Here is a 72089-nt window from a genome sequence, read left to right as displayed (position 1 = left end):
ATGTCATGTTCAGAAGTAGTGGATAGTATAGTGGATAGTAGTGGATATAAAACATTTTAGAACTGTCTGGAGGGTGGATATGCTTGGTATGTAATGGTGAGAAAATAGGGGTGTTGAGGGTGATATGGTGGTACAAGGGGTGGGATAGAGGGGCTTGCAGGTAGGAAGCTTACAGGAAAATGGAGGTGGTGGCTGTCGGTATATGGGGTGGGGGTGGAGGATGATGGCGTGTGTGTGTGTGTGTGTGTGTGGGTATGGTGCGTGTTTGGGTCAGGTTGTAAACCAGTGGTTCTCAAACATTTTCATGTCAAGGACCCCCAAATTGACATGCATGCAGACCCCCATATGAAAATATTTTCTGCTAGGGAAATGTTTTGAAGATTTTATCAAAATGTTTTGAAAATAGCCCGATCTACAAGGTCAAAATGGGCAGTAATGGGACGCGTTTGTGAGCTCGTAGATTGGCTATTTTCAAAATATAAAATGGGATTAAAGTGGTAAAATGTTCCATATTTTGCTGTGGACTGCCTGGAACTTCCTCAAGGACCCCTTGAGGTCCTCAGACCAAACTTTGAGCATCATGCAGAGGGCGCTGTTTTTCCTTTATGTTTTCAGACTGCACTTAACCCATTTAGGCCTAAGGCCGATTCTAAAAACGCCTCTAAATCCTGACCTAAGGCTTCTGAAAAACTTCAAATATTTATATAGCAGCATCAAAATTTTTGAATACTGTACATACTGTACAGAACCCAAATATGGGTTCCCGGCCTGAGGGGGTAAGATACCAATATGGGTTCCCGCCCAGAACAAAAAAGGCACCCTAAGAGTGCTCCACAGTGTGCGTAGATTCTGTTCTTACCTACAAACAAATCACAGCTAAGAAAACATTGAGGGATCCCAAAACCTTCTTAAAAACTTCCTAAGTGGGTCTAAGAACAAATTTCCTCTTAAGAACTTCTTAAGAACGGTTGGCGCATTGCTCGATGATAACATGGTGTTGCCTGGATGTATTGGCTCCCAGTCAAGTACAGAATTGACTTAAAAATACTCACCATTACAGTCTTATGGCGGAGGCGGTAGGCCAGAGGGGGCAGGTGCGGCGGTGAACCAAGATTATCCAGCGCTTGAGCAATGCACTACCTGCCCCTCTAGACCAGAAAGCACGCTGGCTGGGCCAGGCTAGGGCCTCAAGAGTCAAAGCCACTGGGCCACCAGTGAAACAAATGCAGATGATGTAAAACATAATATTAGAAAGCAATAGAGCACCGAAGTCTGACGTCAATAGGGCGCAAGTCCACGGATTCACGTAGGCCTACATTTTATTTGCATTGTAATCCCCATAGGAGGATTTTAGATCGCCTCATATAAGAACTGTGTTTGGAAAATACATCCTGGCTGTTTCACTCATATGGATATGAAGAATGAACTGACTGAGAGAAAACGCTAATGTTACTGCTGCTGAATTAGTTACTCCCCGACAATTTTGCCGATACACTTTGTTTATTTTTGAACCACAATAGCTTTATGAGATGATTTTAAGATGACCTCATGTTAGAGAAATTACTTCCCTGAACCAGGGGATGAGCGAGTGACATCAGGACTTCGGTGCTGTATAACAGCTTGCACTAAACTTGCATCTGAGGGGATTTAGCTCTTTACTTCTCTGCCAATTTTATATCAGAATAGAGGTAGAGTAGTGAGTAGTGACTCAACATTTAACTATTCATTCAGAACCACTGTCCAATGGACATAAAGCACTCGTTCTCAGGACAGTTTCCTGAATAATTTTCATCGCTCAACTTGGAAAAGACCGAACTCTTCATTTACACCTGCAGCATATTTATCTCCTCAACTGTTTGGAATGACTTCCCTACATAACTACTGGTGGTTGTGTGTAGGAATAACCATGCACTCTGAAGTGATTAAACAAGTTGTCGTGTTTGGATGTGCACCAGTTTGGAAACACGTGTTCATTCATTCAAGTAGAAAGATAACGTGCTGTTTCCATGGCACTAGAGCACTGTTTTGGAGCGATTAAACTGGCCAATGACTAACTTTGACGTTAGCTGAACTATCCAGTAACACGTGTCCTTAAGAATATTAGCATATTAGCATCATTTACACTCAAGCCAGTGATTATCCAAACTCCAGTACAAACTCAAAAGTAAAAGAAAATCCAACTTACAAAATACCACAGACTATCATACATTTAAAATGCAAGTATTTTCTCAGAGCAGAATCGGATTTCTTTGCAATAGTATATAAACAAAGTTGATTTGGTTCAGCAGCGTACAATTTGCTTCATGTGTTCTTCTCAACATACAATTTTGGATCTATTATTATCTATTAGTATCTTTTTTCAGATGTATAAATGCGAATGAATTACTCACCACGAGCATTTTGCATCTCCACATTATAATTATTGCTGGTTATAATTAGATATATAACCGATTATACATTCCAGGCTGATTATAGCCTCCATGCAGTGTGGGTTTTGGCTGAAATGGCTAGATATGCACGAATATACACTATAGTCACACAAACCCATTTTAAATATGTAAATTATTATTATTAGAATCCCTCAGTGATTATGGCTTTCTATCTGGCTTTTCGACTAAGAACTAGGAGAAAAGAATGTTCGTCGACTACCTTTTTTCACTGGGGAAAACTAAATGAAAACTAAGCTATGATGACTAAAACTAAGAGTAATACATTGACAATTTCGTCAACAAACTATAGACTAAAATGTTAGGAAGGGACTAGTGGACAAGAGATCCAGTATAAGTCTATACATACTCGTTGTGAGCTTGTAGATCTGCTATTTTCAGCAGCCATTATGACGGCATCAATACATTTTACGCCAAAATACATTTTAGTCGAATAAATCAACTGTAGATTTAGTCAACTAAAATGTTATGATATTTAGTAGACTAAAACTAGACACTAAAACATTCCAGGTGACTAAAATGTGACAAAAACTAAATGAAAACTATTCAAAAGACTATGACTAAAACTAAAATCTAAATTTGCTGTCAAACTCAACACTGGTTCCAAACCTTTTCAGACCCAACAGAGAAATTATGTTTGACCCAAACTAGTGAAAATAGCAGATCTATAGGACCTCTAGATCTCAGATCTCTAGGACCCAAACTAGTGAAAATAGCAGATCTATAGGACCTCTAGATCTCAGATCTCTAGGACCCAAACTAGTCAAAATAGCAGATCTTTCGCAACGCATTGCGAGCTTGTGGATCTGTTATTACCTGTTACCTTCTTTTTCCTTTATTTTTTAATTGAATTTAATTATTCGATTTATTTTATTCATTAAATACTTTTGGAAAAATGTTGATAATTGTTTTTAATTGATTGAAGATGTGACTAATTTGATGTTTCCTACTCTCACCTATGGTCATGAAGTGTGGGTCATGACCGAAAGAATAAGGTTGCGAATACAAGCGGCCGAAATGAGTTTTCTTCGACGGGTGGCTGGCATCTCCCTTAGAGATAGGGTGAGAAGTTCAATCACACGAGAGAGAGAGTATGAGTAGAGTCACTGCTTCTTCGCCTGGAAAGGAGCCAGCTTAGGTGGTTCGGGCATCTGGTTAGGATGCCTCTCGGGCGTCTCCCTAGGGAGGTCTCGGGATCCCCCAGGAGGAAGTCACTAATGTTGCTCTGGAGAGGGAAGTCTGGAACACTCTGGTGGAGCTATTGCGGTTGAAGATGGATGGATGGATGAAGATGTGACCTTTTTTTTTTTTTTTTTACTTTTCTTTTTTAAATCTTTTGAAATAAATATTTCTTTCATGTAGGCACATGTAGCACAAAAAAGGGCATATTATTTCCTTGTGGTTTGCACATGGCAGGACCCCATGTGCATGGAAAAAGTACTCAAATGTTTTACTTAAGTAAAAGTATAAATACTGCAATACTGTATTCAAAATGTACTCAACTAAAAGTACAAAAGTATAAAAGTAGGTCTACTCATATTGCAGAATGTCAAAATGTGTACAAAGTCCTTTGAGACTCTACAAGCTCACAATGCGACGTGCAAATGTTTGTCGACTACCTTTTTTACTAAATAAAAACAAAATAAAACTAAGCTATCCATGACACTATGACTAAATTTTGACGATTTCGTCGACAAATAAAAACTAGACTAAAAGGGAGGGACTATGGTGGAGAAGAAAGGGATGTCTGGAGTTAAAATGGTAAATGGTGCATTTATATGGCACCTTTATCCAAGGCACTTTACATAGATTGTGCATTGTACATTCACCCATTCATGCACCGATGGCGGCGGAAACCATGCAAGAGATCCAGTAGAACTAAAAGAGAACTAATTTTATGTGCTCTGAAAATATCCGATCTACTCGTCTATTTTCAGCATGCAACCAAGTGTAAAATCTGCCATTACGACGGCATCCAAAGCCCGCTAAATTTGTATATTGACTGTACATTTAGTCGACTAAAATCGAATGATATTTTGTCGACTCAAACTAGACTAAAACTAAAACATTTCAGATCAGATGGCTAAAATGTGACTAAAAACCAAATGGAACTGGATTCAAAAAGTGACTGTGACTAAACTAAAAAAATCAAAATGTGTTGTCAAAATCAACAGTGCATGCACAGGACCCCATGTGGAGGGGATGAGGTTTAGACATGGACTGTAGTCCCTCCCACATGCAGTGTGTGGCATTCAGGTGCCGTTCCCTCCCTCTGTGTATAAAACTCTCACATTGGCTGCAGTGTAAACTTCACATCACATCTCATGGTCAAACAAATAAAAATAACCTCCAGTGGCTTGAACAAGGCAACTTTAACAGCAGCTACAGAACACACTTGGATGCACACTATAACACATTGATTGCTAGTGTATAAGGTGAGTAATGATTTTTATTTATTTATTATTATTAATATTATTATTAGTAGTAGTATAGTAGTAGTAGTTTTTAAGATGTTTGTCGACTAAAACTTCAGTTGATATAGTCGACTAAAATGTATTTTGGCGGGCCTTGATGCTGTCGTAATGGCTGATTTTACACGTGCTGAAAATAGCCACTATAGCCAGCAACATTTTAGTCTAGTTTTTTTTTTTTTTTACGAAATTGTCAATATATTTAGTCTTAGTTTTAGTCATCATAGCTTAGTTTTCATTTAGCTTCCATTTAGTTTTCGTCAGTGAAAAAAGGTAGTCGACGAACATTTTTTTCATAGTATTAGTCGACGAAATCAACACTACTGAGTATTGGACATCATAAAAGTATCTGGTAGTTTACATTGGAGTACATTGGATTGGTGTTTATTTTTAATAAACCCACCATAGTACTTTATTAAGGAAATAACTAACCCTAATCATTTTAGTTAAAAAAAAAAAAAAAAAAAAGTATTGGCAGCTATCTAGTCAGATCTCACATAATAATATGGCTTAGTTGGGATATACCCTGATCATGATGCATATATCTATAGATAAGGCATTCAGAATGTTCTGCATGTGTGTGATTATGATGATTAGGTTTTCTCACAAACATTTGTAATGTTTCTTTTCTTCTTTTTTTTTTAACGATTTCATTGTTTAGGTTTCTGTTCATAAAACAAAACCACATTTTGCCTTATTAATACGGGGGACAATAAAGGGTTGAACTTTGAACCGTAGGCCTATATATTGTAATTGACAAAACGCATCCATGTGCTGACTCCGTGTGCCTGCATGCAGACAGCACCTTGTCTGCGCCTGCAGCCACTATTCTGTGTGACAGACAGACAAGCAACCCTGCGTCTGCGCCTGCCCTGCAGCCACTATGAGGCTAGCACTGCACACGGTCCTCTGCTGGTGCGTTCTCATCACGGTGCTGCCACTGGGAGGGATAGGTGGTGCAACAACGGTGGACTTCAACTCCACGCTGAAAAAGAGGTGAGATGACTTCAGTATTGTTTTTGGCAGCTAATTTCTATTTTTTAAGTTTAGTCATAGTCTTTGGAATTAAACTTCATTTAGTTTTATAGTCATATTTGAGTCGCCTGGAATGTTTTAGTGTTAGTCCAGTTTTAGTCGACTAACTATCATAAGATCGCGACGCATTGTGAGCTTGTAGATCTGGTATTTTCAAATGGCCGAAATGTATACTGTAGCCTAGTAGGGCTGAAGTGGTCAATATGTTTTGTAATGATGATCAGAATCTACAAAGTAACTAGTAACTAAAGTTTTCAAATAAATGTATAGTGAAGCAAAAGACCTGAGATGTAGTCGAGTGGAAGTAAAAGTACTGGAAATTGGAAATATTCAAGTAAAGTAGCCTACAAATAACTCTGAATTGTACTTAAGTACTGTACTTAAGCAAATTTACTTAGTTACTTTCCACCACTGCTGGTATTTGGTGTTAAAAGTTCATAATGAAAAACTCTTGTTTTTGATTCAAGAGACATTCTTTTGAAATTATACACGGATGTTACACGGTCTGTAAACTATACGTATGTCAAGAGTACATACAGTAGAAGGACATCCAGTTACACTATGCGTGTGTATTATCCGAATACAATGGTTTAGATCATTTGATTTCGATCATTCGATTTTGAGCATCTGCCGATACAGATTTTTCCCAATCCGATATTTCTATTTTTATAGAACACGTTTGTGCCATTTAAAAATGACGTGATCGGCCCCAATCGATTTCCGATCGCGTGATTGGATCGGGACAACCCGAACCGAATTCAGAATGAGAGAATGTTGTGCATTATGTGTGGTGCAGGTTTAGACTGTGGCTGCAGAACCGCATGAGAAGGGACATCCGCAGCGGCTCGGTGGCAGCCAGCAGCGAGGAGGGGGGTGGACCTGAGATCTCCTCCGCTGGAACCGAGCAGCGACTACAAGGAATTACAGAAGCTTTTGATTTTCTGTCCAGGTAAGGAGAAAACCCCCCTTTTTTCCTTTTTTTTTAAACAATATATTTATTGCATTTTACAAACAAACAATACAACAGAACAATACATAACACATCAGACAATACAATTACTTAAAAATGAAAAGAAAAAAATACCTAATAGAAACAGTTTTGGGTCAAGCTCAACATTTATCAACAATATTTACTTCTTCCCAGAATTCTTTCACTCTTGGGCATGCCCATAGACAATGGAAAAGTGTACCTTTGTCATTACCACATCTGATACAAGTATCTGGAATATAGAAAACACCGTTTTACTTTCATTCCAGTGTTGATTTTAGTCATAGTCTCTTGAATAGTTTTTTATCACCTGGAATGTTTTAGTGTTAGTCTAGTTTTAGTCGACTAAATATCATAAGATTTTAGTCGACTAAATTAACAGTTGATTTAGTTGACTAAAATGTATTTTGGTGGTCCTTGGACGCCATCGTAATGACTGATTTTACAATTGCTGAATATAGCCGATCTACAAGCTCACAACGTGCCGTACTGCGACGCGTTGTGAGCTTGTAGATTGTCTATTTTCAGCATGCAACCAAATGTAAAATGACTTATACTGGATCTCTTCTCCATAGTTCCTTTCTAACATTTTAGTCTAGTTTTTATTTGTTGATGAAATTGGCAATATATTTGGTCTTAGTTTTAGTCATTGTAGTAATGAACATTTTTCGTCATAGATTTAGTTGTCTGGGTCTGGGGACCACCAGGGGTCTGTCCAAGTTGACCCTTAGTCTATATGAATCACTCTGAGAGTTCCAATTGTATACCTCTCATAATTGATTGAACAGAGAATTTTACGGTGTAGATTGATGTCCCAGGGCTAAAAGATGATTTCATCAAATGGGGTTCCGTCTGTCCTTGGCCTATATAGCAGGAGTCCTTGAAATCACTGCACTATAGATGACTGAAAGTGTCAAAGATGATGTCATTAAACCCCTGTGCTTTTCATCTCAACTGCATTTTTATGAGCTGAGTTCCAGAATGAGATACCTGCCAAATCATTACAAAATAATTACATTGATTATTTTTTACAGGACACTGTAATTCGTGTTATTCGTTGACGTCACAATTATGGCATTCAGACTTGACTCTTACATCACACTCCACAGGCAAATCAGAGCACTTGTTTGAGCCAGAAAACCCCAGTCCTGCAGAAAATCTACTGAATGTTAAAAGTTCATTTTTTTGGGTGCAATTGAGCACAGAAGATAATTACAACAACTTTTTTGTATGTCACGATCCCTTTAACTTATCTAATTTATACAGTAAAATCAATGTTAATTTAACTCTGAGAGTGTACAAATGTTACATTTGTACACTCAGAGTTAGAGACCCATTTGGTCCATAACTATATCATTTAGCTGCGGATCCCCTGGAACTCTCTCAAGGACCTCACTTTGACCCCCATCATCACCTCGTATTGCTATAAATATCCTTCTCTCTTTCCGCAGCTTTGGTCCGAACCGATCCAAACGGTCTGGCTGCAACCTGGCCACGTGCGCCGTCCACGACCTGTATCACCGACTGCACCAGCTCACTGACAAGCTCAAACAGCCCAACGCTCCCGAGCAGAAAATCAAGCCCAATGGCTATGGCCGGCGCCGGCGCCGCTCCGCACCGGAGCTCCAGTATGCCAGGTCTGCTGCCCTCCTCCAGGACGGGAGACAAGAACCCTGCTGTAGCCATGGAGTGGAGCACGGGGGACACGCTGCTCTACCGTCCCTGGACTGAGGCATGCATGGAGAGCCACATAGAGAGAGAGAGGGAGGCCCTGGCATACCCTATTTGTTGTTGTTGCAGCTGATGGAGATAAGTCCCCTCGGAGCTTCTACTCAGAACATTGCTTTAAGGCAGAGGTTCCCAATCACTGGTTCAAGTACCACTGGTGGTACTTGAGCCCCCCTCTGGTGGTACACAGAGGAGTCGTCCAAAAAAGGAGAAAAAAGACAAAAGTGGAATTTATATTACTACAGTCAGTTATTCTGACCAAGCAATTGGTTGAAATAGGCTATCCAGCCGTGCTGAAATTACCATGACAGCACACCTAACAGTTATAAGAGATTTGAGAACGGATTAATCACAGTGACATTAGAAATGTCATCAGTTGTGCTGATTAAGTGACAGAGTTTTGTCAGAGTACAAAGGTTGGGAACCAATGCTTTAAGGCATGCATAGAGAAATGGCAGCTATTATAATACACCTAACGTATATCAGGGGGGGGGGGACTGTGTCAAGGTCACTTTGAGTGAATGCACGAAGATGGAGATTTGTGCTGCAATTATGTGTGTGCACGTGTGTGTGTGTGTGTGTGTGTGTGTGTGTGTGTGTGTGTGTGTGTGTGTGTGTGTGTGTGTGTGTGTGTGTGTGTGTGTACATGTGTGTGTGTGTGTGTGTGTGTGTGTGTGTGTGTGTGTGTGTGTGTGTGTGTGAGAATGCACGTGTAGTGTCTTTGTGGTAAAATACTCTAGTTGATATCCAAGTTCCAGTGAGTGTGTGTGGTATGTGGATGATTTCACTTCAGACCTCTGGGACTTGACAAGAATTTCTGTCTCTTCTTCAGCTTTAAAAGGAGCAGGACCTAGGATACTTGGCATTGTGGAAAAGAAGGTTATCCCTGAAGATTTTCCTCCCAAATCACTCATACCCTGCATGGACTGAGGATGGAGCAATGCAAGACACCGCTGCCACATGCAATTTTATTGACTATTTTTGAATGTTGAAAAAGTGTTTGGACTTTTGGTGTTTGTTCCCATGGAGGCTCCACTGCGGTGGACAGTGGCTGAAGTGCAATTCATAGGCTACAATTGTCAATTTGTATATCACGTAGTACAAAAAATATAATAAATAATTACCAGTTTGTAAATAAGGGGATGTTTAGTATTATCAATTTAAGCACACAACTCATGTAAACTATATTTTTATACTACCAAAATACAAATTAAATGTAATTATCTTTTTTCTGAATTTAAACCTCAATGTATTTAAGTATTTAATGCAGGTTAAATGTGTGGCTATTTGTTTTTTTTGCATGAGAATTATGCATCATGATATGAAAATATCAAGGAACTATTATCAAAACCAAAACCTTGTCATTGAGTTATATTCGTCATTGTAATGACTTAATTATACCCAGTGGAGAATGTGTAACACATGTAATACAATGGCAAAGATTGCTGCTCTGATACAGTGCAGGTAGAACTTTTGAAGTCATGTTTTTTTTTTAAAGGACATCTGCTTGGCTGATGAAAGTCATTCACAGCAACTGAAAGGTCAGCTGTAGTGAGGAAGGGGTCACTTAGTGTTTGGCTGTCGGCGGAGGAATTTTTGGTTCAATGCCATGGAATGGAATGGAATGGAATGGAAGGGCTGATTTGTTTAGCTATGCAGCAGCAGCTGGCCAAGGTCTTCTTGAGAGCAGTGTTGATTTCGTCTACTAATACTATGACAAAAAAATGTTTTTTCACTGACGAAAACTGAATGGGAACTAAATGGAAACTAAGCTATGTTGTGAGCTTGTAGATCGGCTATTTTTTAGCAAGTGTAAAATCAGCCATTACAGGGCATCAAGGCCCGTCAAAATACATTTTAGTCGACAAAATCAACTGTAAATGTAGTCGACTAAAATCTTATGACATTTAGTCGACTAAAACTAGACTAACACTAAGATATTCCAGGTGACTAGTAAAATGTGACTAAAATGAAATGAAGAGACTGTGACTTAAATCAAAATTTGCTGTCAAAATCAACACTGCTTGAGAGCCAATGCAAGTGTTGTGCTGCCACCTACCTTCTGAGTTAGGCTAAATCACATAACATGATGTTTCAGGAAACAATGCAATAAAACTGCTTCAAAAACATGTTCATTGTTGCTGCATGAGTGAACTAATTTTGTCTGTGAAAGCTACCCCAGGTCCAAGCTCAGGATGTGCTATAAGTTTCCAACAGTTTTTGAGTTTAATGCTCTTAAAATCACCATAACTTTCAAAACACAACCTCTGTGGAGCAATAGTATCAGTAGTAGTATAATTAAGTAGTTAATTAAACACACAACCATGCAGGGCAAAATACAGCGTTCTCGTCACTATTTCATGTTATAGTACAGGGGTTTTCAACAGGTGATCCGTGGACCACTGTTGATCCGTAATTGTATCGCATGTGGTCCCTGACCATGCATATAATGTAGGATGTGTTGACTTTAAACCCCCACAGTTGAGAAACAGACAGTGAACTGAATGACCATTATACTGAGGTCAAGAAATTCAACTGAAAAAGGGAGTTAGAATCTCAAAAGGGGAAGTGCACCGGATTGTCTAGTTGAGTAATTATTATTAGGAAATTATTAGTCCATGGACCGTTGGATGGGAAACAGTGGGATGTACAGTACATATACACATGGGATGCACAGCAAGTGTTACAAAAGCACTAATCTTAGCCCATATCCCCACCCACCCAACACAAGCTGTGGTCCCCAAGTTCCTCTTGTTGGTTCTAAGTCAGGGTGGTGTTCCCTCGTTCACAATCAGTTGAAAACCCCTGTTATTGTAGACACGTGGGCATAACAATATGTTTTTGTGTAAATGCCAAAGAGGATGGGATAATGATTTGTCAATTTGATGTTTTAAAAGCAACATGATATAGTGAGTCATGATGAGTCCTGTGTGGAGAATGCATGAGGCGGTCAAATGTTTATAATTATAATAATGAATCAGTTGCATTGTGTTGCACTGTGTTAGACCTTATTTATTTAACAAGGAATTCACACTGGGATCAAACTTAGATCATAGCCAAGAACATTCTGGTGAAGATAGCTAATGCCTGTAACACGTATACGGTGCACAATGACTATTTCCCATCATGAGATGGGAAACACTGTCATGTACTCGGACTATTTCACACGGTATATGTGACTCTTTTTGATACAGAGACAGTCATGGCGGCAAGACTAACTGTTCAGGAGACATATTAATCAAAAATGAGTTAATAGCACAGGCAGACTCTTCACATACTAGACAACTAGAGCATGTCTGAAATAGATGTCAGACCTGAAATCAACATGCAAATATGAAATAAATGCTTAAAACTTTTGCTAGGTTTTGATTGATTGATTCATTCATTAGCCGTTTGCAGAATTACAGTACATTTCAGGTACAACTCAATACAAAAAAACCTGTTAACTGTGAGTGGACGACAACATAAAGCATTACACATGTTTACAATAGGGCCCACCATTTTCAATTCATCAAAACATTTGGAGATGTACGAAAATACACAACTATAGTCAAAACAGAAAATCATCATAGAGGAGGTAAAAAGGTGTAATGTTAGAGTCCACAGAAGTGAACCTTTCAAGTTTTCTCAACTCGCTGTTTTCTGCAAGACATTACTCTATAAGCCATATATCTGCAATATGTCAATTTGAAGATTTTTTAAAGAAATTCAATTACTTATCCTAACGGCCACATGTACATTTGAAGCAATTATATGAAACCTTTTTTTTTATGAAACATTTGTTTATATGAAACATTTGTTTCATATAACTCTTATATGATTTATATGAAACATTTGTTTCATATAATTCAACATTTGTTTCATATAACTCTGAGGCAAACACACAGAAACATGTGTGTTGCTCATCTGTGAGGCCAGTGTGCAGGACCTCTCATGAACACACGCACGCACACCCGCGCGCGTGCGCGCGCGCGCACACACACACACACACACACACACACACACACACACACACACACACACACACGCACACGCACGCGCACACAAACTGATTCAGTGTTTTGCTCAAGGACACTTGATCACAGAACACACAATTTTGGTCTGCCACAATCCAACCTGTGAGTCTCAAGTTGAAGGATGATCTTTTTTTTTACCACTTAATTACTAACCATGCTGACTGTGACTTCTCAAATTACAAGAAAATGCTTGATTTTTTGGAAGTTTAACCTTTGGATGTGCTTAAGTATCTCAAATCAAAGACACTGGAAAACCACTTCAACCCTTAGGCCATTTGAAAATGGCGACGCATTGTGAGCTTGTAGATCTGCTATAATGGGACATTCTGCAATATGAGTACTTTTACTTGCAGTACGTTAAATTAATTTGATGCCGATACTTTCATACTTTTACTTGAGTAATCTTTTTAATATGGGACTTCTACTTGTAACGGAGTACATCTACATTGCAGTATTGATACTTTTACATAAGTAAAAAAACATTTGAGTACTTTTACCACCACTACCCCTGACACAGACAGGGAGAGCTTCTGCCAGCAACAATCCTGGGCTTCATAAAGTTAGTAAATTGAAGAAATAAGTTGAATAACCTGTTGCAGGAACAGGTTAGGTGGGTCGGCTGAGTGTGCAATGGCTAATTTTGGCCATTTTGTCATGTGAGCAATGTGTGAACAGGTTGTCCCACTTAAACAAAATTCATACATTATTGCCTAAAGGGAGAGCTCTCCGGAGACACTGCATGAAGAAGGTAAGGCTTAATCAGATCCTTATTTCCTTGATCAACATCAGCATTTAGCCTAACATGGCTATCATATCCTAATCATGCATGTCATGACAATCTCAATCTGTATTTGGAACCTATAGAATAAATATGATCTGCATGGAATTAAGTGTAGAGTGGAGATCAAGCATGTGTGTTTGTGATATAGGCTACTGTATTTAATTTTAAACACCCAAAATCTCTAAAATCTATTTATTTAAACACCCAAATCTATTCTGCGTATTAAACGCCTGGGCTACTATTTGGAAATATACGGGATGTATAATTAAAAAAGGATTCACAAATCTGGGTTGCACGTGGTTTGTTTAACTCCCTTTGGCGTGAAGTGAATGACCTGGTGGCCTATGATGACCGTCCATAGTCATTTAATGATAAATTGGAGGTCAAGAAATTCAACAGAAAAAGGGAGTTATAGAATCTCAAGAGGGGGAAGTGCTTTTTTATTATTCCCACACACAACAACTCTAAGGTATATTAATGACATAGTAAAATGTTGAAAATGAGTGGTATTCCCCTTTAAGTAAATGTACTTAGGCCTATAGTTTTAGTTACTTCACACCACTGGCCATTACCCAGATAAATGGAATGGAGTTGCAGGTTGATGTTATGTGTGCAAGTGTACATTTTGGCCTGAGGGTGGGGCTAGAGCTAAGGCCATGATCGAGGAGAGGACACTTTTAAAAAACCATGCATGGGCCAACAACATTAAACAAAGCAGATTAAATGCAATCCTACATTTTGCATACTTGTCAGTTGTCCAAAGGAGGTTAGTGGTGGCGATTATGACTTCTCACACAAACACCTTTCAACTGGGCCTAATATGTATGTAAAGTAAACAACATGACATCAGCTTGTGACTGCAACTTGTTCGTTCCTGTCGCAGATGACTCAGCACTTCTAGTCTCAGACAGGAACAAACTGCAGGTTGAAAAGGCCCTCAGCGCTGAATCCATTCTCTTTGGATCAAATAGTAATCTCAGCAAGGCAGATGGCTTCTTGGTTAGAGTGGGTGACAATATTATCACACGAAAAGATGAAATTACCTATCTAGGTTCCACCATTTTTTTGTCTTGTAAAGCGTCCTTGGGTTTCTTGAAAGGCGCTATATAAATCCAAGTTATTATTATTATTATTATTATTATCCTGGAGGCTAATCCTTCCGGTGATAAAAAAAGTCAACCAAAGAACAAGATTCCTTTACAGGATCTCCTCACTGCACAAAAACACCTTGAAGACCCTAACTAACAGGGGCCCTCGGTTTCTTTGACTATGCATGCACCTCTTGGTACCACAGCACCTCAAAGGCCCTTAAAACAAGGCTCCAGACTTCCCAAAACAAACTGGTCAGGTTCCTACTTGGCCTCACCCCCCGAACCCACCTCACCCCTGCCCAATTTGACAGGCTGGAATTGCTTAGGGTCGACGACAGAGTAGGCTACAGCATCTTGCAATGGGTCTGGTCCACAAGATTCACTACACCAACAAGATACCCGCATGTACCTGTCTAAATACTAATACTTCCTTAATGTTAACGAAGTCCAAACCCACAACACCAGAGGGAGCTCAACAAACCATGTGCAACCCAGATTCGGCACAAACAAGGGAGTAAATTATTTTCGCTCCTATGCCACCAAAATGTGGAATGCCCTACCAACAGTCATTAAGACATGCAAATCCCTTGACTCCTTCAATTCGAAACTGGCCCCCGTAAAATCTGAATCCCCCCCCACCACCCACCCCCTTTTCCCCTCACTCACTGTATATGTTTCTTTTCCCTTTTTACCTCCTTTATGATGAATTCCTGTTCTTGGCTATATAGAAGTGTCTATTTGTAGCCTACATCTCTAAATGTTGATTTGAACATGGTGGACCCTCCTGTAAACAAGTGTAATGCTTTATTGGGTCGTCCACTCACAGTTAACAGTCTTTGTATTGAGTTGTGCTTGAAATGTACTGTAATTCTGCAAACTGTTAATAATTTATATTTCAATCAATTCAATCAATCAAAACAGATTCGTGATGAAAACACCATTATCGAAGCTTTACACGTTTTGTCGTTTTCTGCTATGCAGCAGCCAGAACTATCAGGCACAAAGGGTCCATTTGGTTACATTTATACACTCTCAGTTAAGGCAGGGGGTCATATAAATAAAACATGTAACTACAGTAGTAGACTACTAAAAGTGGGCTTTCCACCTCGGAGGAAAAGAGAACCACTGGTGTAGTGGGTGGGGCGTGGCCTCTCATGGGCTTCCATACATCTATGTGTACATCTATGGGCTTTCAGACCAAAGGGGCGTGGCCAAGTTCTCACTGGGATTTGCAGGTAAATACAAGTTTCTGCTCGATAGCAGCAACGATATGTATTATGTAGAATGATGATAATAAATGATAGAATATTGTAGGCTATAGTTGATTAAGCTTATAACAGAACATTCTCGCAGCTTTATCTGCAATGTAAAACAGCCATTTCAAACTTGCCCCATGATGTGACTGTATCAAAGCCAAGGCCATTGTTATGGTGCCATGGCGTGGTCCTCAATTCCTCATAGGCCTATAGCCCAAAGCGTTCTTTCCCGATTCTGAGGTCAGAATCGAAAAAAACGCTACGAGTCCGAGAGCGGCGAGCCTATCTTGGGCTAGTCCTCATATTTGTTATAGCCATATAGGCCTAATGATCTTTTCAGTCAGGCACTTGATGTAAATCAGGTAATTTCGTATCATCGTATGCTAACCTAAATTATGCAAAATTGTGTGGTTTACTTTAACCCAAAGATTTTGAACTGTCTCATAGTCATAGTCAGAAGAGTTATTTGTTTGTGATTTTCTTCTTGGACTATAATTGTCTTGCAACAAATTGTAAGTAGGCCTACCTTGGTTTACTGTGATGCAAACTTAATTACTTATGTACTTATTTGTACTTAGGCTAATATCATATGAGTTATTTATACATTATAATGTATAGCAATGCTATTTGACCAGTATAGCCTAGGCTATAATGGGAATACAGCAATGAATATATATATATATATATATATATATATATATATATATATATATATATATATATATATATATATATATATATATATATATATATATATATTCATTGCTGTATTCCCATTTCCCAGCTTATACCCACCATTGTTTAAGTTGCATAGTATTAATATGCATTGAATAAGTTAAATCCAATAGTTAATGGTAGTATAGGGTAGGCCTAAGTGATTGTTTTTTTTGTTAAAAAAGGTTAAAGCTCTATATTATGTAACAGCAGTGGTTTTCAACCAGTGGTCCTGAAAACGGGCAAACAGGCCTAAACAGTGACACCTGCTGGCAAATTGTTATGTCATATATGAGGTTTGTGGAATCTTTCATCAGTCCACAGGAAAATCAGAGCACTTGTTTGAGCCAGAAAACCACAGAAAATCTACTGAATGTTAAAAGTTCAGTTTTTTTTTAACGATCCCTTTTAATAAAATTCAAAGTAGGCCTATAATTTTTTTACATTAATCACAGTTTATACAGTTTATAGGCATTTTACAATGCAATTGGTAACTGCTTTTTGAATTTTGGCATGCTGTTAGGTATGGTCATAAGGTTTTCAAAAAACATTGCAAACTGATTTGATGAATGAAACCATAGGCATTTTAAGCTCCCGGCAGCTCCATCGTGGACACCATCTTGAAAACGATGCCTTTCAAGTTGTTTGTTTTCCGTAAACTTTTAGTATGTTATTTAGCACACCCAATGGTAACAGAATCAATTGGAAAATCTCTTCTATCAATTATTTGGGGTTCCAACCATATACTGACATATCTAATAGTGGTTTCATTGCAAACTGACCACTAGGGGGCGAGCCAAATTAGTTTGCAATGGTTTTTGAAAACCTTATGCACATACCTAACACCATGCCAAAATTAAAAAAGTAGTTACGAAGTGCATAATTGTTATGATGTTCATGAGATTGACTAAACTAACATTATTATTATTATTATTATTATTACTACTACTACATTCCATCAAGTTTGGGCGTGGTCTGTACAGCCTGCTTGTGCAACATGATTACATGTACTACATCTACTCTGGATCTCTATCTTGGCATGCATGAGAGCCATGACCAAATAAGGAAGTATAGTATTCTAGTTCCCCTTTAGAAGCGCGTTGAAAGAAAACATGCAGTAAAATGGCATGCGGTATTTTCCCATGCTCATTCAAGCAAAACAGCAAATCCAAAGCAACCAATGACAGGACCAAGGAATGACCAAGGAAGGCATGTCTTTCTAAGCTGGTGGTGAAAGAGTTAATGTGTTTGTCTCTTTGCATAGTGTACTAGCAGACTCTTCCTGCACCGCTGCCCACAAGACTTATCTCCTAGCTGTCAAGTGGTAACGGCCAAGAGTCTCTCCATTCCAGGAGGTACAGTACGTGTTTCCAGTTCCACTGGGCCAGGCCATAAAGTAAGTAAAATTCCCTGATCAGGCTTTATGTACATTGTACAACTTATCTAAGTTCTTATCTGCACCGTTAACACGGCTGTACTAGTACAGACTTATTGTACATGTTACCTTTCTTTCACGCCTTTCTTTTTCACTTTGACGCACAGATCCATTAACCTTCTGATAGGAATGCATTAGCGGACAGCTGTGCTAATGTTTTCTCTTTTCACCGTTGGCATGTATATTGGCTCATTTATTGGTGAGGAAGAAGTCTAGACGTTTCTGGTATAGTTGTTGGTCAACTTGGTCATGATGATCTGATCTAAAGATCTTGAAACAGGAAACAGGATTTTTTCTGTCAAACCAATGAAATGTAAACAGAAAAGTGTGTGTGTGTGTGTGTGTGTGGTTAGTGACACAACTTTACACAGCCTATCTACTAGTATCTATTCTACACATTACTATACATTTTTCTGTACTTATTCTCTCATTTACTGCATTACTGTATTGCACTTCTGGCTAGACGCCACTCTTCATTTCATTGTCAAAGTATTTGTATACTATGTGCAGTGACAATAAATTGAATCTAATCTAATCTAATGAATGGCTACGTTTACATGAGCAGTTAAATCGCCTTTTCATTCCGAATAGAATTTCAATCCTATTAAACGTTGTTATGTAAACACCTACAAAAACTTACATCCGAATGAAAACGCTCGATGCGATCTAAAAACCATTCCGATGTCACTGGCCGGATTACTCCGATGTTCAATGCAATTGAAAGAAAATTGGACTCATGTATACTAATTCGGATGTAAGTTCATTCTGGTCTTTCTGAGCATGCTCCAAGGCGCTCATATCCAAGGCGCGCCGAGGAGTTTGCACATAGAGCGCGTTATTTCGTTCCTTTTTTCAGATCCGAAATCCACAAAAAAACGTGGAGCAGCAGCAGATGACGATAACCCTGATCTGTGTGTATGTGTGTGTGTGTGTGTTCAACGGTCTCTCTCTCTCTCTCTCTCTCAAAAATAATGAGCGACCCAATACAATAATAATCAGTGTGTTGCGTGCCCTGGCCGTGCTGTAGATAATAAAGTACAAATAAAAACGAGATGATCACCTTCCCAGCGGAGAAGCTGAGCCGCAGCGGGTGGGGAAAAAAAGACTGTAAACATATTTGCCCGTCCCTATCCAACCAGCAGCCTCAAAGCTACTGCGGAATGAAATGATGGGATTTCAAAGTATCGTCTTTCGTCTGTAATATGTTTGTATTGTTGAGACAGTCACAATGAATGAACTGCCTATATTTTATGTGTCCAACAGATGGCGTAGTTTCACGTGAATTAACATGTATCATGTCTTCTATCACTTCTCCATATAAACACTCATTCGGAATGACCATTTCCCATGTAAACTCGCGGCAAAAAAACATTACATCGGATGTATTTTATTCAGAAGTATTTATTCGGAATGATCACCCTTCATGTAAACGTAGCCAATGATACAAGGAAAACAGAACTGTAAGGATGGTTAATAATACTTTACAAACAAACTTGGCCTGGATGGAGATTCTATAGAAAATTACAACAAAGGATATACAGAAGAAAAACTTTGTACATATACTAATATTTGTAGAATTGTCTGCTTAGTTTTCAGTACATACAATCCTTATTTGAACTTGTCATAAAGTCTAACCTGTGTTGTGAATACAGAAGACTGACACATTTCCACACAACATGAAATGCAGGAAATACAAAAAACGATTACTAAACAAAGAGTTTCTGCAACTTCAGGGTTCTCTTTCCTGACCCCATATCGCCCTTCTCCACCTACAAAACAAACCATTCTCTAGCCCAGTGGTTTTCAACCCTTTTCATATCAAGGTTCAATATATTCAGCATTTGAGCCACAGACCACCATTTGATGAGCCTCTCAAACCCAAAACCTAGAATATTCTTTTGTCTTTGGATAAGATTCTCCAAAGACATTCTCTAATTGTGTAGACTTCTTGTAAATTAAGTAATGCGCAGATGTAGGTTTAACAATAATTTAACTCTTGAGAGGTTCCATTTGGTTTCATTTTACGCGCTCAAGAGATAAAGATCTATCAGGGTCAATTTGGTTACCAACTAATTATTTAGCTGGGGACCACCTGGAACCTCCTCAAGGACTACTGGTGGTCCCTGGACCACTGGTTGAAAACCACTGCTCTAGCCATGGCTGGGGTGCACTGGTACAGCAACTACCGATATTTCATTAATAACACAAATACTTTTAATATAGGAAGAAATATGATCATTTTGGTATGAATATCTTGGAAATATTGTGTGCCTTGTGGTGATTGAGTCCAGTATTTAGTTCAGTGACCATGGAGCTAAGGAATGGTTCATAAGCTGTTCACTCTTCCGTTGGAAATGAATAGACTCCAACCTGCTTCCCGTCTCCTAATAATGTGTCCGCCCACTTAACGCAGATACAGGAAGTAAACCAAAGATCGCGACTCTTGCTATTACTCTATTGGGTGTGTTCCGCCCAGGGGGTCAGTCAGACAGATTGTGAAGCCACTAAGGAAATCGGGACTCCCTGAAAGTTCATATAATGGCCTGTTGTGGCGCTGTCATTGGGCCCAAAAAAAAAAACCCATAGCCCCATAGAAGTCCATGTATTTGGGCCCAACTTCACCTAGACTGTATTACCTAAATAAACATGGTCATGAATACTTTCTATACTGTCACTAGTTTAAAGTCTCATTTCTCATGTCATAATATTATTTTTTGAAAATTATGGTCCCATTTATTAAAAAAATGACCATAAAGTTGCGTATCTTCTGAAGGGCGTGGCTACCGTTACAGTTTATGATCGGGAGCCACCCCCCGTTCAGTCAAAATAAAAACCAACGAAGAAGAAGGGGGGAAGTCCCGCCTCGTTGTCTGGGCCAGCCAATGGCCAGCTGGGCCCAAACGGAGCCAGCCACTGGCCAGCTGGCCCAAACGGATCTAGAAAGATTCAAGGACTGACCGGCTTCATTTTCCGTCCATATCAGACCCGGAGAACGCTTTGTCCATATTCTTTTACAGTCTATGGTTCCGCCGCCATCGGTGTATGAATGTGTGTGTGAATGTAATGCACAATCGATGTAAATCACCTTGGATAAAGGCGCTATATAAATGCACCATTTACCATCTCACAACATGTTGCATATTTTATATATATATAAAATCACGCGCGCACACACACACTGTGGAAATGATGCAGAATTAATGTTTTGTCTTTTGTTTGGCTTACCGGCTCATAGGAAACATGAGAAGAACAGAGATGCCCCTCCAGAAGCAGCAGTCTACGCCTTGCATGGGGCAACGTGAGTTTCACTTACACCTGAACGCAGGATGCATGGGGCAACGTGAGTTTCACTTACACCTGAACGCAGGATGCATGGGGCAACGTAACGCCGGTATTCATCTTTGGTTACATAACGCCCCTTATTGATACATTCCAATCCCATATTTAATCTGTTAGAACAAGCTTGGGTGCTGATAGGTGGCCAGTTGATCGAGCTCCTAGAGTGTGTGTGTGTGCGTGTGTGCGTGTGCGTGCGTGTGCCTGTTTTGTACAAATCGCCACAACTCCTCAACACAGCGTCCGATTGTGGTGAAACTGTGCATGCATATCCCCACTAGGCTGAGGAAGAAATGCCAATTGACAGTTTTCAAATCAGCGTCATGGTGGCACTACAACAGGCCAAGTCCCATCTCGCAAACAAACCCGTCTTGATCACATGACTATGGAGAGCATGTGTAGCGATTTGCGTGAAATTTCGATAAAATATGAAGTAATATTAGAAAATGTGCTTTACATTATCTCGGCCTCCTGGTGGCAGATGTGAAAAATTCCAGGCAATGGTTTTTCCTTGGCCTCTAGGGAGTGCATACAAAGTTTTACACAGATCCGTCCAGTTAGAGGTGGAGACACTAATCGGTCAGTTATAGCGCCACCATGAGGCTGAGTTGAAAATGTTGCAGTGGTATTTCTTCCTCGGCCTAGTGGGAATGTGTGTGCACAATTTCACGGAAATCACACGATGTGTTCATGATTTGCGGCATTTTGTTTGAAACTGAGCACTCCTGTGAACTTTGGAAGCCAATATTAGCCAATCAGTCTGAAAAATCTGAAAGACCCGTTTCGTTGAATGGCTCTAGAGAGATTGTACCAATTTGCGTGATGTTTGGACAAAATTTGTAGGTGTATTGCACAAAGCGGCCTCCTGGTGGCGCTATAAGAGGCCAATGTGAACACCTTGGGGCAGAGGTTCAGCTGTGGCATTCAGGGAGTGTGTGTGCAAAGTATGGCTGCGATCAAGCCATGGTACCGGAGATTACCGGTAGCTGTCCAAAGACGGACGGACACACGGACGGACACACAAGCGCACGCGCGGACGGACGTTGTGCAAAACATTCTCTCTCCCCATGCCTTCGGCCTGGTGGAGACAACAAACACACGGACGGACGGAAGGAGTGCAAAACATACTCTCTCCCCATGCCTTCGGCCTGGTGGAGACAGTTATAAACTGTGCTTTGCACATGCAAAAGGGGATTCTTCTTTTCCCTTTGTGTGTACTGTAAAATGATACAAAACATACAGTACATAAAGGCACATTCCAATATTATTCCACAGTCATCAAGTGCCTGCGATAAACTGCGTTGCTGAATAAAATAAAAAAACATGCTCAAAACATGCTCAGACGATAGAGATGATGAAATGAACCTTGTGAAGGCAGGGTAGGGCTGTGAAGGGAAGGGGCAGGGTCTTGGCATATTGTACAGCCCAGGAAACCAGTTTGCCACTGTAGCCACAGCGTCAGGTTTCTGCCTGTGTGTGTGTGTGTGTGTGTGTGTGTGAGCACGAAGGGAAAGAGGGCTACAAAACGCACATCATTCAAAACACAAGACCAAACCAGGTAAAATGGAATGCAACTTCCAAAAGCTTTTATTTTACATCGGTATTGTGCTATAGCTAGTGAATTGTATGCTGTTTTGCACTGTGGCAGATGCCACCGCTTAGAGTGACTTGTTGAGCTTGAGCGCTTGCATTCCCAGCCAAGGATTGGCTGCATGTAAACAGTAAAGTTGTGGTACTGCAAGAGTTATTGATTTGCCAGTATTTATTCATGTCCCTCCCTCTGTACACAATAACCGTTCTTTACAGTTCTAACTGTAACACCAGCAAGGAATCTTGTTTTGCTGAGGTGAGAAACAATATCACGAACGTACCATAACAAATTGCATTGGCAATTTCTATTCAGAAACATAGCACTTGACAAGACCAGACATGTGGTCAGGTTACAGTTAGTTGCTCTGTGAAGTGCAAGTTCATTTTAATCGCAGTGGGTACAAAATGGAGTCCACTGTACAGTCTTCGCGTACGTGCAGCTGACCTTTGTTTGTATTGTCTTCTTCAGAACAACTCACAAATATCGCAAGAACAGACTAAAGCAGTTTCTAGTCTTCCAGTTTTCTAAACAACTGGCACTGAGTGAAGAGTGCACTTAAGTTACGAGAGACGTGTCTAGAGAGCAAGGGTGTCTCATTCCATCCCTATTGCCCAAACTGAGCTCGCAAACAACCGCTGCCTTGTCCTGCTGCGAACCAGTTGTGATGACATACTTGCTTGTATAACAGGTGACCCTGACGCCCACACAACACCCCAAAATAGAGGGGTAGAGGGACACCCAAGACGGCAACAGCCAGCAGCTGAATCATACATAGAGTTTCACAGCAGCAACACCAAACAGATAAAAAGAACTGCTAAGTCAGAGAGAGGCAGACACATACTGTAGTGTGACAACTCATAGAGAGACAGCATAGACACATGAGGCTGATAAACAGGCTGGTAGACAGACTTGAGAAGAATATTTAAAAGAGGGCAGAGGTGCCAGGAGACACACACATGCGGCTAAAAGCTTGAATCACGTGGCAGAAAAACACAACTAGAAGGTGTTGGAGGCAGAACAAAGAGCCAGGCAGTCAGCGAGGTTCTTCTGTGCATCAGAGCCGTTGTTCAGAGAGCCCAAACAAGGTACGCACACAACAACCGCCCTGAGAAGTTAACTTCCACTTGGGAGATAGAACTCGAGAGACTCAGTGGCAGAGAGAATCAGCATGGCCCGAGTCACAGTAGAAGGTAAGCTTCAGACAGACAGAGCAACTTTTATACTGAATAGGCCTATATCAGCCTTGTTTTTTTTTAAACATATGTTTATTGATTTTCTTTACAGTACAAAGAAGTAATCTCAAAACAATTATTGACATATATCCCCCCCCCCCACATCCCCATGGCCGCACAAATACAAACAAAATCTTTTTTTTATTTTTCTCATGTGGACTGGTGTTGGAGTATTTTCTTTTTATTGGAGTAATGTGGACTGTTTTCTTTTGTCTCAATGTAAAATAAGTGTTTATTTGCTGTTATTACACTGTGCCTACATGACACCCCTACATGACACCCACACATTCCACTGTAGGAAAGAGGGCCTCCAGAGATGAGATACTGCAAGTGTGGAGTGGTGTGAAAGAGTGGTGAGAAAGTAGGGGCAAATGTCAGTTATAAATGTCAGTTATCAATGCAAGCGTCTCCAATTTATATATGCAGCCTTGTGGTAAAAATGGGGCTTGTTTACCTAAGTACAGAGTAATCATTATTTTTGTGCCGTGTAATAATTTTCTGGGTTATTGAAATTGAGATTCAGACAGGCTCACTCAATTTTCAAATGCTTCCGCCCCAACAGTCATTGGAAGCACTGAAAATGTAAAGGAAATAAAGCGGATGTCCCACCTGCCCCCCCCACTTCTGTTTCACCTTTACAGTTGTGTAAATAAGTCGATCCATACTGAATATGACTTAGTCAAAGACAGCATAACTACAATACCATGCTGCTTAGCAGAAACGGAAATATCAAAAACATCTTTTTTCATTAACGGAAACGACAAACGGATGACAATCATGACAGCTTCCTGTCGCGACTGTTGTGAGACGCAGTTACAGACTGTAGCATTTATAATTTGAAGATTGTGGAAGAGTTGTCTGGCTTCAGCTTGCCCACACTTAATACAAACATCACAACAATCTACGGTAGTAAAACGCTTGTTAAAATATCCTAATATACCCTGACTAAGCAAGAGGCTTTCTGTAGGTCAGGTTTCTATAAATGGGATGATGGGGGTTGAAGGCTATCGTCTATGAGACAGCACAGTTGCTCCTGCAGGGACATGCATGCACGTGCAAAAGAAAGGCTTGTCAGGAATGTGGGCTTGTCAAAGGCAAGTGCGTTGACTGGCAGGCATACAAATAAATACCCCTGTGGGGCCAGGGGTTCAAGGCGCCTGGGATATTGTTGAAAGCTCTGGGATGGATAGAGTTGCATGTAAATATTTGGTGGGAGAGTGAACGTTACGTCAACAACAGGACAGTTTGCGACTTGATACGGAGTGGCTACATGGCCAACCCTGTGTTGATTCATGTTGTGACATGAGACATGCCCCTGGCCAAGTGACCACATTCAGATGCAACACATTGACAATATTCTTATTATATATAATATTTGCATCCATTACGGGGTAATCATGGTCACGGTATGTTGGAACAGAGGTGGTAACATCCCAACGGTTTAGACGCACAGTTATTTATATAGGTTCGTTCAACATAGTTGAACGAGCTATGACAAGTCTATCCATCCACCCATCCATCTTCAACCACTTATCCGTAGTCGGGTCGTGGGGGCAACAGCTCCACCAGAGTACTATATTAATACTACACTGTAGTGCAGATGTATTACTGTGTATATTAATTAACAGTGTAAATATATAATAAGTTATAACAGATTATTAGTACACAGTGTACAAACCTGTAGTATAATATAGTATTCAACCTATAATGGCAGTGCAAATATAGTGCATGTACAACAAAGTACAGTATAGTGAATAGTTGTAAAGCTACATGGTATAAGGAATTAATGCAGCCTAAGCCTATAACTGCAAATGTTATAGGGTATATGAGTATATTTATATACTCTTGAATATAACTATTGTTCAATTTAGGATATAAAATGTAAGCTGTAAACTTATACAATAAACTATGATATAGAATATGAGTAATGAATGTAGAGCTTATGTATATACTGTATGTGTACAGTAAGCACAAATAATGTGTCAATGTGTAGTATAGTAAAACCAAAATCTATTAGTAAACACATAGTCCATGAACTATAACAATGTAAGCTATAACTGTACTGTACTTGGACAGTTTAAACATTGTGTTTCAAATATTAAGACCTGTTGCCACTTGCCAGACAGGTCATGGAAATATTGATGAGCAGAATATGTGCTATAAATAGGACATCAGTAATGGGTACAGTATGAGTACAGCCCAGAATGCTTTCACTTTAAATAAACACACCCGCCCGCGCGCTTTGAGCTTTCCCACTGCAAGGTTCCTTGGAAACAAGCCTAGTTTACTAGTCGACTAGTTGTTTAACACCATCGGGGCCCATGACGTAAATAACCGCCAAGTTCAAGTGCACAGTCATGTGCCCGAGACGGAGATTGATAATCTCCGTCAAATTAGTGCGATGAAAACTGATCGCATCGCTCTACAGCCTAGAGGCGCTTGCTCTAGGCCCGGGACCTCAAGGTGTTTATTATGTAAATAAATCTGGCTGAATAGTTCATCCCACTTCCCACTATTATTATTGTCAGTCATTAGTTGTGTTTACTGGAACCTAGTCTATTATCGTGTCAGTCATTAGATGTCTCAGTCATTAGTTGTTTACTGGAACCTAGTCTATTATTATCGTGTCAGTCATTAGTTGTGTCAGTCATTAGTTGTGTCAGTCATTAGTTGTGTCAGTCATTAGTTGTGTTTACTGGAACCTAGTCTATTATTATTGTGTCAGTCATTAGTTGTGTCAGTCATTAGTTGTGTTTACTGGAACCTAGTCTATTATTATTGTGTCAGTCATTAGTTGTGTCAGTCATTAGTTGTGTCAGTCATTAGTTGTGTTTACTGGAACCTAGTCTATTATTATCGTGTCAGTCATTAGTTGTGTTTACTGGAACCTAGTCTATTATTATTGTGTCAGTCATTAGTTGTGTTTACTGGAACCTAGTCTATTATTATTGTGTCAGTCATTAGTTGTGTCGGTCACTAGTTGTCTCAGTCATTAGTTGTGTTTACTGGAACCTAGTCTCGCGTTACCAGACTCGCAATTTCCAAATGCTTCCGTCATACAGTCTGGAGCAACGGCAGCTCTATGAGTAAAATATAAAGCGGAAGTGCAGCCTCCTCCACACTTTCGTTTCGTCTTTACAGTCGCGCAAATGTATCCATATATAAATAGAAATCATAGCTTGCTGCTTAGCAGAAAAGGAACTCAAATAAAATGTAAAGACATTTTTAAATATATTTTCGTGAACGAAAATGTCAGCTTCCTTACTCAGATTTCGGGAGCTGTAGTTCCAGACTCTATATAGCATTCAGAGATTGTGGAATAGGTGTCAGGCTATGCGAGACTAACTGGAACCTACTGGAAGCTGGTAGCACACGCAGCCATAAAGAAGAGCTGTTTACTGCTGAAACTGAAGCTGAGGTGTTGTTGTTCACCCCTAGCACCTAGACTGTTACCCAATATTCTTGGCTGTCATGTTTACTGTTGGCATTTTGTGTGACTGCGACCACTAAGATAATGTTTGGCTTTCCACAATCACCACTTTCAGGCCTGATAAAATGACGGCATAATATAGGACTGCTCCATATAATGTTCCTTATGATGATATACAAGTGTATACTATTAAATAATAAATATACTGTACACTGGTATGCAGTATCTTCCGAGTGGTCTATACTCACTCTATAGCAGTGGTTCTCAAAGTGGTGTTCAAATTCGACACACGTGTCCCACACGCCCACAGGGAGTGCAGTGTCGAGTCGGTCGGACCCAAGCCGGTTGTCCAGAACTGCCCCAAAAAGGCCTCTGCCCGGGCTCTGGACAAGGCCCCTGCCCGGGCTCCATTATGTGGAGCTGGCATCACAAATGGGCACCGCTCTAGTAAGACGCCCTGAGGGCAATGGCAGACAGCTAGGCAACCTATGGTCGCAACAGTCAGCAAAACGTCATCAACTTTTGTTGATGTATGTCAGTGTTGAAAGGCTCCTGGAGATCAAGTACACTTTGACTTCGGTCAGTCTCTGGAACTGGAGACGTGGAGATTGTGAGTTCAAGACCCCTGTAAATAATTGCTCCTCAAAGGCCAAGATGGAGAATGTATGGCATGCATAGGCTTTCTATGAAGCTGCTGAACTAAAATACAGATGTTGTAATGTAAACATTGAAATCCATCCATGACTGTATCACGGTTTACCAACACTGTTGTTAGGATACAACAGCACAGCACAGATTGCTCTCCTGGGTAGTGGTGATGATTCAGTATTTATTTATGATGTATTTTAAGGTTATTGTAGAGGTCAATTTGTATTGGGGGTGGGGGGGTCTCCAGCCAAAAACGTTGAGAACCCCTGCTCTATCTGTCTGTCGCCCTTACTCAGACCACACACTTTTACTGCACCTTACGCGGTTGTGATGACACTATAAGACCCGGGAACCGGAGCCAGACCTCAGAAATTGGAACATTAATTATGAATTGAGTGGGCAAACCCATATATTAAATTGTCAATAAAGTAAATTAATATGATGACCCTTCCACATTAGTAGCTTTTTCATATTTTCTTTTTTTTGCATACCAGTATTTTCCTACATGATGCCTAATTTGCATAAATGTCTTTCTTCCTTCTTCTGTCCACCTCAGAGATGCCACGGTTGTTCCCCAAGATCTCATTGAGCGAGGTGGATGAGAATGTGCGCCTGATGGCAGAGAGGGTGTATGCCTCGGCCCTCAAGGAGGAAGACAACAAGGAGGTCCAGGCCATGTTCAACGTGCCAGAGGACTGCCCCATCGGCCGCCACCAGGACAGAGAGCACGAGCTTCTGAAGGAGCTGGAGGAGTCCGAAGAGTCGGTCAAGAAGTAAGAGTGGACACATCAAAATGCTATAATGTTTGCCAGCAGCTAGAAATAATATTTGGAATTTCAAATTGGAATAATTGAATCCTAGCGTCCCCGTTATGGGATGAGCATTCTGTTTTAATTGTTAAATGGCTGTTTTTGTCAAAGAGATTTGGTGTAGAGGGGATGAACAGAGGACCAACCAAGTATACAAGCCTCTGTCTGTAGGTCCCCAGGCGATGCTAAGTGTAAGTGGTTCTGTGGTTAATAATGTAGCAGGAACAATATGAATATATTTTATTTGCAAGCTACGTTTCATACAAAGATTATAGATGCAGTCCATTTAATATTTCATGCAATATCAATATAACACAAAGAGATGTTGTGGCGCTGAGAGATGGGATTAAGGAATGTGAGTAGAGTAGTAAAATACTAGACTACAAATTAAATAATCTTTAAATGACGGTTTTAGCATTAGTGTCACCACTTCGCTATATAAGTCCTTATGCAAGTGGTGACCTATATAAGATAACCTATTCCATCCACCATGGATGACTCACTCGTTGCTCGGTGCAGGCACTCACTTGCCTAGCGGCTTGTCGTGAGCCTGAAGGTATCAAGTGATTAGAAAAGTTATGCATTTGTTATGAAACCGTGCACATAGTATCATACTGTACTCAAAATGAGCACTCCACCCCCAAAACAATTATGGAAATGACTTACATTACAGAGTTGCTAAAACGTGTGTGTGTGTGTGTCTCTCTCTCTCTGTGTGTGGACAGAGTTACAACAACTCCGTTCACTTCATGGGGCCCGTCCAATGACGTCTCTTCTAGACTTCTATAATGCCGAAGAGCATAGTGAACAGTGACAAAGTCCTGGACTGGAAGTTGGCAGAATGCGCTGGACTCGGGCAACAGCCCAGCTTTAATGATCTGCAATTTATTTTAGATCATTTTTTTTAGTAATAGTACAACATAAACATTACAGAGACTTTAGTTGTCACTGTACAATACTTTATAACAGTTGTCATGTTGCACACATGTCTAAAATAGCTCTTATTTGCGCCGCCCTCATTGAAAACAATGTATTTCAAACTCAAGCTTGTCACTGTCCAGGCTGCACGAAACAGCGCTTGAGCGCTAATCTTTCTGCCCTGTAACTCTGTCTTTATTAGTCTATGGCTCTGGGTTGGGAGATGTCTTTTTGATCTATTAATACACTCACAGCAGTCAACGATGTGTGTTCTGTATCTCAACTTCAAGGAAGAACAGTTTCAGGCAGAGGCGCTCTCAGTCCATGTTCCTCCACATCCCAGCGTCTCCAGACAGGAGTCTGGCTCTTGACGGGGTCTCTCCTCTGCTCACCCCTGTGTCTCCAGAGCCCTCATCTGTCCCAGTCAACGTTCCGGAGTTCCAGAGAGTTACCATCAGTGGCGATTACTGCGCTGGGGTAACAGATACATATATAGCTACAGTACATTTTATACCGGTAAACTCATTGCATTCAAAGTGATTGATTGATCTAATGTATCTGAGCGCTGAGAATGTGAGAATAAGTACAGTAAGAATTAAATTAAATTAAATCATCATCATAGACATTCTAAGCTCGTAAAGTTTTTGTGTTTTTCTTCTGTTTTAATGTTTTTCAAACTATGCTACTATCGGTGTCATAACTGTGCTACTATCTGTATAGATTGATTCCATGGATTATTTCTGACGTTAAAATATGTCGACCTCCTCTTGAAGCGGTATTTGGCTAAAAGGTTTATATAGTATCATCATCCATTCCAATTGTCCGACATCATCGGACAAGTCACACTGTAGTTGGGTCGGTGTTTACACTTTGTTTTTGATAGGAACTGAGTCTGACCAGAGCCATTGAAGGAGAGTTATGCCAATGAGGGGACAGAAAACAGCCCGGTCACGTGGTTCATGTACTCGTTTGTCACTCGTGCGAGCCCATAGACTCCAATGCATTCCGTAAACTTCCTTTGTCACTCTTCGCCAATAGAAGTCTATGTAAAACAGCCGCCATTGGACTGGCCCCATGAAGGGAACAGAGATGTCGTAACTCTCCTTCAATGGCTCTGAGTCTGACCAAGGCCACTACTTGGCTGACATAATGGCTGACATCTGATTTCCATTTGTTGAAGGCCGGGCTTTAATCAAACTGGCATTAAGTGTTGAAAGTGGTCAAGGGCACTTTGTAAAATAAATTGTGATACTTACCTGTACAGACCACAGTGGAGGCCTATGAGCAGGCGGCTCAGAGTCTGCTGAAAGCGCTCTTCATCAGAGAGAAGTATTCCAGACTGGCCTACCACCGCTTCCCCAGGACCCTGGCCAAGTTCCTCCGCCAGTCCGCTGATGAGAAATGGAAGGAGGAGGATGAGATCTTGCCAGGTGAGGACTGTGGCGGGGTTGGGGCGTCAGTGTTGATCTTGACAGCAAATTTAGTTTTTGGTTTTAGTCATAGTCTTTTGAATAGTTTTAATTTAGTTTTAGTCACATTTTAGTCACCCATGGAATGCTTTAGTGTTATTCTAGTTTTAGTCACACTGCACACATTGCACACTCTCAGAGTTACAGATCCTTAAAAAAAACACAAAGATCCCACGGCATTCGCAGGGGAGTCCGACCCGAGACCAAGGTCCGACCAAATTGGGAGTGATGCTTTACATATTGTGGTATCAAATGTATATGGTCTCATTTGTCAGGGAAGACGGAATGAATGGGCCAAAATGGCTGCCCGCCATGTTCCAATAGGGAAGGAGCAATGGTCCCTCGGATCATAGGGTGCTTCCCGTTACAATAATGGGCTGAAAATGAATACAATATGAGACGGCATCACGGCAATAATAATAATTCACTCAGCCGGGTTGGAAGGCTGCATACAGTATATAATAAAATAATGCTTGTTTCTACCTGTGTGTCGTTGCTGTTGGGTGGAAACCTCTTATATTCATATTTTAATGTTTTTCTTTCTTCTTTTTTGTCATGTTTTATGCCCTATACTTCAGTGGTTTTCAAGCCTTTTCATATCGAGTTCCATTATTTATTCGGCCTTTGAGCCATGGACCTATCTAAATGGCTTGTAGATCTGCTATTTTTCAATAACTAAAGCATAACATAATGCTAACACCAAAAGGGGTTCCCGCCCAAAATGGGTTAAGGGTCCATTTGGTTCATAACTACAATTTAGCTGGGATTCTGGGAACCCCCCCCTGGAACTCCCGCCAGACGCCACTTTGAGAACTACTGGCCTTGTGTTGTGTCAAATGCCGGGGTACCGTACTCCTCCTCCGGCCTAAAGGTCAAGATCTTTTTTGTCTGCAGACAACTGGCCTTGCCCTCAGAAAGGGGAGGACCCGTACAGCATGGAGGGCATGCCAGAGGACCTCAACTATGAGCTGAAGATGAAAGACGGCATTGTGTACGTGTACAACGACGCAGAGGCCCTGAAGGAGCAGCATCCCCACAGCCTCCCGTACCCCGACCTGGAAACCTTCGCCATCGACATGAGCCACATCCTCGCCATGATCGCCGATGGCCCAACGTGAGTGAAAACACACCTTCTTTTTACCGCGCTTCTTTCAAGTAGATAGATCTTTTGGCTTCCCCAATAGGCGGCCCGCGGGCCATTTGCGGCCCGCAGAGCTCCCCCTTGTGGCCCCTGGAAGAATCCACCCCCCACCAAAAGGGTTTGTGTGTGTGTGTATATATATATATATATATATATATATATATATATACACTATAGTCCCCTCCGGTGCAGCATGGCTGGGATATGACAGAGCCTGGCTGAGTGTGGTTCAGTTCCACTTATTTTTTTGCGTGCTTTCGTGTTTTATAAGAACATATGACACTAAGGTTGTTGTTATGTGTGTGTGTGTGTGTTTGTGTGTGTGGGGGGTGTTGAAGGCCTGGTTCATTTCGGCACCGCCCGCCAATGGGATAGTATTTCAGCCAGCAAGTTCGGCAACCAGACACTTTTAGCCTCTAGCCGACCTCTCTGCCAATGGGGTAGCATTGCAGCCAGCAAGTTGCAACAATAACCCACTAGTTATTTCACCAAGGGATTCTTAATTTCTTATGTCAACTTTCAAGTACAGCACGCAAGCTAACCCAGGTAAAGTACTGACACCTGTGTGCGTGCGTGCGGTGTGCCTGCATATTTCCCCGTGCTGAAAATAGCCAATCTACAAGCTCACAACGTGTTGCAGAGGCGAGTCAGGTGACACGTTCTGAGCTTGCAGATCAGCATGGCTCCTCATTGCAAAATAAACAGTAAGGGCCGATTAATTGTGTGTGTGTGTGTGTGTGTGTGTGTGTGTGTGTGTGTGTGTGTGTGTGTGTGTGTGTGTGTGTGTGTGTGTGTGTGTGTGTGTGTGTGTGTGTGTGTGTGTGTGTGTGTGTGTGTGTGTGAGAGAAATATAAAGACCTACAGTATATGACATGTTACCTCAATGAAGGAATATAGTAACAGACACATGGCCAACAAGTCTTACATACATCTAGCCTACTAAACAGATTTATAGTATCAACTGGACAGGGCTACGTGGATGAGTGAGCACACAACATCACAGCGCGCACCACGGCAGAGACAGATTACATTCATTTGGTGTTGGACTTCTTTTAGCAGGACTTTTGGCTTTGTGCAGGTCTTTAATTTGTTTCCACAGACACAAATACACATAGACAGTGTCTCAGAATTGTGCTATGAAATGTAAATATCTGTGTCTAATAGACACAGATATTTACATTTCATAGCACAATTCTGTAGATATTATAAGGCAGCTGGTAATTAATTGATAATTGATAAATTCTTGTTTTCATACCAAAAGTTAAACTAGAGAAGGAATACAAAAATACAAACATTTTACGGTCACCTTAGGTAGTACCAAAATCTGACCTATTTTTTTTTAAACCTGGACTATTTTTATTGTGCTCTCTGTTGGAGTACAAGTACTATGTCTTGTGAAACAGAATATATAATCATATGCCATTATAAATAGATAGATTTACTTGCAACGCGATTGTAATATTCTTTCATGCGGATACGCACAAGAGAATATACGGTCCCTTCCAGCGTGCACTGCTAACCAACATTATCATTATGATTTTGTTCATCCAGTATCTTGATGGGCTGAGCTCCTACAAAATGCATGGTGTCTTTCAGGAAAACCTACTGTCACAGACGACTCAAGTTCTTGGGTTCCAAGTTCTACCTGCATGAGATGATGAACGAAACGGCAGAACTGAAAGAGCTGAAAAGAGTTCCACACAGAGACTTCTACAATGTCAGAAAGGTTGGTGCTGTGCTCAAGTCAATATTGGCACGTTATATGCAGTTTTGTCGGTGAGTTTAATTATTCAGACATGCTTGTTTGAGGAGATTAATCCAATTGCAGTGGTCTTTGAGAATGGCTTTTATGCCTTTATCTATATTGACAGGAAATGGGGAGAGTGAGATTTACAATTTAGGCATTTATCAGACTCTCTTAATCCAGAGCGATTTACAGTAAACAAGAATAAAAGCATGATAATACAATACATAGAAATAGTCATACGTAAACTAAGAACCTAACAGTGGAATATGATTATCTATATAATGAAACTATACGTATAAACTATACGAGTGCTATGTCTAGAAAAATTCTATCTAAGTTACATAAGTTGAGCCTTTGCATACGCCTGTAAGGTCGTCGAGGCTAGGGCGAGTGCTACGGATCGGGATTCGAACTAGACTAAAAAAGACTAAAATCTCATGATAATGTAGTCGACCAAAACTAGACTAATACTAAATCATTCCAGGTGACTCAAAATTTGCTGTCAAAAACAACACTACTGGCTGAAATAGCTGGAATATGTAGGACAACAGGACATCATCACCTTTGTCTCCCATTCTACCCATGCAGGTGGACACTCACATCCACGCAGCAGCCTGCATGAACCAGAAGCACCTGCTGAGCTTCATCCAGACCACGTATCAGACGGAGGCGGACCGCGTCGTTCTGGAGAAAGGCGACCAGAAGCTCACGCTCAAGCAGGTGTTCGACAACCTCACCATGGACCCCTACGACCTCACAGTGGACTCGCTGGATGTGCACGCCGTAAGTCAAGTAGTTCTCAAACGTTCTCATATCAAGGAAGGACTCCCACGTTGACACATATTAGCCCCCTGCACAGACCCCCATTTGAAAAGATATGCCAGGGGCCCCCAATAAGAGCCTTTTGATGGCATTGCTATCTCTGGGACCCTAATTTATACAGTAAAATCAATTCAAAGAGATTTCAACCTTTACTACTACTTTGTACTACTAGTACTTTGCAGAGTTTTATGCAAATGTTATGCACATTTATAATAATTAATAAAATAATAAAAAATACATTTGTAATTTACATTTGGGGGATATCTTTCACAATAATACATAAAACATGTTCTAGACATTCTAATGATCAAAACATGTATATATTACAGGCATTTTACTTACTTTTTTCAGGGTTAAAGGTCAAAGGTTAAAAATGGTTAAAATTCCAGAGGTTTTCAAGTTGTGTGAATTTCTTAGAATCCACAGAATTTGGAAGTTGGAAATAGTTACATGAAAACTCCAAACGATAGTCCTACTTGAAACCAGTCTATTCTCTGTTTTATGTCATCCCTCCTGATTTAAGTTGCTTTAATGGATGATATCATTCAGAGATAATAGCTTTCATCTGGTTTCACTGTGTATTTGAGTCAGAACAGGTGTTCCTAATATTTTGTGCTCCCAATGTGAACTGCTTTTAATGCCAAGAGCTGTCACCTGTAGTATTTTGGGGGAGCGCTAGCCCCTCCTATATTCAGCTATTAGTGTAGATTTTCGTCTTACACACTCGTAAAATTCCCATTGACAATGAATTGAGAATTTAATGTGGACGAGCAAATCTGTGTTTTTGTCCTACCCTTTTGGCCAGCAAGGCTCTTGCCATCAACAGCAGGGGCTAACCAAAGCTTGAAAAGTAGCGTGTTTATCAAACGAAGGTAATATGACAGTGTTCTTATCCTTCGGCAAGTCTCATAGTCGCTTAAAATAAGCGCTAGCGTTCACAGTCGAACAAAACTCGTATGCAGAGCAGGGAGGCGGTGCGAACGCAGCCTCTACTCGCAAGAGGTTATGCCATGATACAATAATCATATCATTTGAACGTCTGTTAGCGTTCGCAGTCGAACAAACCTCGTATAAAGAGCAGGGAGGCGGCGCGAACGCAGCCTTTACCCACAAGAGCTTATGCCATGATAAAATATATCATATCATTTAGCGGGGATAGCACCGCTTTAAACGATAACGTACCTTTTGTCCGGGGAGGGTTTTGTTAGCCTTCATTACTGGCGAGAGAGATTGGACGCTCCTGCGTCCACGTGAATCTGCGAAATAAACTCCATTCATCAAGGAGATAAAAATCCATAGTCGCAGTTCCTGGAGGGCGAACAAACGCTACTCCGACCGGCGGTCACGCCGTCACGGAACTACTGGCGACCTAACCTCGCATCACCAGGCTTTCCACCGCCTCGGAGGAAAGCCTGGTCTCTGTTTCAAAAGTCTGTATGATCCGGGCTGGGGCCGGATGATGTTACGTCATGTTGTAGTATTGTTTTGTAGTCGCCAGACAGGATGAACAGGCGGCGGCAACTTCCTTTTCCCTCTCAATAAAAGCTCTCGTAAGCGAGAGCTTTTATTGAGAGGGAAAAGGAAGTTGTCGCCGCCTGTTCTTCCTGTTTGTTGTAGGCAAACCATTGCCTACAACATGACGTAAGCATATCATCCGGCTCCAGCCCGGATCATATACCGAAATGAAATGGTGCCCAGGCTACTGGCGACCAGGTACAGGCACCGTAGGCTGCATATTGTATTGCATAGCAATACCTCGCAGCCCAGTGCAAATTTCTCACTACGACGTGCGAGAAAAATTAGAGACTGATCCCCTGCAGACTACCGGAAGATATAGACTACTTCGGGTCATCACGGGGTCAAAGTTGACATTGTTTGTATACAATACTCGACGTCTTTCAGTGCTTAAAGCACCGCCTCTGGCGGTCAGCAGGGACGAAATAGAACTGTTGTGTGGATTTAGTGAATACAAACATATCAACATGGTAATGTGACAGTGAGCAAAAAATGTTAACCAACCTCTCACAAATGAATCTCATGCAGGGAAGACAAACATTTCATCGCTTCGACAAGTTTAACTCCAAATACAACCCCGTGGGAGCCAGTGAGCTCAGAGAGATCTACTTGAAAACAGATAACGACATCAACGGGGAATACTTTGCACGCATCATTAAGGTGGGGAACAAACATCACTTAAAAAAGTATAATAAGTGTGTGTGTGTGTGTGTGTGTGTGTGTGTGTGTGTGTGTGTGTGTGAGGGTGTGTGTGTGTGTGTGTGTGTGTGTGTGTGTGTGTGTGTGTGTGTGTGTGTGTGTGTGTGTGTGTGTGCCAACTCGAACATTATTTATATAGCACATTTAACCATGACCTGTAGAGGTTAAAGCAAAACCATGCAATATAAACATACAATGACATTCATACATACACAATACGATACAATTATGAATATGCATGCACACCACACTCTTATTTTAGGTGTGATGGCGATAGCCACTAGAGAAAGCGGGAGAGAAAATGAATGTCTCTTTTCTTCCCTCTCTTTTGGCTTTGTCAACCGGCTTCCTGCGGTGGGTGGGTGTGACTAACTAAACAGGAAGTGGCTCGTGAGCTGGAGGGAAGCAAGTACCAGCACACGGAGCCTCGCCTGTCCATCTACGGCCGCTCTACGGACGAGTGGCAGAACCTCGCCAACTGGTTCATCCAGCATGAAATGCACTCGCCCAACATGCGCTGGATGATCCAAGTACCCAGGATCTAGTAAGTGCCTAGTACACAGTGTTGATTTAGCTGACTAAAGGGCAGTCCATACTCTCTACGACCACCGAACCTTTCGTCGGAAAGATCAGACTTTAATTTCTTCTCCGAAGTAGAGTTCGGAGAGTCACATCATATGGGAGTGCAGCTTTCAGGACAAAAATTCTGAGGAATGCGTTTCAGAAGTTGCGAGTGACGTCATGTTGTAGTTGTACCGGAGCTTTCCGACGAAAAGTTCGATGGTCGTAGATAGTATGGACTGCCCTTAATACTATGACGAAAAGATGTTCGTCGACTACCTTTTTTTTCACTGACTGGAAACTAAATGAAAATTAAAGCTATGGTAACTAAATATATTGACAATTTCGTCTAAATAAAATCTAGACAAAAATGTAACTATGACAAAATTCTTATGATATTTAGTCGACTAAAACATTCCAGCTACAACTAAATTAAAACTATTCAAAAGACTATGACTGAAACTAAAATCAAAATTTGCACACTGGTGCTACAAGATGGAGAAAGAAACATTATGCTTTAATACTCCCTGATGCATTAAGACAGTGGTTTTCAACCCTTTTCATATCCAGGCCCATTATTTGATGACATTTAGTGTCAAAACTTTGAATATTTTGTTCATTTCCATACTGTATTGAGGATGTGGTACCATAAGGAGAGATAACAGGCAAATGATTATCAAAATAACAATTATTCTACATTCTCTAATTGTGTAGGCTAAATTTACTGATGCAGATGTTTAACGATAATTTAACTCAAGAGTTAAAGATCTAATAAGGGCCCATTTGGTTACCGACTCCATCATTTAGCTGGGGACCACCTGGAAATTCCTCAAGGACCACTGGTGGTCCCTGGACCACTGGTTGAAAACCACTGCGCTAACACAAACCCTGTTCCGTGGTGAACATTCAGCAAAAATTGTCTACAGCTTGTAGATTGGCTATTTTCTGGTGAAGAGATTTGGTATTTTTGGAGGAAAATCAGAATCACTTCCATCTGCCAAGAGCAATACAGAAAAGGATTTTGTCTTCTAACTTTGACTAACGATAATTTATATTGTGAGGTGAATAACAACAAGATACCTGTATTGTGCCAAAAATAAGACGACATACCGTATACAGCTTTTTGTCACAACTCACATTTGCCACATGACAATGAAAGGAGAATACGTCATATGTGTCTGAGCAAATCGGCAACACAAACATAAATGCCATTGACAATGAAAGGAGAATTTACGTCATATGTGTCTGAGCAAATAGGCTTTTTTGCAGTGCAACTATTTTAATTAAGCTTGGGGCTTATAACAAATTCATTCATGAGGGAGTATATTCATTTTTATTGGATGATGCACGATGATAAGAGCGCCCCTCACTTCACACGGGTGTGATTTTTCAAGACTCACTTGTGGAAAAATACGACCCTGTTTTTTCCATTGAAAAAATAAACGTAGTCTTATATTCAGCACAATAGGGTATACTAACAGTCTATCATACCTTCTGACATACTGTGTATAATCAATCAGACTTTGAAGATATGGGGGTGCCATACCTTTGGTTGCTTTGTAGGCCAACATCAGTGTTTTGTACTCTGTGCGGACAGTAACCGGTCCGGGAGCCAATGGATGGAGCGGAGAAGGGGGAGACGTGAAAGATTTGGTTGGTTGAAGACCAAGCGTGTTGCGGCATTCACTATGCATAGTGTTTCATACACGTAGCTCAAAGTACATTGCAATCTTATCTTATATCTATAAATGCACCACGTCTCTGTCTGTCTGTGTGTACGAGTACAACGGGACACAGAAGGGACACATTCATAATAACTTTCCACTTTCCAACTTGCATCGTTACAAGTAGGCCAGTGCCCAACGGGCACCACTTTAGTACTGAAAATACTGTATACAGGGGCACGGTGGCACAGTTGGTAGTGCTGTCGCCTCACAGCTAGAAGGTCCTGGGTTCGATTCCCGCACGGGACGCTGTGGGTGGTGGCGGCGTGTTTCCTCCTCCGCGTCATCAGTGCCCATACCCAGTTTGGGCACTGGAGTTTGCATGTTCTCCCCGTGTCCCCTAGGGTAGGTACCCTCACAAAAAACATGCAGTAATCCTGGTCTCTAAACTGCCTCCCCTTGGCCAGCCGTTGGCGTCTGATGGAGGGGAAAGGAACTGGTTGGAATAACGTGTTCCTTGCACACGCTACGTCCAACCAGGGAAACTCCCCTGTCAGGTGTAAAGGAGCAACTTGGACACTCAGGCATGAAGGAAGCATGAGTTCAAGTCCGTTTCTCTCCCCATGTCCCCCATATATGGGGACTAGGTTGGCGGAGGGTGTGTAGAGCCCAGGATCACATTAGATAATTGACACAGGGGTGAAAAATGGGTTACAAAATCGTGGGGTAAAAATATATATTGAAAAAAAAAATATATATACAGTAGGCCTAGTATACAATACATCATCAACAATATGAAAATGTACCAAAGAAAAGTCCAGTTGTCTGGTAACTTGAGGAGATGAGCTAATTGAAGTTCTCTATCTTCCAGTGACATTTTCAAGTCAAAGAAATTGGTACCGAACTTTGCCAAGATGCTGGAAAACATTTTCCTCCCGCTGTTTGAGGCCACAGTCAATCCACAGAAGAACAAGGAGATTTATGTATTCTTGAAATATGTGAGTAAATAATAATATTATATGTAAAACGTATTACAATCATGTAATTTCACAACATATAAGTACGTAAAGGGATATTTCACTTAAAAAAAACCCTTTGGTCATTTCGTCGTCTACTCAGGCTTATGTCAACACATCAGCCACTTTTTAAGTTGCTCCATTTAGTGTTTAGATATTTGATATTCATTGTAGAATACAATGGATACAATACAAACCCATTATAACTCTATTTTAACCATGATATATTCATCAAAAACACCCGTCCTTTTTTCTGTTGACTGATATTGTCCTTCTAATACGTGAGGGGGTTTTGTTTTTTCATTTACTGTTTTCATGTATTTGTACTAATTCTTTTTGATGTTTTAGTCTCCTCCGGTCTCCTCCTGGAGAAGTTTATTTTCCAAAATAATTATAAAAAATAAAGCAAACCACGGCCCCTAAGGTATTAGAAGGACAACATCAGTCATCAGAAAAAAGGATGTGTGTTTTCCATGAATCTATCATGGTTAAAATGGAGTTTGAAGTTACAATGGTTTTATATAGGAAGGGGGTTGGGCATTAAAATGAATATCAAATATCTAATTACTGATCAAGTAACTTCAAAACTGTCTGGGGTGTTCACATAAGCCTGAGTAGACGATAAAACTTTTTTCTTTTTTTAAGTGAAATATCCCTTTAATCCAGTAGATTACACTTTCATAAAGTCATATGAAACACTAACTTATTTGTCTCACTATAGAGCGTCGCAGTCCCACCCCCTTTCAGAACTACTGTAGGAGTGGCCCAGGAAATGATTCTCCATTCATTTTCTCCATAGGCTTTTCAAAAAGTATTTATATAAAGACGGTTACGCCGCGGACAAAGCCAACTCGGATCGTGACAAATCATGACGACAAACACAATATTTTGTGCCGATCAAAATAAGAAAGAAAGAAAGAAAGAAAGAAGAAAATAAAGACAGGATACAACACTATTTGTTTTGTTTTTCTTCTTACTAATTATTTGATCGGCCCAAAACATTGTAATTATTGCCATGATTTGTCACGATCCGAGTTGGCTTTGTCCGCGGCGTAACCGTCTTTAAATAAATACTTTTTGAAAAGCCTATGGAGAAAATGAATGGAGAATCATTTCCTGGGCCACTCGTCGTTCTGAAAGGGGGCGGGACTGCGACGCTCTATTGTGCATCAGGATAATGGGCAACAAGGACACACATTTAATTCAAATTTAGCATTTTATTGAAACTGAAGCACAACACAAAAACTAAATTACAGTGACAATGTCACAGTTGCATGTGAGCCAATTAAATACTGAAACAATGGTTTTATATACAATAGGTCACAGGCTTTGACAGCGTGGACGATGAGTCCAAACACAGCGACCACATGTTCTCCTACAAGAGCCCCAAGCCTGAGCAGTGGACCACGGACGACAACCCCCCCTACACCTACTACATCTACCACATGTACGCCAACATCATGGTCCTCAACAACCTGCGCAAGTACGTACAGTATCTGCATCAGTAACCACACTTTTAAAGTGCAGAATCACAGTATTTAAGTGTATTAAATGTAGGCTTCACCAGCTCAGTGGCATTGTGGTTAGAGCAGGGGTCTGCAACAGGCGGCTCTAGAGCCGCATGCGGCTCTAGAGCACACCCCTAGTGGCTCCCTGTAGCATTAAAAGTAGCAATAAATTATTTTTCATTTATGGTTTCTGTAGGAGGCCAAACATGACAAGCATTCTTAATATTTATTCTACACATTTTTACAAAATTGGAAAACTTAACTAAACAAAAATTTGCGTCATAGCATGCGACACACTCAGTGCCGTGCCAGCCAGGTGTCTATTATAAACAAACCGGTGGGTGTGTGAGGATGCTGCCTGCTACGCTACTACGGCTTCTACAGGGAGAAAAATAAAGATAGCCGACGAAAAACAGAGGATTTAACAGTTTGTGGACAGAGGCTTTTGCCTTCACAGCCAATGCAGATTGACTGCCTGTATGTTTAATCTGCAGTGAGAAGCTATCAAACAACAAAAAAAGTAACGTTGAAAGACATTTCCAGTGAAAGCATGCTAAATTCTGCTAGTTTCGTTGCAACCCGGGAGATAATAAAGTTTGGCAAGCTGCATTATAATGCGTACATTTTCTTTGCGGCTCCAGATAGATTTTGAATTTAATTTTGGTCGAAAATGGCTCTTTCAACATCTTGGGTTGCCGACCCCTGGGTTAGAGTGTCTGCCCTGAAACTGGGAGGTCGGGGTTTGATCCCCGGCCGGCTCATACCAAAGACTGAAAAAAACTGAAGAAAAATGTGACGCAGTGCCTCCCTGCTTGGCACTCGGCATCACTCGGGGGGGGGGGTGAGTCCCTGCTACATACTAGCGTACATGTCCAGGGGTTTCTACTTGTGTGCCTCACGCTACAGAAACAGGAAATAGGCTCCTGCCCTATGGGCCTCATGGCTCAGCAAGGCTTACTTAAATGCAGGCTTCAGTACATTAATAACTTATTGTAGGGCCTATAACTTTGAACTCATATAGCTCTTTATTGTCTGTGGTCTATTTGTACAAATAAACCTTTTAGGAATCAAATCACTTTAGGAATCAAAGCGCTCACATTATTTCCAAAGATGTGTGCTATCCGTTTCCTCTCACACAGGGAACGAGGGCTCAACACGTTCCAGTTTCGGCCTCACTGCGGTGAGGCAGGCTCCATCACTCATCTGGTCTCTGCCTTCCTCACTGCAGACAACATCTCCCACGGCCTTAACCTCAAGAAGGTAATTGTTCCTCACTGCAGACAACATCTCCCACGGCCTTAACCTCAAGAAGGTAGGTGTTCCTCACTGCAGACAGCATCTCCCACGGCCTTAACCTCAAGAAGGTACAGTAGGTGTTCCTCACTGCAGACAGCATCTCCCACGGCCTTAACCTCAAGAAGGTAATTGTTCCTCACTGCAGACAACATCTCCCACGGCCTTAACCTCAAGAAGGTAGGTGTTCCTCACTGCAGACAACATCTCCCACGGCCTTAACCTCAAGAAGGTAGGTGTTCCTCACTGCAGACAACATCTCCCACGGCCTTAACCTCAAGAAGGTAGGTGTTCCTCACTGCAGACATCTCCCACAGCCTTAACCTCAAGAAGGTAGGTGTTCCTCACTGCAGACATCTCCCACAGCCTTAACCTCAAGAAGGGATTACGATATAATCGGTAGCATAATCGGAATAGGCCATAAAAATGCCATATCGGTCTCAAAATAATCCTGTTTATTTAATCGGTTTTCACCAGCTAAAATGAATAATGTAAAAATTCACCAATGAGTTCAATATAAATCAAGTGTCTACTACCTCTAGTGTAGAACAAAAGCCAAATAAAAATTAAAATAAACACAACTACATTTAATTTGTGTACTCATCTCATTCAGTAGTCATTCAGTTGTGAAAACAGACACTTGGAAAAGAGTATACGCTATTTATTGATTGATTGAATACTTTTGACTATGAAATCGTAAATGTATAGTATGGAGCTGACCTGTTCTGACATTCCATATGTTGATAGTTGGTCTGACCTCATCAAACCCTGTACACTCAAGACATGCTCCTTATATGGCCAGTACAGAATTCATTCCATGTTGATCTGACCCCCTGCATGCCAAAGCACCAGCACTCGCCCAGCAGTCTGCCGTCAACGAGGTGGATGCGTGTCTCTTCTCGGGCGTCTTACTGGTTAACAGGCCTAGGCTGGCCTAGGCTTTTTTCCATTGTGGTCCACTGTATAATATCGGAATCGGTCAGAATCGGTAGAAATGTAGCCTGGCTACGGCTGATTCACGATTTGCTGATTTAGCCAGGCTAGCAGAAATGACCCTGCAAATAATCGGGATCGGATATCAGTCATAATTTCATAATCGTGCACCCCTAATTGTGTCTAATGTTCAGCACCTTGTAACTTTGTTTCAAAAGGTGCTTTATAAATAAAAATGTACGTACTTTGACTTCCTCCCCATGCAGAGCCCAGTGCTGCAGTATCTGTACTACCTGGCGCAGGTCCCTATCGCCATGTCTCCACTGAGTAACAACAGTCTGTTTCTGGAGTATTCCAAGAACCCACTGAGAGAGTTCCTCCACAAAGGCCTGTGTGTGTCCCTGTCGACGGACGACCCCTTGCAGTTCCACTACACCAAGGTCACTATGGTGTAGTTTACACCTTTTATTTTCTCTATTTTATTTTTTAATCTGTTGCAAAGGCTATATTGTCATCCAAAACCCTTCCCATAGTAACTATATTTTAGAGGATACCTACTATGGGTGTAATATTTATTTATTCTCTATTTTACGTTTACAGGAAGTAATTAAAATTCTAATTTGACTTAGGCTGGTCATTTGATGATTATTATTTATTATTATTTTGTTTTTTACAAATTTCTGGGGATTTGTTGGGTCGATTATTAGAACTAGTCCTTACCCGTTCTGAATATATGAACAGCAAATTATGTTCAGTGTGGGGAATTGTTTACAGATGGTCTTGGGAAGTTGGTTTGGGCACAAAAGTGGATATGGATATGTTGCTGGGTGTCCAAGCGATAACGAAATTAGGTCAAAGTTCTGCTAAATATGACGTAAATTAAACATGATGTATGATGATAAGAGTGCCCCTCACTTCACACAGGTGTGATTTTTCTTTAATAAAGTGAGGTAGGGGCAGGCAATATGACAAAATATTATATCACAATATCTTTTCAGAAATGATCACAATATTGATATTCATCTGGATATCATATTGTTATATAATCTATATAATCAATTTGTTTTTATACTGATAGACTATTAGTTTGGTATGCAGATAGATAGATAGATAGATAGATAGTCAATTCATTTTATGAATGGATGGACAGACAGACAGACTATCTGTTTTTATGCTTGCTGTTCTATCATGTGAGTGTGACATTTAGACAGTGCAGAGGCTACTCGATGGTGAATTAGTAATGTAACATTCTCCTTGGCTTTGACTGCTTCAGTTCAGAAGCGTTGCATTTAGAGTTATGGACCTGAGCTAGGCACTGACTAATATATCCAGCCAGGTCAGTCATTCGTATTGTGCTGCGCACACGCTTTTAGCGAGGTGCTAAGCAAGGGTTGTTTTATTATCAATCAATCCGTCCACTCCATGTGCGTGCGCACGTGCACTCTTTTTTTTTTTTTCTAAGATTTCTTTTTGCGGCTTACGCCTTTATTGATTTTTTAAGGGACAGATAGTAGGCTGACAGGAAAGGGGAGAGAGATGGGGGGATGACATGCGGTAAAGGCCGTGTCGGGTCCGGGAGTCGAACCCGCGGCACACCGCGACTGGATCACCAGTCCGGTGCCCAGACCGTTACGCTACGGCCTGGGCCCGCACGTGCACTCTTTACGTGCGCGGCTGCACGCTGTTTCACCCACGTTTGGTTAAAAGTTATATCAAGTGATGTTTTAACATTACAAACTTTCTAAATAACTTTAGTATTCAACGTGTCGGGGTCCTAGCAAGTCCTTCTGTCTTCTGTGCTACCCTGCTACCCTGCTGCAACACAGGGAGGGGCGGGGCGGTGGGAGCAAAGGGACAGATCTTCAAATGAACACCGCATTGAGCCTCGACATGTTGTTAGCTTGTAGCTCTGCTCTTTTTGGCGAACGACACCGCCGTTCAGAAATATAAATTTAGGTATAGAACCGCGACAATAGAATGTGCACTTGCTGTAGACAGAGACTTGTCTTTATCACGATTGAATGGTCAAATCCTGTAGTCGCACCTGTGCTACAAATCTAATTTTACAACTCGCACTGTGATATTTTTAGTCGCAAATGCGAGTACCTAGTCGCACTGTCGAGCCCTGGGAATAGCTGTAGTATGCGTCTGTCGTCTGAGTTGTTTTCCCTGTGTGGTCAGATGCCTGCCTGGGGGCGGTGTGAAAAAGGGTAGGTGCCTCTGTGCTGGTGGAGAAGTGTGACGATTATGACGTCACAGCAACTTTGCCCGTGGGATCGTGTGGTGATGTAAAAACAATATTTGTACAGTAAATATGACAGTTGCGTCGGGAAAATTTAGCCTAGCCGGATTCTGGGAGCGTGCAGATTTCTTTTGGCATGGAGAGATGTGTGCTAATAGTGTGGCTCGGTCGGAGATAGACCACGGACAAATAAACGGGTTTTTATTCACTAATAAATTCATTATTAATCTTATTGAAAAAATGGCTTCGTTAAGACCTCCATATTATTATGGTCAATGCCTGGGAGCGATTGGTGCAGGCAATGAGGAGATACGGTGGTGTTTGAATGAATGAATGAATGAATGAATGTTTACATTCATTCATTCATTCAGACATTGACTGAATTATAGTATGATATATGATAATCGTTATTAAAGGACCAATTAACTACTTTTCAATCTAACTTCATATAATTGATTCTCATCAATGTTCATGATAAAAAACAATACAATACAAATACAATTTTTTTTCTACTCAGTCTGTGTCTCATAGGAGGGCTGTGGGCAGTTCAGAAACCCGTCCACCAGTGACATCATCGATGGGGAATCTAAACTAATAGAAACTGCAGGCTTTCTATTCCTGAAAAGTTGCATTGCGATAATGGAAGCCATCGTTCTCACGATAATAAAAATCACACCCGTGTGAAGTGAAGGGCGCTAATATATTAAAATCTAACTCATGTTGATTAGGTGATGTAATGGTGATGTAAAACACAAACATTAAATTATCTTTATTGTTAATGGCATAATGTTTGTGTTAGGGACAAGATTATGTAAATTTTCCCTTCATTGTCAATGGCATTTTTAAAATAAACATTGAACTAAAAACAAACATTAAACCTGTATATAGGAGGGGCTCAAAAATCTAAATATATATGTTTTAAAATCTTGTTTAAAAAAATAACAATGATGTCACTGTTGGACGGGTTTCTGAACTGCCCGCAACAACAAAAATTCCCTGGCAAAAAAACCCACAAATTACGCACATAAAACCCCAGGAAAGTGTTTCTTGTCTCCCAATCATCATTAAAATAAGAGGGTGTGAAAGTGGCCCTTTAAATGATCCCTGCTCTAGATAGCACTCACACTAGTTTGGTCTCAACTCTCGCCTCTAGGAGGCGCTGATGGAGGAGTACGCCATCGCTGCCCAGCTGTGGAAGCTGAGCACGTGCGACGTGTGTGAGATCGCACGGAACAGCGTCCTGCAGAGTGGCCTTTCACATCAGGTACTTACCTTTCACATCAGGTACAGACTGCAGAGTGGCCTTTCACATCAGGTACAGACTGCAGAGTGGCCTTTCACATCAGGTACAGACTGCAGAGTGGCCTTTCACATCAGGTACTGACTGCAGAGTGGCCTTTCACATCAGGTACTGACTGCAGAGTGGCCTTTCACATCAGGTACAGACTGCAGAGTGGCCTTTCACATCAGGTACAGACTGCAGAGTGGCCTTTCACATCAGGTACAGACTGCAGAGTGGCCTTTCACATCAGGTACAGACTGCAGAGTGGCCTTTCACATCAGGTACAGACTGCAGAGTGGCCTTTCACATCAGGTACAGACTGCAGAGTGGCATTTTACATTAGGTACAGACTGCAGAGTGGCCTTTCACATCAGGTACAGACTGCAGAGTGGCATTTTACATTAGGTACTGACTGCAGAGTGGCATTTTACATTAGGTACTGACTGCAGAGTGGCATTTTACATTAGGTACTGACTGCAGTGGCAGAATCATGTCAGTATCATGGTTAGTCTTGTCAGAATCATGTCAGTATCATATCTACCCTGAAGAAGGCAGCTTTTTTTGTCTTGTCACAATAAAACATTTGGCATTGGCAGCTACGAGTGTGTGACTATTTTTTTGTACTATGATGTCAGTATCATGACCCCATACTGATGTTAGCAAATGTAATGTTACAAAGTATGTCAATATCATAGTCAGGAATCTCAGGATCATGTCAGTATCATAGTCGGCATCATGGTCAGTGGGATGCCAGTATCCTGCCACCTGCCATTATTCCAACTATTACCAATGCTTACTATTATGTAGAACTGTCCAGATTAGAATGTAACTTCATTTTACAGTTCATCTCCCCTCTTAAATCTATAGTCCCATCTATCTTGGGTGCTCTGTGGCCTGGTTAAGCACTTTGTAACATTACATTTGCTATAAAATTGTTAAATATAAAGGTTACTTTTCAGGATTCCAATTCAATAATGGCAAAAATAATAATTCAGGATTTGAATTCAAATATAGCAAAAATAGTGTATCTACAAAACGTGTCGCATTGTGACACGTTTTGAGCTTGTAGATCGGCTATTTTTTGCTACAGCTAAAATATGCATTATGCAATGTGGCCCATCTGGAGAGTGTGGAAATAATAGTGGCCCTCGCCATCGTCAAAGTTGCCCACCCCTGGTTTAAAACATCAGTATGGGCCGGGAGTCATTGACAATTCACAGTCTGCACAAATCTGAGTCCCTATAATGGCAAGAACAAGACTGATTTCCCCCCGCGGGATAATAAAGGTATCTATCTAACTGTCTAACTGATCTATAGTATCATGTCTCTCTTCTCTTCTCCGTCTAGGAAAAGAAACATTTCCTTGGCCCCAACTACCTCCAAGACGGGCCAGAGGGCAACGATATCCGTCGGACCAACGTGGCTCAGATCCGCCTGGCGTATCGCCATGAGACACTGTGCCACGAGCTGGCTTTCCTGGTGGACGCGGTGAAGGAGGAGGCTGGCTCGCAGCCAGCACAGTGACAGGGAGGGAGCTGTCTTAACCCATTTTGGACTGAGGCAGATTCTAAAAACGCCTTCTAAATCCTGACCTAGCAGCATCACAGCACTTGAGAACATAATTATGCCATTATTGGTGGAAACAATAGCACATTTGGGCTATGGCCGAATTTAGGCCAAGGAGTGTTTTTCGTGCCACCCCTCGTGCCGATGTAGATGTGTACCTATTATGCTATGAGGAGACCTTGCCCTCAGGGTGTCTTACTGGTTTAATGTTTAACTGTCTGCATGGTTGCATTCCATATGGGAATGCAACAAGCTACCAGCGCTGTCCTGGGAAACAAAATTGCACTTTTAAAGTGACCTTCCATATTCTGTTAGAAAAGTACTGTATTTCAAGGTCCTAGTACAAAGTATAATAGTGCTGTTCAGAATTTGTCGTCTCCCGTCTTTCCAAAAAGAGGCTTGATAAGAACCCGGCTCAATAAGCCTGATCGATATGGTGCTCGTTGTCAATAAAATAAATAAAAAAACAAGCGCCATCCCTACCTAACAACTGCATAAGTCTGATGGGGTCACTGACTCACGGAGCAATTCATTATTCAGTACTCTAAAACCTTAAAGTAGGCTACTACGGTTTGTAGTCCTTAAACCCGGAAATTAGTTTGCAAGGGGTTCCTTAGGCTTCGCCAAAACTTTTACCAAAGGAATTTCCATGAATGTAGAAAATTACATCTCTGGTTAACATAAACCTGCCGTACAGATTTTATCATTTTGCTTCTCAACCTTTAATTTTGTACAGTATGTGCTTTCAAAGTTATATTAATTTCTTTGTTAAAGAGCTTATTTTCGTCATTCATCCTAAAATCCAATTGGAAATCTGTGGTGAGAAGGCATGGTGTCAGTGGAGGGTTTACTGTGTAACGTCAGGGTTGGCCTAAAGAGAGACATCATTGCTGTAGCACTCTGTTGTGTTGTTGTTACAGTGAAGTAAAAACTTGTCACTTATCTGTTGCATGCTCACATTGAAATGGGGAAATAAATTTTTTATTATTAAAGGGATTTGAAATATAATTATGCTTGTGCATTCATTTTTCTTTAATCCGGGTAGGGCATTATCGTTTTTAATTGATATGGATTAAATCATGAAAAACAAGTAACAACACACTATAGTATGTTATTGAATAGTAAAGTAGTCTAAAGTATAGTAGTCAAACTATGAAAAATGACATACTATATGTCACTATATGATGTTGGATTTAATTCAGGGATCAAATAATGAATGCATACATTTCTTTATGCCTACCACTCGCTGACCAGTGTTCAGAGCGCAGATGCTTCTATCGTTTTAGCCTGTATAGTTACTAGTTAGGTTGTCGTTAGGCATTCCGTATTTTAGATAACAAGATTTAACTTAAACCTTGAACTCTCAAATCATTAAAAGTTCTTCCTATTGAGTTCAGAATCATTAATAGTGGTCTGGGTCTCCCGTCTCTCCTATAGGCTATAATATAGTCTGTAAGGCCCGACTCACACCTTTCGATCTAGCATACAACATTGATGCATGCTAGATATATACAAAGGGTGTGATACATCTTGCCCCAATGCATTTCCAATGGGAGTCACATGGTTTGACACAACATTTGTGTTGTACGGCTTTCGGCTGTGTTTCGACTGCCCCCCTCCCCCTCATACAACACAAATGTTGTGTCAAACCTTGTGACTCCCATTGGAAATGCATTGCGATCTTGCATCAGCTATACATCTCATACAACAAGCATACATCTGTTACATCTGTTGTAAAGGTGAGTCAGGCCTGAGTGTGAGAGATCCTTGGTTTGATTCCACTCAGTAGTGGAAAAATTACTAAATTTCTTGAAATGAGTTTAGTAAAAGTATCAATACTGCAATCAACATATAAAGAAACACTCTGTTACAAATTAAGTGTAGCCTCGGCCGGGAGGCGAACAAAAAAATGCAAAGTGTGGTTGCTGCAGTGGCTTACATATATGCCCCTCCCGCTGATATTGCCAGCCAATTCCAATGTCACGTCACCCCTGCGATCATGCGTAAGTAATTCAGAGGTGATTTATCCCCCCAAAAATATTTTTTCAAATCACGAAAAACTACATGTTATAGTATGCCGTCCGAAACCAAATATAACTTTGGCATGCTACTAGTCCTACATAGGCTAGGCTACTTACACCTGGAAACCCCATTCTAGCCTACTTAGGTTCATCTTACGGTGGACATGGTGCCTGAAAAGGAATCTTTGAAATGTTTCATAGTTTTAGAAATATAATGCCTTAAATTTGAGAAATTTATAATGGCAGATAGTGGCACGTCAAAAAATCACTTTCACCTAGAAACTCCATTCACACTTTGTATAATTCAGCTTACTGTGCAGACACATGCTGGAACTTTTTACTTTGAAATGTTTTGTAGTTTCTGAGTTATTTAACTTAAACGCCCAATGCATTCTCAATGGCAATAGCACAAATGTTGGCATGCTACTAGTCCTACATACTTACACCTAGAAACCCCATTCAAACGTATTTTAGAAATGTAGCTTTAGTTTAGTTTTAGAAATATAATGCTTTTAAATTTGAGAAATTCAGAATGGGTGTCAATGGCAGATTTTGGCAAGTAAAGATTTGAGTGTGGTTTGAACCCACAACCTCCAGATCATGCAACCAGTGTGCTAAGTCACTGAACTACTTGCTTGCTACCTGCCACAATGCAGTCTGCTGTTCTCTTTGAGTACAACATTGATACAATTGATTTTGGAGGATTAAAAAAAAAGATGAAAATCATGAAAAAACAACATAGTATATAGTCCATGGTTTGGGATGGAATAATATAGTATGTCATATTTTCATGGTTTTGGGACACTATGTCAGAGCCAGGACTTGAACCTGTGGCCTCCTGATTACCAGGCAGGCTCTGTACCCAGTCACCCACTGTGCATGCTGTTCTTAAAAGGCCCAATAGATAATGACAGAAGAGCCAGAGACTTGTTTCCATTGTGGTTCATAAACATTTGAACGTCTAGAGATAAACAACATCAAATGAAACAATAGACAAATCTCCTGTTATTATATTTTTGTATTTTATTTTTGTATAAATGTTGTACTCAAAGGGAACAGCAGACTGCATTGTGGCAGGTAGTAAGTAGTTCAGTGACTTAGCACACTGGCTGCATGATCTGGAGGTTGTGGGTTCAAACTTCAAACCCCACTCAAATCTTTACTTGCCAAAATCTGCCATTGACCCCCATTCTGAATTTCTCAAATTTAAAAGCACTATATTTCTAAAACTATGACACTTTTCAAAGATTCCTTTTCAGGCAAAAATGTCCACCGTAAGATGAACCTATACGTTTGAATGGGGTTTGTAGGTGTAAGTATGTAGGACTATAGCATGCCAAAGTTTGTGCTATTGCCATAGAGAATGCATTGGGCGTTTAAGTTAAATAACTCAGAAACTACAAAACATTTCAAAGTAAAACGTTCCAGCATGTGTCTCCACAGTAAGCTGAATAATAAAAAGTGTGAATGGAGTTCCTAGGTGAAAGTGATTTTTTGACGTGCCAAAATCTGCCATTGAGCCCCATGTTAAAAGTCTCAAATTTGAAAGCACTATATTTCTAAAACTATGAAACATTTCAAAGATTTCTTTTCAGGCAAACATGTCCACCGTAAGATGAACCTAAGTAGGCTAGAATGGGGTTGCTAGGTGTAAGTATGTAGGACTAGTATCATGCCAAAGTTTGTGCTATTGCCATAGAGAATGCATTGGGCGTTTAAGTTAAATAACTCATAAACTACAAAACATAAAAATAAAAAAAAGTTCCAGCATGTGTCTCCACAGTAAGCTGAATAATAAAAAGTGTGAATGGAGTTTCTAGGTGAAAGTGACTTTTGACGTGCCTATAGAGCTGCCATTGAGCCCCATGTTAAATGTCTCAAATTTGAAAGCACTTTCTAAAACTATGAAACATTTCAAAGATTCCTTTTCAGGCAAACATGTCCACCATAAGATGAACCTAAGTAGGCTAGAATGGGGTTGCTAGGTGTAAGTATGTAGGACTAGTAGCATGCCAAAGTTTGTGCTATTGCCATAGAGAATGCATTGTGTTGCGGAGGATGAGAGGAATGCTCTCATCCTCCGCAACACCCATTCTCATACACCGCTATACACCGCAAGGATATGGGCTATAGGCCACATCGTACGGCATACTATAGCACGCCGTTTTTCATCATTTTTGAGGATTTGGGAAAAATGAAAAAAAAAAAAAAACATGGGTTATAGCCCATCGTTTTTTGAAATTTTGAAAAAAAACATTACCTCGTTTTTCATCATTTTTGAACATGGGCTATAGCCCATACCGTACGGCATACTATGGCACGCCGTTTTTCATCATTTTTGAGGTTTTGAAAAAAATGAAAAAAAAAAAACATGGGTTATAGCCCATCGTTTTTTGAAATTTTGAAAAAATAAATTAACCTCGTTTTTCATCATTTTTGAACATGGGCTATAGCCCATACCGTACGGCATACTATAGCACGCCGTTTTTCATCATTTTTGAGGTTTTGAAAAAAATGAAAAAGGGGAAAGTGATTTTTGACGTGCCAATGTCTGCCATTGAGCCCCATTGTAAATTTGAAAGCACTATATTTCTAAAACTATGAAACATTTCAAATATTCCTTTTCAGGCAAACATGTCCACCGTAAGATGAACCTAAGTAGGCTAGAATGGGGTTGCTAGGTGTAAGTATGTAGGACTAGTATCATGCCAAAGTTTGTGCTATTGCCATAGAGAATGCATTGGGCGTTTAAGTTAAATAACTCATAAACTACAAAACATAAAAAAAAAAAAAAGTTCCAGCATGTGTCTGCACAGTAAGCTGAATAATAAAAAGTGTGAATGGAGTTTCTAGGTGAAAGTGACTTTTGACGTGCCTATAGAGCTGCCATTGAGCCCCTGCATGTTAAATGTCTCAAATTTGAAAGCACTATATTTCTAAAACTATGAAACATTTCAAAGATTCCTTTTCAGGCAAACATGTCCACCATAAGATGAACCTAAGTAGGCTAGAATGGGGTTGCTAGGTGTAAGTATGTAGGACTAGTATCATGCCAAAGTTTGTGCTATTGCCATAGAGAATGCATTGGGCGTTTAAGTTAAATAACTCATAAACTACAAAACATAAAAATAAAAAAAAGTTCCAGCATGTGTCTCCACAGTAAGCTGAATAATAAAAAGTGTGAATGGAGTTTCTAGGTGAAAGTGACTTTTGACGTGCCTATAGAGCTGCCATTGAGCCCCATGTTAAATGTCTCAAATTTGAAAGCACTATATTTCTAAAACTATGAAACATTTCAAAGATTCCTTTTCAGGCAAACATGTCCACCATAAGATGAACCTAAGTAGGCTAGAATGGGGTTGCTAGGTGTAAGTATGTAGGACTAGTAGCATGCCAAAGTTTGTGCTATTGCCATAGAGAATGCATTGTGTTGCGGAGGATGAGAGGAATGCTCTCATCCTCCGCAACACCCATTCTCATACACCGCTATACACCGCAAGGATATGGGCTATAGCCCACATCGTACGGCATACTATAGCACGCCGTTTTTCATCATTTTTGAGGATTTGAAAAAAAATAAAAATAAAATTACATGGGTTATAGCCCATCGTTTTTCGAAATTTTGATATATTTTTTAACCTCGTTTTTCATCATTTTTGAACATGGGCTATAGCCCATACCGTACGGCATACTATGGCACGCCGTTTTTCATCATTTTTGAGGTTTTGAAAAAAAAGAAAAAAAAAGAAAAAACATGGGTTATAGCCCATCGTTTTTTGATTTTTTGATTCTTTTTTTTTAACCTCGTTTTTCATCATTTTTGAACATGGGCTATAGCCCATACCGTACGGCATACTATAGCACGCCGTTTTTCATCATTTTTGAGGTTTTGAAAAAAATGAAAAAAAAAAAAACATGGGTTATAGCCCATCGTTTTTTGAAATTTTGAAAAAATAAATTAACCTCGTTTTTCATCATTTTTGAACATGGGCTATAGCCCATACCTTACGGCATACTATAGCACGCTGTTTTTCATCATTTTTGAGGTTTTGAAAAAAATGAAAAAGGGGAAAGTGATTTTTGACGTGCCAATGTCTGCCATTGAGCCCCATTGTAAATTTGAAAGCACTATATTTCTAAAACTATGTACATTTCAAATATTCCTTTTCAGGCAAACATGTCCACCGTAAGATGAACCTAAGTAGGCTAGAATGGGGTTGCTAGGTGTAAGTATGTAGGACTAGTATCATGCCAAAGTTTGTGCTATTGCCATAGAGAATGCATTGGGCGTTTAAGTTAAATAACTCATAAACTACAAAACATAAAAATAAAAAAAAGTTCCAGCATGTGTCTCCACAGTAAGCTGAATAATAAAAAGTGTGAATGGAGTTTCTAGGTGAAAGTGACTTTTGACGTGCCTATAGAGCTGCCATTGAGCCCCATGTTAAATGTCTCAAATTTGAAAGCACTATATTTCTAAAACTATGAAACATTTCAAAGATTCCTTTTCAGGCAAACATGTCCACCATAAGATGAACCTAAGTAGGCTAGAATGGGGTTGCTAGGTGTAAGTATGTAGGACTAGTATCATGCCAAAGTTTGTGCTATTGCCATAGAGAATGCATTGGGCGTTTAAGTTAAATAACTCATAAACTACAAAACATAAAAATAAAAAAAAGTTCCAGCATGTGTCTCCACAGTAAGCTGAATAATAAAAAGTGTGAATGGAGTTTCTAGGTGAAAGTGACTTTTGACGTGCCTATAGAGCTGCCATTGAGCCCCATGTTAAATGTCTCAAATTTGAAAGCACTATATTTCTAAAACTATGAAACATTTCAAAGATTCCTTTTCAGGCAAACATGTCCACCATAAGATGAACCTAAGTAGGCTAGAATGGGGTTGCTAGGTGTAAGTATGTAGGACTAGTAGCATGCCAAAGTTTGTGCTATTGCCATAGAGAATGCATTGTGTTGCGGAGGATGAGAGGAATGCTCTCATCCTCCGCAACACCCATTCTCATACACCGCTATACACCGCAAGGATATGGGCTATAGCCCACATCGTACGGCATACTATAGCACGCCGTTTTTCATCATTTTTGAGGATTTGGGAAAAATGAAAAAAAAAAAAAAACATGGGTTATAGCCCATCATTTTTTGAAAATTTGAAAAAAAACATTACCTCGTTTTTCATCATTTTTGAACATGGGCTATAGCCCATACCGTACGGCATACTATAGCACGCCGTTTTTCATCATTTTTGAGGTTTTGAAAAAAATGAAAAAAAAAAAAACATGGGTTATAGCCCATCGTTTTTTGAAATTTTGAAAAAATAAATTAACCTCGTTTTTCATCATTTTTGAACATGGGCTATAGCCCATACCTTACGGCATACTATAGCACGCTGTTTTTCATCATTTTTGAGGTTTTGAAAAAAATGAAAAAGGGGAAAGTGATTTTTGACGTGCCAATGTCTGCCATTGAGCCCCATTGTAAATTTGAAAGCACTATATTTCTAAAACTATGTACATTTCAAATATTCCTTTTCAGGCAAACATGTCCACCGTAAGATGAACCTAAGTAGGCTAGAATGGGGTTGCTAGGTGTAAGTATGTAGGACTAGTATCATGCCAAAGTTTGTGCTATTGCCATAGAGAATGCATTGGGCGTTTAAGTTAAATAACTCATAAACTACAAAACATAAAAATAAAAAAAAGTTCCAGCATGTGTCTCCACAGTAAGCTGAATAATAAAAAGTGTGAATGGAGTTTCTAGGTGAAAGTGACTTTTGACGTGCCTATAGAGCTGCCATTGAGCCCCATGTTAAATGTCTCAAATTTGAAAGCACTATATTTCTAAAACTATGAAACATTTCAAAGATTCCTTTTCAGGCAAACATGTCCACCATAAGATGAACCTAAGTAGGCTAGAATGGGGTTGCTAGGTGTAAGTATGTAGGACTAGTATCATGCCAAAGTTTGTGCTATTGCCATAGAGAATGCATTGGGCGTTTAAGTTAAATAACTCATAAACTACAAAACATAAAAATAAAAAAAAGTTCCAGCATGTGTCTCCACAGTAAGCTGAATAATAAAAAGTGTGAATGGAGTTTCTAGGTGAAAGTGACTTTTGACGTGCCTATAGAGCTGCCATTGAGCCCCATGTTAAATGTCTCAAATTTGAAAGCACTATATTTCTAAAACTATGAAACATTTCAAAGATTCCTTTTCAGGCAAACATGTCCACCATAAGATGAACCTAAGTAGGCTAGAATGGGGTTGCTAGGTGTAAGTATGTAGGACTAGTAGCATGCCAAAGTTTGTGCTATTGCCATAGAGAATGCATTGTGTTGCGGAGGATGAGAGGAATGCTCTCATCCTCCGCAACACCCATTCTCATACACCGCTATACACCGCAAGGATATGGGCTATAGCCCACATCGTACGGCATACTATAGCACGCCGTTTTTCATCATTTTTGAGGATTTGGGAAAAATGAAAAAGAAAAAAAAAACATGGGTTATAGCCCATCGTTTTTTGAAATTTTGAAAAAAAACATTACCTAGTTTTTCATCATTTTTGAACATGGGCTATAGCCCATACCGTACGGCATACTATAGCACGCCGTTTTTCATCATTTTTGAGGTTTTGAAAAAAATGAAAAAAAAAAAAAACATGGGGTATAGCCCATCGTTTTTTGAAATTTTGATATTTTTTTTTAACCTCGTTTTTCATCATTTTTGAACATGGGCTATAGCCCATACTGTACGACATACTATAGCACGCCGTTTTTCATCATTTTTGAGGTTTTGAAAAAAAAACAAAAAAAACATGGGTTATAGCCCATCGTTTTTTTTAATTTTGATTTTTTTTTTTAAACCTCGTTTTTTCATCATTTTTGAACATGGGCTATAGCCCATACCGTACGGCATACTATAGCACGCCGTTTTTCATCATTTTTGAGGTTTTGAAAAAAATGAAAAAAAAAAAAACATGGGTTATAGCCCATCGTTTTTTGAAATTTTGAAAAAATAAATTAACCTCGTTTTTCATCATTTTTGAACATGGGCTATAGCCCATACCGTACGGCATACTATAGCACGCCGTTTTTCATCATTTTTGAGGTTTTGAAAAAAATGAAAAAGGGGAAAGTGATTTTTGACGTGCCAATGTCTGCCATTGAGCCCCATTGTAAATTTGAAAGCACTATATTTCTAAAACTATGAAACATTTCAAATATTCCTTTTCAGGCAAACATGTCCACCGTAAGATGAACCTAAGTAGGCTAGAATGGGGTTGCTAGGTGTAAGTATGTAGGACTAGTATCATGCCAAAGTTTGTGCTATTGCCATAGAGAATGCATTGGGCGTTTAAGTTAAATAACTCATAAACTACAAAACATAAAAATAAAATAAAGTTCCAGCATGTGTCTCCACAGTAAGCTGAATAATAAAAAGTGTGAATGGAGTTTCTAGGTGAAAGTGACTTTTGACGTGCCTATAGAGCTGCCATTGAGCCCCATGTTAAATGTCTCAAATTTGAAAGCACTATATTTCTAAAACTATGAAACATTTCAAAGATTCCTTTTCAGGCAAACATGTCCACCATAAGATGAACCTAAGTAGGCTAGAATGGGGTTGCTTGGTGTAAGTATGTAGGACTAGTATCATGCCAAAGTTTGTGCTATTGCCATAGAGAATGCATTGGGCGTTTAAGTTAAATAACTCATAAACTACAAAACATAAAAATAAAAAAAAGTTCCAGCATGTGTCTCCACAGTAAGCTGAATAATAAAAAGTGTGAATGGAGTTTCTAGGTGAAAGTGACTTTTGACGTGCCTATAGAGCTGCCATTGAGCCCCATGTTAAATGTCTCAAATTTGAAAGCACTATATTTCTAAAACTATGAAACATTTCAAAGATTCCTTTTCAGGCAAACATGTCCACCATAAGATGAACCTAAGTAGGCTAGAATGGGGTTGCTAGGTGTAAGTATGTAGGACTAGTAGCATGCCAAAGTTTGTGCTATTGCCATAGAGAATGCATTGTGTTGCGGAGGATGAGAGGAATGCTCTCATCCTCCGCAACACCCATTCTCATACACCGCTATACACCGCAAGGATATGGGCTATAGCCCACATCGTACGGCATACTATAGCACGCCGTTTTTCATCATTTTTGAGGATTTGGGAAAAATGAAAAAGAAAAAAAAAACATGGGTTATAGCCCATCGTTTTTTGAAATTTTGAAAAAAAACATTACCTAGTTTTTCATCATTTTTGAACATGGGCTATAGCCCATACCGTACGGCATACTATAGCACGCCGTTTTTCATCATTTTTGAGGTTTTGAAAAAAATGAAAAAAAAAAAAAACATGGGGTATAGCCCATCGTTTTTTGAAATTTTGATATTTTTTTTTAACCTCGTTTTTCATCATTTTTGAACATGGGCTATAGCCCATACTGTACGACATACTATAGCACGCCGTTTTTCATCATTTTTGAGGTTTTGAAAAAAAAACAAAAAAAACATGGGTTATAGCCCATCGTTTTTTTTAATTTTGATTTTTTTTTTAAACCTCGTTTTTTCATCATTTTTGAACATGGGCTATAGCCCATACCGTACGGCATACTATAGCACGCCGTTTTTCATCATTTTTGAGGTTTTGAAAAAAATGAAAAAAAAAAAAACATGGGTTATAGCCCATCGTTTTTTGAAATTTTGAAAAAATAAATTAACCTCGTTTTTCATCATTTTTGAACATGGGCTATAGCCCATACCGTACGGCATACTATAGCACGCCGTTTTTCATCATTTTTGAGGTTTTGAAAAAAATGAAAAAGGGGAAAGTGATTTTTGACGTGCCAATGTCTGCCATTGAGCCCCATTGTAAATTTGAAAGCACTATATTTCTAAAACTATGAAACATTTCAAATATTCCTTTTCAGGCAAACATGTCCACCGTAAGATGAACCTAAGTAGGCTAGAATGGGGTTGCTAGGTGTAAGTATGTAGGACTAGTATCATGCCAAAGTTTGTGCTATTGCCATAGAGAATGCATTGGGCGTTTAAGTTAAATAACTCATAAACTACAAAACATAAAAATAAAATAAAGTTCCAGCATGTGTCTCCACAGTAAGCTGAATAATAAAAAGTGTGAATGGAGTTTCTAGGTGAAAGTGACTTTTGACGTGCCTATAGAGCTGCCATTGAGCCCCATGTTAAATGTCTCAAATTTGAAAGCACTATATTTCTAAAACTATGAAACATTTCAAATATTCCTTTTCAGGCAAACATGTCCACCGTAAGATGAACCTAAGTAGGCTAGAATGGGGTTGCTAGGTGTAAGTATGTAGGACTAGTATCATGCCAAAGTTTGTGCTATTGCCATAGAGAATGCATTGGGCGTTTAAGTTAAATAACTCATAAACTACAAAACATAAAAATAAAAAAAAGTTCCAGCATGTGTCTCCACAGTAAGCTGAATAATAAAAAGTGTGAATGGAGTTTCTAGGTGAAAGTGACTTTTGACGTGCCTATAGAGCTGCCATTGAGCCCCATGTTAAATGTCTCAAATTTGAAAGCACTATATTTCTAAAACTATGAAACATTTCAAAGATTCCTTTTCAGGCAAACATGTCCACCATAAGATGAACCTAAGTAGGCTAGAATGGGGTTGCTAGGTGTAAGTATGTAGGACTAGTATCATGCCAAAGTTTGTGCTATTGCCATAGAGAATGCATTGGGCGTTTAAGTTAAATAACTCATAAACTACAAAACATAAAAATAAAAAAAAGTTCCAGCATGTGTCTCCACAGTAAGCTGAATAATAAAAAGTGTGAATGGAGTTTCTAGGTGAAAGTGACTTTTGACGTGCCTATAGAGCTGCCATTGAGCCCCATGTTAAATGTCTCAAATTTGAAAGCACTATATTTCTAAAACTATGAAACATTTCAAAGATTCCTTTTCAGGCAAACATGTCCACCATAAGATGAACCTAAGTAGGCTAGAATGGGGTTGCTAGGTGTAAGTATGTAGGACTAGTAGCATGCCAAAGTTTGTGCTATTGCCATAGAGAATGCATTGTGTTGCGGAGGATGAGAGGAATGCTCTCATCCTCCGCAACACCCATTCTCATACACCGCTATACACCGCAAGGATATGGGCTATAGCCCACATCGTACGGCATACTATAGCACGCCGTTTTTCATCATTTTTGAGGATTTGGGAAAAATGAAAAAGAAAAAAAAAACATGGGTTATAGCCCATCGTTTTTTGAAATTTTGAAAAAAAACATTACCTAGTTTTTCATCATTTTTGAACATGGGCTATAGCCCATACCGTACGGCATACTATAGCACGCCGTTTTTCATCATTTTTGAGGTTTTGAAAAAAATGAAAAAAAAAAAAAACATGGGGTATAGCCCATCGTTTTTTGAAATTTTGATATTTTTTTTTAACCTCGTTTTTCATCATTTTTGAACATGGGCTATAGCCCATACTGTACGACATACTATAGCACGCCGTTTTTCATCATTTTTGAGGTTTTGAAAAAAAAACAAAAAAAACATGGGTTATAGCCCATCGTTTTTTTTAATTTTGATTTTTTTTTTAAAACCTCGTTTTTTCATCATTTTTGAACATGGGCTATAGCCCATACCGTACGGCATACTATAGCACGCCGTTTTTCATCATTTTTGAGGTTTTGAAAAAAATGAAAAAAAAAAAAACATGGGTTATAGCCCATCGTTTTTTGAAATTTTGAAAAAATAAATTAACCTCGTTTTTCATCATTTTTGAACATGGGCTATAGCCCATACCGTACGGCATACTATAGCACGCCGTTTTTCATCATTTTTGAGGTTTTGAAAAAAATGAAAAAGGGGAAAGTGATTTTTGACGTGCCAATGTCTGCCATTGAGCCCCATTGTAAATTTGAAAGCACTATATTTCTAAAACTATGAAACATTTCAAATATTCCTTTTCAGGCAAACATGTCCACCGTAAGATGAACCTAAGTAGGCTAGAATGGGGTTGCTAGGTGTAAGTATGTAGGACTAGTATCATGCCAAAGTTTGTGCTATTGCCATAGAGAATGCATTGGGCGTTTAAGTTAAATAACTCATAAACTACAAAACATAAAAATAAAATAAAGTTCCAGCATGTGTCTCCACAGTAAGCTGAATAATAAAAAGTGTGAATGGAGTTTCTAGGTGAAAGTGACTTTTGACGTGCCTATAGAGCTGCCATTGAGCCCCATGTTAAATGTCTCAAATTTGAAAGCACTATATTTCTAAAACTATGAAACATTTCAAAGATTCCTTTTCAGGCAAACATGTCCACCATAAGATGAACCTAAGTAGGCTAGAATGGGGTTGCTTGGTGTAAGTATGTAGGACTAGTATCATGCCAAAGTTTGTGCTATTGCCATAGAGAATGCATTGGGCGTTTAAGTTAAATAACTCATAAACTACAAAACATAAAAATAAAAAAAAGTTCCAGCATGTGTCTCCACAGTAAGCTGAATAATAAAAAGTGTGAATGGAGTTTCTAGGTGAAAGTGACTTTTGACGTGCCTATAGAGCTGCCATTGAGCCCCATGTTAAATGTCTCAAATTTGAAAGCACTATATTTCTAAAACTATGAAACATTTCAAAGATTCCTTTTCAGGCAAACATGTCCACCATAAGATGAACCTAAGTAGGCTAGAATGGGGTTGCTAGGTGTAAGTATGTAGGACTAGTAGCATGCCAAAGTTTGTGCTATTGCCATAGAGAATGCATTGTGTTGCGGAGGATGAGAGGAATGCTCTCATCCTCCGCAACACCCATTCTCATACACCGCTATACACCGCAAGGATATGGGCTATAGCCCACATCGTACGGCATACTATAGCACGCCGTTTTTCATCATTTTTGAGGATTTGGGAAAAATGAAAAAGAAAAAAAAAACATGGGTTATAGCCCATCGTTTTTTGAAATTTTGAAAAAAAACATTACCTAGTTTTTCATCATTTTTGAACATGGGCTATAGCCCATACCGTACGGCATACTATAGCACGCCGTTTTTCATCATTTTTGAGGTTTTGAAAAAAATGAAAAAAAAAAAAAACATGGGGTATAGCCCATCGTTTTTTGAAATTTTGATATTTTTTTTTAACCTCGTTTTTCATCATTTTTGAACATGGGCTATAGCCCATACTGTACGACATACTATAGCACGCCGTTTTTCATCATTTTTGAGGTTTTGAAAAAAAAACAAAAAAAACATGGGTTATAGCCCATCGTTTTTTTTAATTTTGATTTTTTTTTTAAACCTCGTTTTTTCATCATTTTTGAACATGGGCTATAGCCCATACCGTACGGCATACTATAGCACGCCGTTTTTCATCATTTTTGAGGTTTTGAAAAAAATGAAAAAAAAAAAAACATGGGTTATAGCCCATCGTTTTTTGAAATTTTGAAAAAATAAATTAACCTCGTTTTTCATCATTTTTGAACATGGGCTATAGCCCATACCGTACGGCATACTATAGCACGCCGTTTTTCATCATTTTTGAGGTTTTGAAAAAAATGAAAAAGGGGAAAGTGATTTTTGACGTGCCAATGTCTGCCATTGAGCCCCATTGTAAATTTGAAAGCACTATATTTCTAAAACTATGAAACATTTCAAATATTCCTTTTCAGGCAAACATGTCCACCGTAAGATGAACCTAAGTAGGCTAGAATGGGGTTGCTAGGTGTAAGTATGTAGGACTAGTATCATGCCAAAGTTTGTGCTATTGCCATAGAGAATGCATTGGGCGTTTAAGTTAAATAACTCATAAACTACAAAACATAAAAATAAAATAAAGTTCCAGCATGTGTCTCCACAGTAAGCTGAATAATAAAAAGTGTGAATGGAGTTTCTAGGTGAAAGTGACTTTTGACGTGCCTATAGAGCTGCCATTGAGCCCCATGTTAAATGTCTCAAATTTGAAAGCACTATATTTCTAAAACTATGAAACATTTCAAAGATTCCTTTTCAGGCAAACATGTCCACCATAAGATGAACCTAAGTAGGCTAGAATGGGGTTGCTAGGTGTAAGTATGTAGGACTAGTATCATGCCAAAGTTTGTGCTATTGCCATAGAGAATGCATTGGGCGTTTAAGTTAAATAACTCATAAACTACAAAACATAAAAATAAAAAAAAGTTCCAGCATGTGTCTCCACAGTAAGCTGAATAATAAAAAGTGTGAATGGAGTTTCTAGGTGAAAGTGACTTTTGACGTGCCTATAGAGCTGCCATTGAGCCCCATGTTAAATGTCTCAAATTTGAAAGCACTATATTTCTAAAACTATGAAACATTTCAAAGATTCCTTTTCAGGCAAACATGTCCACCATAAGATGAACCTAAGTAGGCTAGAATGGGGTTGCTAGGTGTAAGTATGTAGGACTAGTATCATGCCAAAGTTTGTGCTATTGCCATAGAGAATGCATTGGGCGTTTAAGTTAAATAACTCATAAACTACAAAACATAAAAATAAAAAAAAGTTCCAGCATGTGTCTCCACAGTAAGCTGAATAATAAAAAGTGTGAATGGAGTTTCTAGGTGAAAGTGACTTTTGACGTGCCTATAGAGCTGCCATTGAGCCCCATGTTAAATGTCTCAAATTTGAAAGCACTATATTTCTAAAACTATGAAACATTTCAAAGATTCCTTTTCAGGCAAACATGTCCACCATAAGATGAACCTAAGTAGGCTAGAATGGGGTTGCTAGGTGTAAGTATGTAGGACTAGTAGCATGCCAAAGTTTGTGCTATTGCCATAGAGAATGCATTGTGTTGCGGAGGATGAGAGGAATGCTCTCATCCTCCGCAACACCCATTCTCATACACCGCTATACACCGCAAGGATATGGGCTATAGCCCACATCGTACGGCATACTATAGCACGCCGTTTTTCATCATTTTTGAGGATTTGGGAAAAATGAAAAAAAAAAAAAAACATGGGTTATAGCCCATCGTTTTTTGAAATTTTGAAAAAAAACATTACCTAGTTTTTCATCATTTTTGAACATGGGCTATAGCCCATACCGTACGGCATACTATAGCACGCCGTTTTTCATCATTTTTGAGGTTTTGAAAAAAATGAAAAAAAACAAACATGGGGTATAGCCCATCGTTTTTTGAAATTTTGATATTTTTTTTTAACCTCGTTTTTCATCATTTTTGAACATGGGCTATAGCCCATACTGTACGACATACTATAGCACGCCGTTTTTCATCATTTTTGAGGTTTAAAAAAAAAAAAAAAAAACATGGGTTATAGCCCATCGTTTTTTTTAATTTTGATCTTTTTTTTTAAACCTCGTTTTTTCATCATTTTTGAACATGGGCTATAGCCCATACCGTACGGCATACTATAGCACGCCGTTTTTCATCATTTTTGAGGTTTTGAAAAAAATGGAAAAAAAAAAACATGGGTTATAGCCCATCGTTTTTTGAAATTTTGAAAAAATTAATTAACCTCGTTTTTCATCATTTTTGAACATGGGCTATAGCCCATACCGTACGGCATACTATAGCACGCCGTTTTTCATCATTTTTGAGGTTTTGAAAAAAATGAAAAAGGGGAAAGTGATTTTTGACGTGCCAATGTCTGCCATTGAGCCCCATTGTAAATTTGAAAGCACTATATTTCTAAAACTATGAAACATTTCAAATATTCCTTTTCAGGCAAACATGTCCACCGTAAGATGAACCTAAGTAGGCTAGAATGGGGTTGCTAGGTGTAAGTATGTAGGACTAGTATCATGCCAAAGTTTGTGCTATTGCCATAGAGAATGCATTGGGCGTTTAAGTTAAATAACTCATAAACTACAAAACATAAAAATAAAAAGAAGTTCCAGCATGTGTCTCCACAGTAAGCTGAATAATAAAAAGTGTGAATGGAGTTTCTAGGTGAAAGTGACTTTTGACGTGCCTATAGAGCTGCCATTGAGCCCCATGTTAAATGTCTCAAATTTGAAAGCACTATATTTCTAAAACTATGAAACATTTCAAAGATTCCTTTTCAGGCAAACATGTCCACCATAAGATGAACCTAAGTAGGCTAGAATGGGGTTGCTAGGTGTAAGTATGTAGGACTAGTATCATGCCAAAGTTTGTGCTATTGCCATAGAGAATGCATTGGGCGTTTAAGTTAAATAACTCATAAACTACAAAACATAAAAATAAAATAAAGTTCCAGCATGTGTCTCCACAGTAAGCTGAATAATAAAAAGTGTGAATGGAGTTTCTAGGTGAAAGTGACTTTTGACGTGCCTATAGAGCTGCCATTGAGCCCCATGTTAAATGTCTCAAATTTGAAAGCACTATATTTCTAAAACTATGAAACATTTCAAAGATTCCTTTTCAGGCAAACATGTCCACCATAAGATGAACCTAAGTAGGCTAGAATGGGGTTGCTAGGTGTAAGTATGTAGGACTAGTAGCATGCCAAAGTTTGTGCTATTGCCATAGAGAATGCATTGTGTTGCGGAGGATGAGAGGAATGCTCTCATCCTCCGCAACACCCATTCTCATACACCGCTATACACCGCAAGGATATGGGCTATAGCCCACATCGTACGGCATACTATAGCACGCCGTTTTTCATCATTTTTGAGGATTTGGGAAAAATGAAAAAAAAAAAAAAAACATGGGTTATAGCCCATCGTTTTTTGAAATTTTGAAAAAAAACATTACCTCGTTTTTCATCATTTTTGAACATGGGCTATAGCCCATACCGTACGGCATACTATAGCACGCCGTTTTTCATCATTTTTGAGGTTTCGAAAAAAATGAAAAAAAAAAAAACATGGGTTATAGCCCATCGTTTTTTGAAATTTTGATATTTTTTTTTAACCTCGTTTTTCATCATTTTTGAACATGGGCTATAGCCCATACTGTACGACATACTATAGCACGCTGTTTTTCATCATTTTTGAGGTTTAAAAAAAAAAAAAAAAAAAAAAAAAAACATGGGTTATAGCCCATCGTTTTTTTAAATTTTGAAAAAAAACATTACCTCGTTTTTCATCATTTTTGAACATGGGCTATAGCCCATACCGTACGGCATACTATAGCACGCCGTTTTTCATCATTTTTGAGGTTTCGAAAAAAATGAAAAAAAAAAAAACATGGGTTATAGCCCATCGTTTTTTGAAATTTTGATATTTTTTTTTAACCTCGTTTTTCATCATTTTTGAACATGGGCTATAGCCCATACCGTATACGGCATACTATAGCACGCCGTTTTTCATCATTTTTGAGGTTTTGAAAAAAATGAAAAAGGGGAAAGTGATCTTTGACGTGCCAATGTCTGCCATTGAGCCCCATTGTAAATTTGAAAGCACTATATTTCTAAAACTATGAAACATTTCAAATATTCCTTTTCAGGCAAACATGTCCACCGTAAGATGAACCTAAGTAGGCTAGAATGGGGTTGCTAGGTGTAAGTATGTAGGACTAGTATCATGCCAACGTTTGTGCTATTGCCATAGAGAATGCATTGGGCGTTTAAGTTAAATAACTCATAAACTACAAAACATAAAAATAAAATAAAGTTCCAGCATGTGTCTCCACAGTAAGCTGAATAATAAAAAGTGTGAATGGAGTTTCTAGGTGAAAGTGACTTTTGACGTGCCTATAGAGCTGCCATTGAGCCCCATGTTAAATGTCTCAAATTTGAAAGCACTATATTTCTAAAACTATGAAACATTTCAAAGATTCCTTTTCAGGCAAACATGTCCACCATAAGATGAACCTAAGTAGGCTAGAATGGGGTTGCTAGGTGTAAGTATGTAGGACTAGTATCATGCCAAAGTTTGTGCTATTGCCATAGAGAATGCATTGGGCGTTTAAGTTAAATAACTCATAAACTACAAAACATAAAAATAAAAAAAAGTTCCAGCATGTGTCTCCACAGTAAGCTGAATAATAAAAAGTGTGAATGGAGTTTCTAGGTGAAAGTGACTTTTGACGTGCCTATAGAGCTGCCATTGAGCCCCATGTTAAATGTCTCAAATTTGAAAGCACTATATTTCTAAAACTATGAAACATTTCAAAGATTCCTTTTCAGGCAAACATGTCCACCATAAGATGAACCTAAGTAGGCTAGAATGGGGTTGCTAGGTGTAAGTATGTAGGACTAGTAGCATGCCAAAGTTTGTGCTATTGCCATAGAGAATGCATTGTGTTGCGGAGGATGAGAGGAATGCTCTCATCCTCCGCAACACCCATTCTCATACACCGCTATACACCGCAAGGATATGGGCTATAGCCCACATCGTACGGCATACTATAGCACGCCGTTTTTCATCATTTTTGAGGTTTCGAAAAAAATGAAAAAAAAAAAAACATGGGTTATAGCCCATCGTTTTTTGAAATTTTGATCTTTTTTTTTAAACCTCGTTTTTTCATCATTTTTGAACATGGGCTATAGCCCATACCGTACGGCATACTATAGCACGCCGTTTTTCATCATTTTTGAGGTTTTGAAAAAAATGGAAAAAAAAAAAACATGGGTTATAGCCCATCGTTTTTTGAAATTTTGAAAAAATTAATTAACCTCGTTTTTCATCATTTTTGAACATGGGCTATAGCCCATACCGTACGGCATACTATAGCACGCCGTTTTTCATCATTTTTGAGGTTTTGAAAAAAATTAAAAAGGGGAAAGTGATTTTTGACGTGCCAATGTCTGCCATTGAGCCCCATTGTAAATTTGAAAGCACTATATTTCTAAAACTATGAAACATTTCAAATATTCCTTTTCAGGCAAACATGTCCACCGTAAGATGAACCTAAGTAGGCTAGAATGGGGTTGCTAGGTGTAAGTATGTAGGACTAGTATCATGCCAAAGTTTGTGCTATTGCCATAGAGAATGCATTGGGCGTTTAAGTTAAATAACTCATAAACTACAAAACATAAAAATAAAAAGAAGTTCCAGCATGTGTCTCCACAGTAAGCTGAATAATAAAAAGTGTGAATGGAGTTTCTAGGTGAAAGTGACTTTTGACGTGCCTATAGAGCTGCCATTGAGCCCCATGTTAAATGTCTCAAATTTGAAAGCACTATATTTCTAAAACTATGAAACATTTCAAAGATTCCTTTTCAGGCAAACATGTCCACCATAAGATGAACCTAAGTAGGCTAGAATGGGGTTGCTAGGTGTAAGTATGTAGGACTAGTATCATGCCAAAGTTTGTGCTATTGCCATAGAGAATGCATTGGGCGTTTAAGTTAAATAACTCATAAACTACAAAACATAAAAATAAAATAAAGTTCCAGCATGTGTCTCCACAGTAAGCTGAATAATAAAAAGTGTGAATGGAGTTTCTAGGTGAAAGTGACTTTTGACGTGCCTATAGAGCTGCCATTGAGCCCCATGTTAAATGTCTCAAATTTGAAAGCACTATATTTCTAAAACTATGAAACATTTCAAAGATTCCTTTTCAGGCAAACATGTCCACCATAAGATGAACCTAAGTAGGCTAGAATGGGGTTGCTAGGTGTAAGTATGTAGGACTAGTATCATGCCAAAGTTTGTGCTATTGCCATAGAGAATGCATTGGGCGTTTAAGTTAAATAACTCTTAAACTACAAAACATAAAAATAAAAAAAAGTTCCAGCATGTGTCTCCACAGTAAGCTGAATAATAAAAAGTGTGAATGGAGTTTCTAGGTGAAAGTGACTTTTGACGTGCCTATAGAGCTGCCATTGAGCCCCATGTTAAATGTCTCAAATTTGAAAGCACTATATTTCTAAAACTATGAAACATTTCAAAGATTCCTTTTCAGGCAAACATGTCCACCATAAGATGAACCTAAGTAGGCTAGAATGGGGTTGCTAGGTGTAAGTATGTAGGACTAGTAGCATGCCAAAGTTTGTGCTATTGCCATAGAGAATGCATTGTGTTGCGGAGGATGAGAGGAATGCTCTCATCCTCCGCAACACCCATTCTCATACACCGCTATACACCGCAAGGATATGGGCTATAGCCCACATCGTACGGCATACTATAGCACGCCGTTTTTCATCATTTTTGAGGATTTGGGAAAAATGAAAAAAAAAAAAAAAACATGGGTTATAGCCCATCGTTTTTTGAAATTTTGAAAAAAAACATTACCTCGTTTTTCATCATTTTTGAACATGGGCTATAGCCCATACCGTACGGCATACTATAGCACGCCGTTTTTCATCATTTTTGAGGTTTTGAAAAAAATGAAAAAGGGGAAAGTGATTTTTGACGTGCCAATGTCTGCCATTGAGCCCCATTGTAAATTTGAAAGCACTATATTTCTAAAACTATGAAACATTTCAAATATTCCTTTTCAGGCAAACATGTCCACCGTAAGATGAACCTAAGTAGGCTAGAATGGGGTTGCTAGGTGTAAGTATGTAGGACTAGTATCATGCCAAAGTTTGTGCTATTGCCATAGAGAATGCATTGGGCGTTTAAGTTAAATAACTCATAAACTACAAAACATAAAAATAAAAAGAAGTTCCAGCATGTGTCTCCACAGTAAGCTGAATAATAAAAAGTGTGAATGGAGTTTCTAGGTGAAAGTGACTTTTGACGTGCCTATAGAGCTGCCATTGAGCCCCATGTTAAATGTCTCAAATTTGAAAGCACTATATTTCTAAAACTATGAAACATTTCAAAGATTCCTTTTCAGGCAAACATGTCCACCATAAGATGAACCTAAGTAGGCTAGAATGGGGTTGCTAGGTGTAAGTATGTAGGACTAGTATCATGCCAAAGTTTGTGCTATTGCCATAGAGAATGCATTGGGCGTTTAAGTTAAATAACTCATAAACTACAAAACATAAAAATAAAATAAAGTTCCAGCATGTGTCTCCACAGTAAGCTGAATAATAAAAAGTGTGAATGGAGTTTCTAGGTGAAAGTGACTTTTGACGTGCCTATAGAGCTGCCATTGAGCCCCATGTTAAATGTCTCAAATTTGAAAGCACTATATTTCTAAAACTATGAAACATTTCAAAGATTCCTTTTCAGGCAAACATGTCCACCATAAGATGAACCTAAGTAGGCTAGAATGGGGTTGCTAGGTGTAAGTATGTAGGACTAGTATCATGCCAAAGTTTGTGCTATTGCCATAGAGAATGCATTGGGCGTTTAAGTTAAATAACTCATAAACTACAAAACATAAAAATAAAAAAAAGTTCCAGCATGTGTCTCCACAGTAAGCTGAATAATAAAAAGTGTGAATGGAGTTTCTAGGTGAAAGTGACTTTTGACGTGCCTATAGAGCTGCCATTGAGCCCCATGTTAAATGTCTCAAATTTGAAAGCACTATATTTCTAAAACTATGAAACATTTCAAAGATTCCTTTTCAGGCAAACATGTCCACCATAAGATGAACCTAAGTAGGCTAGAATGGGGTTGCTAGGTGTAAGTATGTAGGACTAGTAGCATGCCAAAGTTTGTGCTATTGCCATAGAGAATGCATTGTGTTGCGGAGGATGAGAGGAATGCTCTCATCCTCCGCAACACCCATTCTCATACACCGCTATACACCGCAAGGATATGGGCTATAGCCCACATCGTACGGCATACTATAGCACGCCGTTTTTCATCATTTTTGAGGATTTGGGAAAAATGAAAAAAAAAAAAAAACATGGGTTATAGCCCATC

General features: G+C 39.5%; 2 protein-coding genes across 4 annotated transcripts; both read left to right on the top strand.

The window, feature by feature from the left end:
- The first annotated feature begins 4768 nt into the window (after positions 1-4768).
- admb (adrenomedullin b) lies at positions 4769-9688 on the top strand. The gene is made up of 4 exons (XM_083762346.1): positions 4769-4882; positions 5717-5914; positions 6750-6902; positions 8393-9688. Exons 2-4 carry the CDS (start codon positions 5802-5804, stop codon positions 8670-8672), a joined length of 546 nt encoding a protein of 181 aa, XP_083618472.1. The 5' UTR covers positions 4769-4882; positions 5717-5801; the 3' UTR covers positions 8673-9688.
- An 11498-nt stretch (positions 9689-21186) lies between these two features.
- Positions 21187-50497, top strand: ampd3b (adenosine monophosphate deaminase 3b). Of its 3 annotated transcripts, none has more exons than XM_083762935.1 (15): positions 21187-21260; positions 28756-28972; positions 30217-30403; positions 31191-31356; positions 32290-32509; positions 34133-34262; positions 34872-35066; positions 37149-37280; positions 37700-37863; positions 40416-40542; positions 41880-42043; positions 43208-43328; positions 44561-44734; positions 47690-47800; positions 49166-50497. In XM_083762935.1, the coding sequence occupies exons 1-15, from the start codon at positions 21203-21205 to the stop codon at positions 49340-49342; spliced, it is 2343 nt and encodes a 780-aa protein (XP_083619061.1). In that variant the 5' UTR covers positions 21187-21202; the 3' UTR covers positions 49343-50497. The 3 variants fall into 3 exon arrangements, with proteins under 3 accessions (XP_083619061.1, XP_083619063.1, XP_083619062.1); XM_083762937.1 differs by lacking the exon at positions 21187-21260 and adding an exon at positions 22737-22856; XM_083762936.1 differs by lacking the exon at positions 21187-21260 and adding an exon at positions 23728-24079.
- The last annotated feature ends 21592 nt before the right edge of the window (positions 50498-72089 follow it).

The sequence above is a fragment of the Protomyctophum parallelum genome (genome assembly GCF_964188405.1).
Source record: "Protomyctophum parallelum genome assembly, chromosome: 4".
NCBI classification, from domain to species: Eukaryota; Metazoa; Chordata; class Actinopteri; order Myctophiformes; family Myctophidae; genus Protomyctophum; species Protomyctophum parallelum.
Note: the sequence above shows the minus strand (reverse complement) of the source record. Positions and strands in the feature narration are given on the sequence as shown.

What these genes read in the sequence shown, in the direction of transcription:
- ampd3b (XM_083762935.1), top strand. Translation starts at nt 21,203, where the DNA reads ATGAGAAGAACAGAGATGCCCCTCCAGAAGCAGCAGTCTACGCCTTGC. An exon ending in TTTATGTATTCTTGAAATAT is followed by an intron (nt 40,543 to 41,879) that starts GTGAGTAAATAA and finishes TATATACAATAG; the next exon opens with GTCACAGGCTTTGACAGCGT. An exon ending in AGAGTGGCCTTTCACATCAG is followed by an intron (nt 47,801 to 49,165) that starts GTACTTACCTTT and finishes TTCTCCGTCTAG; the next exon opens with GAAAAGAAACATTTCCTTGG.
- admb (XM_083762346.1), top strand. Translation starts at nt 5,802, where the DNA reads ATGAGGCTAGCACTGCACACGGTCCTCTGCTGGTGCGTTCTCATCACG. An exon ending in AACTCCACGCTGAAAAAGAG is followed by an intron (nt 5,915 to 6,749) that starts GTGAGATGACTT and finishes TGTGTGGTGCAG; the next exon opens with GTTTAGACTGTGGCTGCAGA. An exon ending in GCTTTTGATTTTCTGTCCAG is followed by an intron (nt 6,903 to 8,392) that starts GTAAGGAGAAAA and finishes CTCTTTCCGCAG; the next exon opens with CTTTGGTCCGAACCGATCCA.